The sequence below is a fragment of the Bidens hawaiensis genome, unplaced genomic scaffold (genome assembly GCF_021521415.1).
Source record: "Bidens hawaiensis isolate Kalapana, Puna unplaced genomic scaffold, B.hawaiensis_p1.1 tig00017051_1, whole genome shotgun sequence".
In the NCBI taxonomy this organism is placed as follows: Eukaryota; Viridiplantae; Streptophyta; class Magnoliopsida; order Asterales; family Asteraceae; genus Bidens; species Bidens hawaiensis.
This window is the reverse complement of record NW_027492582.1, coordinates 243,075-315,163: the sequence shown is the minus strand read 5'-3', so window position 1 is coordinate 315,163 and position 72,089 is coordinate 243,075. Positions and strand designations below refer to the sequence as shown.

Genomic DNA, 72,089 nt, shown 5'->3' with positions numbered 1-72,089 from the left:
TATTGTGTTTGTTGTTTGCTTGTGTTCCAGGTATCAAGCAAGTCCCCAAGTTACTCATCTGGAGGCGGTTAAACGTATATTTCACTATCTGAGGGGTAAACCTGACATCGGTTTATGGTATCCCAAGGATGATAATTTTGACCTCACTGCGTTTTCCGATTCGGATTATGGATGATGCAAGATCAAATTCAAGTCAACTTCAGCGGGTTGTCAATTTCTAGGAAGTCGGCTTGTTTCCTGGCAGTGTAAGAAGTAGACAACGGTCTCCACTTCAACCGCAGAAACCGAATACGTGGCAGCCTCGAGTTGTTGTTCCCATGTTTTATGGATTCAGCAACACATGCGGGATCACGGTTTGAGGTTTCTTACTACTCCCATATTAATTGATAACTCTGCTGCTATTTGTGTTCACCTCTCTAAAACGAAACATATTGATATTAGATATCATTTTATTCGCGACTACTATGAAAAGAAATTAATAGACATCAAGAAGGTGCACACGGATTATCAAAAGGCGGACCTTTTTACCAAAGCATTTGATAAAACGAGATTTAATTTTTTAGTTGGTCTAAATGGTTTAAAAACTCTTGCTGATATCCTTAAGCTTGGATAATCACATATGTTTTGTATAGTTTTTGTTTTGTTTTCTTTTCTTTAATATTTTAGTTTTTTTAGGGAGGAAAGGGACATATACAAAAATATTGTTCTTTTAGTTTGTACAGATAAAATCCAATAACAATCATATATTATAAAATCCAAAAACATTGAAAGATTATGCTCCTCAAAATTAGTTTTGAAGCAAAAAAGAGAGGATGATAGCATATTGGTCATCTAGTCCAAAATCTTGTAATAAATAAGTTAAAAGGTAGTGTGCTTAATTGTATAAGTGCATTGGTAGGCTTTAAAACAAGAAAATAAGAAATAGTAAGTGATATGAACATAAACGCTAGCCGAATATAGTGGATAAACATCTTTTAGCATGGTTAATGTTTGTTTTAAGTCTCAAAATTTTTTTTAAAGATTGATATGTGTGCATACGTTCATTTTGCTAAGAAATTCAACTTATTTTTTCTTTTCATTTTGATAAGAAATTCAACTTTATTTTTTCTTTATTTTTGCTTATGTCTTGGACTCTCTACACGTGTAGGAATACTGATATGAGGGTTAAGGCCTAAGTATTATGCGTTATTTTCTTGGTGTTTCGTAAAAGCCTTGGATCTTCTCCACATATACTATAAAGCAATGTATCGAACTGGAGGTTAAGACCTGTACAATTTTAAATTATTTTATCTTTTTATTTTGTTAAAATGGAACCTTATCTGCGTGTAGTAATACCGATTTTAAAGAAAATTTTAACCTTTTGCTTTATTTTCTATTTATTTATTATTATTTTTTTTTTGCATGAGTCATAGCTGATCAATTTTAGTAAGAAAATGACATACATGATAAGCTTCATGATATGAGATATTCAAATTGTGTCTGAAAGATGGGGGCCACTTATGATTTGTGCTTAATTGAACAAATTTAATCATATCACTGAAATTTCAGAAATACTTGTTAAAGTTTAAGTTGACAACAATACCAATGACTGACATAACACAAGTCATAATAACGCTGAAATATACAACTATGATGGAAGGGCGATTTGGTCAATATGATTCTCTGCTCAACTCACAAAAATATAACTGCTTTTGTAGAATAGATTTGATATTTGTCTTAGTTTATATTTGTTTTTAATATCGAAAATATTCAAAATCCAAAAATATTTTATTTTATTTTGTTTTGTTTCTGTATTATTTTCGATTCCTAGATAAAGGGTAATTTTTAAAAAGAAATACAAAAAGATTTTCCCACGTTTTTAAGTTAATTCTTTTTAACTTATGTGTCTTTTTACGTAAAACACGTTAAGGTATTAATTTTCACCTGAGTGGTAAAACGTTTTTAGGTATGGTTTATCAAAACATGGGTTTTAATTCTTATTTATTAATTGGAAAGTAAGAATGAGGTGTCATTTTACTTTGTTATTTAACACCCAATTCGTTGCACTGTTCTAACGAATAGAACCCATCCGTTAACATAAATGATAACGAATGACCTCATTCCCTTTAATTATGATAAAGAATGAAGAACGAATAGTGTGCTATGCATTATGTTTTAAGTTAAAGTTGATTCGTTAATCTTTGTTAACGAATGACTTAATGAATGGATGGCCATTCGTTAATTTTGAATTACCGAATGAGTTCATTCGTTTGCCTTGGGATGCGTGCAAGTCTGACAATATATAATGCACAGTGGTAGACAAATTGTCTCATTCGTCTTCCTCGATTCTCACACTCCCTAAACGAACCTCTGCCAAATTTTCTATAACTTTTTTACCTTAATTAAACTTCTTTTCATTCATCAATTTGTGTTCACAAGGTAAAGGTAGTCTTTTTCGTCAAAATTGATAGACATTTGAAGGGTTAATTAACGGGTTTATTAAACACTCACTGTTTTAATCAAATAACCAATTACTTTTATTGTTTGATTTATCTAATAATTAGGATCGATAGGCGACCATTGTACGAGTATAATGATACTAGTTTTCTACTGATTCATACCAGTTTAAGTTCAATTGCGTTTTTGAAATGCAAGTTTGACTAATCATAATGAGTCAATTTTGACTTTGAATATTTGAGTGTCAAACTTTGAGGTTTATCATACTTATTCGTTATGAATAACGAATGAAATTCCATTCGTTTCTACAGTGAAGGAATGTTCCCATTCGTCTTACTTAGATATCGAATAGACACATTTGTTTGATCTTATAACGAATGACACCTCATTCGTCTTGTATATGTAACGAATGGACTGTTTCTTGACTAACTCATTCGTAATTCAGCTATTCTTTATTGATATGATAACGAATTGTCTCATTCGTTATAACGAATGGACTTATTCGTCATAACGAATGGATAACGAATAAGCTAAGTTATGTTAAACAAAATGCTATAATTTTTCTAAGTTTGGGTGAAACTTAGAAAGGTTTATACTATTCGGGTTTACTAATGTTCGGGTTTATGTATCAGAAATGGCATATGAACATATGGCTTATGCTCCTGCACAGGAAACCCGGATGTTCAAGAAAACCTTGTTGTTCAAGAAGCTCCACAGATCGAAGCTCCACAGGTTCAAGCACCACAGGAACCACAACCTCAAGCACCACAAGAAGTTGCACCTACGGTAGTTGAGCTGGCCTATGACAAGAAACACAACATCTGTGCATTTCTGCAAGATGACTTTGTGGGCCGTGATACGTTTGGGGACGCAATTGCTTTCTTCAGTTGCTCACGTATTCACTATGCTATATCCACTTATGTCCCTGTACATTTCAGCATGATTCGTCCATTTTGGGACACTGCTCGTAATGTTGATGCTGAGAAGACTATCGTAGTTGTGATTCATAAAAGTACGATCAAGATTGACGTTAATGTTATATGTCAGGATTTTCACTTTGTAGATATGATAAACCACCCATATGAGTTCGACAAGACGTTGATTCGAGGCCTATTTCAGAAATTATTCTATACAGGCGATCTTGACCGTTCACAGTATAACAAGGTGCACTTGTTCGAACAATACAATTACCTGCTACATGTTATCATTCATTGCCTTGGTGGGTGTAAGGGTGGATACGACGAATGCAGAATCATGCTGCAATCTGCTTTTGTTGCACTGAAACTGAACACGTTGTTCAACTTCTCCAAGTTGATCTTTTATCATCTTAAGTAGAACTACTTGGTTTGACATCGAAAGAACAAGTTTTTGATGGATCCTCTCTTTCTGTAGCTCATCATCAACGATCTAATTCCTGATTTGATTATTGTACCATAAACAGACTGCTGGGGACAGGCCAAGGTTTAAACGTTTGATTGGTCATTTTGGCGAGACCTAACTATGAATGTCCATCTGATGATCATTGGATCCACGATGATTCCGATTATGAACGTGAAGATGGACCAGGTGGGAACAACGGCGGTAATGACGGTGGTGACCGAGGTGATGGTGGTAATGGTGGAAATGGGGGAGATGGTGGACATAAAGCGGTTGAGGCAACAAGTTTTAAAGCTACTCAACAAAAAATAAATGGTAAAGCAGTTATAACATAGAAACCCAGGAAGATGCGGGTTCATAGGGGCAGTGGTGTGGAGATTGGTCCTTAGAAACCAAGGCCGTTAGTTCCACAGCCTTTACTAGTGGTTTCTACAACTGTTAGTACCCCGACTATCACATTGATGACGACGACATCCACAGGTCCGAGATTCACTTCGATTCCATAATCGATGTTGTCTCCTATGCCGACCTCTCCTATTACTATGATTGCTACATCTTTTGCTTCAACTACGATGCAAATGCAGCCTTCGGCTCTATCTTTTATGAGGTTTAGTCGTCTTCAAGGTGTTGGGTTTTAACAAGATTATCAATGTGATAAAATCCTTATTTTACCAAAAACGCAGCGGATATAAGTTTTAAATCTTGTTAGTTTTAGTGTATAGAACCAATTCAATACATGCAAAACCCAAACCCGGATCCAAATACGAATTACACACTATCAAACACATGCATGTCACTATAAGTTCATGCATGTTAAACTACCTTTCAAGTAACCAAAGAAGTGTGAAAAGGATGATGATTGAAAGGCAAGAACTTGAATATGGAAGCTCCTCAAGCTAGTATACTCCAAGCTCCAACAAGACACCACTTCTAGCTAGGATTTGAACACTTGATAACCCTTTCTTCCTTGCCTTTCTTCCTTGGCCGAAAATCCAAGAGGAAAAGAGAAGAGAGAAACCTTTTTTACTTGTGTATAATTAATTATGTGTTATGAAAGAAGGAAAAAGAAAGACTTGGTTTTATTCAAAAGCATCTTTCTCTCCACCAATGATATCCATTGCATGTCTCCACTACCTCAACTTTAATAATAAAATAATATCAAGTGTAAGAGATTCCTTTACACTATTAATATTATTAATTTTGTTTTATAACATAAATATATATCCATATATATATTTATAAGATATAACAAAACTTATTACATGTTGGGTGACATGCTTAGTAACCATTATTCACATAATGTTATTTAACCAACTTAATTAACAACATGTAATGTTCTCTCATAAAACATAAATCATTCATATGATTTGTTTATTACACAAGTACATTTTTATTTAGAAACCCTTTTCCAAGTAATTCAAGTGTCAATATTCATTTACTTATGATCATATCATACATAAACAAATATTCTCGGTGTTTGTCTAGCTTGTTATTGGATATGACCCGACTTGGATCAATACGTACTAGCCACATCAACTCTAATATGTGTCTTGGGCAGATCAATTCCAACAATCTCCCACTTGCACAAGATACATAGAAGATTGATGCAAGTAGCAAATACCGCCTAACTACGGTTTACTACCCCTAATACGCATGACGAAGTGCCATTCAATAACATCATCCCTTTCAAGTCCCATACTTGAAAATGATTTAGGTGAAACTATCATTTATCCTTTTGCCACAAATGTCATGTTAAATCCAGAGACACAGAGTGATCATTCTCTGTTGATTTAACTTGTCAGGCCTTAGACATTTAACTCTCAACGAATAAGAGGGACAAATCCCATATTGACTACATACGTCTCTCACTATCACCTTGTACTATACTTGAGCTTAGCCTTATGTACTGACACATTTCAGAGAAGCGAAGAACTAAGTCAAAGCATAATAGTCGATGAATATCAAGACCCAATATGTATCTCAGGTCGGAGGATACTATGAAGTTCGCCTTTACTCAAATTTACTTATGATCACAAATCCCAAGGATTCCATGCAGTAAAATTGAGAGCGGGTCAGTTCAATATTTATCCCATAAATATCTATGAACCTTGGCAGCAACCCTTTGCTATATTCATACCTCATGAATATCTACCAATCCAATGTTCATAATAGTCTTACTTTCACATTTGTTCCCACAAATATGAACGACTACGGACGTTTAGAATATTTCAAATTATTCACGGATTTAAACATACTAAAATGGAACATAACTCAAGAACATGACCATAACAAAAACCATATGATTGAGTTAAAATAAAATTGTTCCAATATCCAAATACAAATTTTGATCAAATCCAATCACTAGAATATCGAAGTCCTAAGGCGCAAGTATGACCCTCATGCTTCGGCCTTTCAAGGAGTTTCGTGAGTGGGTCCGCAATGTTTTGATCAGTGTGAACTTTGCGAATACATATCTTTCCCTTTTCAACTTCATCCCTTATGTAGTTGAATCTCCGCTCAATGTGCCTAGTCTTTTGATGTGCGCGGGGTTCCTTGATTTGAGCAATCGCACCCTCGTTGTCACAAAAGATTTCTAAAGGGTCCTGAATGGTACGGACTACCCCTAGATCGGTAATGAACTTTCTAATCCATGCAGCTTCTTGAGCTGCCAATGAGGCGGCGATGTATTCTGATTCAGTGGTGGATAAGGCTACCACATCTTTTTTTGCACTCTTCCATGAGACAGCACCACCATTGAGAACGAAAACATATCCCGATTGTGATCGAGAATCATCTCGATCAGTTTGGAAACTCGCATCAGTGTAACCCTTTACAACGAGTTCCTCCTCACCAGAGCCATATATTAGAAACATATCCTTAGTCCTTCTAAGGTATTTCAATATGCTCTTAACAGCCATCCAATGGCTAGTTCCCGGATTTTGTTGGTATCGACTTGTCATGCTCAAGGCGCATGACACATCCGGTCTAGTGCAAATCATGGCATACATGATGGATCCTATAGCAGATGCATATGGGATACCACTCATTTTGTCTTGCTCATCCTTTGAGCTTGGACATTGAGAAGCACTCAACATCGTTCCTCTTTGAATAGGTACCAAACCTTTCTTAGAGTTTTCCATCTTGAACCTTTTCAAGATCTTGTCTATGTATGCACTTTGATTCAAACCTATCAACCGCCTTGATCTATCCCTATAGATCCTTATTCCTAGAATATAGGCGGCTTCACCAAGATCCTTAATGGAAAAACAGCTTCCAAGCCAGGCTTTTACACCTTCCAAGGTTGGAATGTCATTTCCAAACAGTAATATATCATCGACATATAATACCAGAAAGGTTATGATGCTCCCACTAGCTTTCTTATACACACAAGCTTCATCAGCGTTTTTGATGAATCCAAATTTCTTAACTTCATCATCAAAACGGTGATTCCAACTTCTAGATGCTTGTTTCAATCCATAGATTGATTTCTTCAACTTGCATACTTTGTTAGGATGTTGTGGATCGACAAAACCTTCAGGCTGAACCATATAAACATCTTCATTAAGATGCCCATTTAGAAAAGCAGTTTTGACATCCATTTGCCATATCTCATAGTCATAATATGCGGCTATGGCAAACAATATCCTAATAGACTTTAGCATTGCCACGGGCGAGAAAGTTTCATCATAATCAACCCCTTGAGTTTGAGTGAAACCCTTTGCTACAAGTCTAGCTTTATAAGTATCCAAGTTTCCATGCATATCAGTTTTCTTCTTGAAAACCCACTTACTTCCGACGAGTTTGGAATTTAGAGGTGGAGCAACCAAGTCCCATACTTGATTGTCATGCATGGATTGCATCTCAACATTCATGGCTTCAAGCCATTTGTCACAATCAGATTGCGACATTGCATCTCGGTATGTGGTGGGTTCATCCGAATCTACCACGTAGCATCCATCCATGAAAAATCCATATCTCTCAGGTGGGGTGCTAACTCTACCAGATTTGCGAATGTTTTGTGTGTTTTGATCAACCATTTGATCATCCTCAACAACCTCTTGTTGATTGCTAGTGTCAACCAAACGTGTATCGGCTTGTAGTTCTCGATCCTCTTCGAGTACTACAGTTCTATCAGTTCCTTCCATAAGGAACCTTCTTTCCAAGAACTTAGCCTTTCGAGCTATAAACACTTTATGCTCGCTTGGATTGTAGAAATAATATCCCATCGAATCCGTGGGATATCCTACAAATATACACTTAGTGGATCGACATTCAAGCTTGTCAGGGGTGTAGATCTTAACATAAGCCTCACAGCCCCATACCTTTAAATATGAAAATTTTGGAACCTTTCCATGCCATATTTCAAAAGGTGTCCTATCCACTTTCTTGGTTGGTGCCATATTTAAAATACGGGCAGCGGAGATCACAGCGAAACCCCAAAATGATAGAGGTAATGAGCTTCTAGCCATCATGGATCGAACCATGTCCAATAAAGTTCGATTCCTCCTCTCGGACACACCATTATGTTGTGGTGTTCCAGGTGGAGTAAGTTGTGAGACAATCCCACAACTCCTAAGATGTTCTAGAAACATATCATTGAGGTATTCACCTCCTCTATCAGAACGTAGTACTTTGATTATTTTGTTGAGTTGATTTTGTACTTCATTTTGGAAGACTTTGAACATCTCAAAGGCCTCATTTTTGTGTCTTAACAAGAACACATACCCATAGCGACTATAATCATCGATAAAGGTAATGAAGTATCTTTCACCATTTCTTGTCATTGTCCTAAAAGGTCCACATACATCCGAATGTATGATACCTAATAAGTTTTTCGCCCTCTCATTTGTTCCATTAAAGGGCTCTTTGGTCATCTTTCCCAATAAACAAGATTCACATTCATCAAATGAATCAACATTTGATTTCAAAAGACCATTCTTTCGAAGTGTATGAATACGATTCTTGTTTATGTGACCAAGACGACAATGCCAAAGAAAAGTATTACTCAAATCCATTTTGAGTCTTTTGGTGTTAGCTTGGTACAACGAGTTATCAATGTATGAGTCATCATGAATTAATTCATAAATGCCATTAAACGGCATCGCTTTAAAATAAAAGACATTATCCATGAAAACATAAATACTGTAACGATTCCGACGAAACCAGGCATACCATAACCGGTAGACAATAGTTACGTTATATTTAATGTCGGGTACATGAATTACCATAGTAATTACACGAGAATACATGGTTTACTGTATTGATTGTACGTGAATATATAATTCATCGTATTGAATATGCGATTAATCGATCGGTAGTTATAGAAACCCGAACGAATCGAGGGTTCAATTATAGACGATATCTATAATATTTAGTGATTTTACGAAGTATTAAAGCTTCGGGATAAGTGAATTAAAGCTCAGAAAAAGAATTTTCGATTTAATGGTACTTCGGTACGTTAAACGAAACCTTTAATACCAAACCGAGCAAGAGACGATCGATCAAGCCGAAAAAGATGCGCGATTATTAATAATATGATGTTCTAAGATAATAAATGCCATGGTTTAAGTTTTTAAAGTTTTTAAATCGGTTTTATATAAATTTCATTTTTAAGCCGAAAAACGACCGTTTTAGCCTCGTTTTAAGCTAAATTAAACATTTAACAGAAAAACGAACTGAACCAGATTATCCAAAACATTATCCGGATTTCGAGAATCCAAACATGTGGCTAGAAATGGAAAGGTGGGTCCCACCCCACCCCTCCTTAATTCCGATCGGACCCAAAAGGGTCTCACCCCATTCCTTCATTTCTTTTTTTTATCCACCATTGCAAGATCTTCATTTCCTCTCAACATCATGAACTAAAAACCGAGAATTTTAGCAAGAAAACCGAGGTAAAAATCGAGTTATTTATGTTTCCATCTTCGTTTCTTGAGTTTATTTGCAAGAAAATGAGGTTTCAAAGATGAAAACCGATTCTTGCATGATCAAGTGATGTATACGGGTTATACAAGGGATCTTGGTCCAAGAAAGGAGTTAAACGAACCAAAAACGAATTTTTACGGTTTAAACTTTAGTTTTGAAACAATAACCGAAACTATAGTGTAAGAGGCTTGATTGTGAGTGTAACTTGCTTGGTATTGTGGTATGTTGATTGTAGGATCTGTGTTTAGTGGTAGATAAGGCGGAAAGACGAGTTTGTAGCTTGTAGTGGCGGAAAACGAAAGGTATATTCGGTTTATGTTCGGTTATGGATTTTTGGACAGATTGTGGATGGTTTAGAGTTAGGTCATGAAATTTTACATAGGTGTTAAATAAATGAAATTATGAGTTCTGTGAATTTTTGGTAATATTTGGACAAAGGATGAATATTTGGTGAATTTAATGCTCGGTTTTGGCTAAAAATGGTGAAAAATAGTTAAATATAATGCAAAATTCTGGAAAATTGCAGATAAGCTCTTTATATCATGTAAAAGTTACACACAAAATTTTAGGTCATTTGGAGAAGTCTAAGTAGGCTTTTCGGTTAAATGAGTTCTAGGGTTTTCTAGCTCGGTTTTAGTGAAAATGGCATGTAAAGAGAGATTTTGGTTTTGGAAAAATTACAGGGGACTATGTGGATGGCAGGGGTCATCCAGGAAAAATTTGGGATTTTTCTAAGGTCGTTTGGTATTTACGACATATTTAGTGTTTAAATGGTGTTTAAAAATAGATAAATAAATTTTAAATATAAAAATTAATTCTGGAAATATTTTTATAAATTTCCCCACTGTCAAAATGTTATTTGTACAAAATCTCAAGATCCGAGGATGAACGGATATTTATTTGGAATAAAAGTGAACTTTTATAATATAAAACGCGTAAACCAGCAAAGTTCGGGGAGACGAGCTGACTGGTGTATAAAAACCCTAAAAATGAACTATTTTCATATAACTGAGTTAAACAAGTAAAAATAAATCATCCGAAAATAATTCGGATGATTTGGGTAATTTTATCCGATAAATCAGTTTCCGGTGCACTAAAGACGGAAACGGGTCCCGCGGCCAATCGGGGCGTCTAAACCGAGCTCTAATTTCACAACTTTACTTAAATTATCAGTCAACCACTATTTTCGGGTCGTGTGTGAGCAAACTCATTTTTGAAACGTAAAAACGGATAACCGTGCTAGGCACGCAAAACGAGGAAAACAAACTAATAGTAATTTTAACTGTAGAACTCTAAACGATATCACAATCTGAGTCCGGAGAAGTGTTTCTGGGTTAACATTGCCCCGGAATGGGTACAGTACTGGGTTAACAGTGTCCCCAGATGTCCCTAGAAATGTTTCTGGGTTAACATTGCCCCCGGAATGGGTACAGTACTGGGTTAACAGTGTCCCCAGATGTACCGGTTAACACGGTTAAAGTTATATTAATAGTGAGTGTATAGTAACGATCGTGGGGATCATATTACAGATTGGACGTGTTAACTGATAATGACTGTTGTTACCTGCTTGCATGTGCTAAGGTGAGTTTCACAAGCCCCTTTTTCTGAATTGTTTTTAAATATTTTCTCGAGGCGAAAGCATGTTACTACTGAAATGTTTAAGTACATACTGAACGCATGGATTTGCGTGGATTTATATATTTTTTATTGTACGGGAATCGTACGGAAATGTACTAAGATGGTAATTGTCTGAGTTGCTAACATTCTAAGGCCCCGGAACACGAGTGATTAACTTAAAGCCGGTAGAGTGTGGATAGTACTATTGGTCTGACAAACCCAACTGGTCCGGCATGGATTTGCTGATGTTTCACAGCCAGTTGCACATGTCTATTTTGTTGTTATTTATTTTGCTATGTAATGTTAGACATAGCGGTTTGGGGCAGGTCCGTGGGCGGGGGATATGCCACGGGGGTTGTGTGTGATAGTCAGAGGTTTCACTTGTGGGCTCAGCATAATTACATCGATAATATTATATTATGATAATGATTTATCATGGTTTACTCAAATTGTGAAACTCACCAACTATTCGTAGTTGACCCGTTTTCTCACATGCTTTTCAGGTACAATTAAGATGAAGTGATTGCTTACGTGCTAAGTGCTTGATGTGTGTAAGATTTGCGTGCGGGATGTTAGGATACATTATAATAAATAGAATTATGTATCGTATTGTATGATGTGTGTATCACCTAGACGGTAACGAAATACGAGATAATGTAATTTGAAGTATATTAATGTATTCAGTTTTCTTTATAAACAATGTGGTTGATATCAGAGGTGTCTGTTGCATCCCGTTTACGTTTCCGCTGCGGTTACGGGGTGTTACAGAAGTTGGTATCAGAGCCATTGGTTATAAAGAATTAGGATGTCTTTAAAAGATACCTAAAATATAACCAGTAGCTCAAGTATTATAGGATCTGAATATCAACTAATAATTTATAGTGACGAGGTCTGGATGAACTTGGATGGACAAGTGAGTTATTATGGTCCGGAACATAATAACAGACTTGTCCGCACGAGGGAATTCAGGGGAAGTCACGGGGTACATTAATAGGTAAAAATGGCAACATATGTGTAAAGTATATAATATTATTTATACGTGCTAATGTGTATATATATATATGTACATATCTTGTGGGTACATGTATTGAGAAATAGGACCCGGATAGGGAACCGGGGGATTAAATAATAAAAGTACTGAGGATGCTGAAATTCCTAGAGCATCGGTTGATGATAAGTCTGACTTATCGGGCCATAGTTATGATAGTACCAAGTTGGATCTCCCGTTTGACATTAACCAAAAATATCTAGTAACCGTCACTCCCAACCAAAATTGATAAATCCCTTACCCTACCAACACCGGTACCGTATATCCTAATAACCCCATATGTTCACCCGAACCGCCGACCCTCACGTACGGACGGACCTGTACGTGAGCCCATTCTTATTCCGTTAAAAAAAATAAAAAAAAATAAATAAATAAATAAATTTGATAATAAATGAGCAGATAAAAATAATATATAGAAATATATATGTGTATTTCTCACTCTCAAACATATGAGCCATACCACCTCCAGATCGAGAATTACCGATTTTAGCGAACCTAGAACGCCTGAGGACATTGACTGAACAAGTGATAGAGTTTCCCATAATAGTAATTGATAATATTTGAAGGCAACATGGGTTGCGCGATTACCTTGAACCTTGCAACTCCCTATGTTATCCTTACATCCGTTAGAGGCCTATACCCATGTATACTCGAATAGAATGATTACCCATACACAAAGAGGTGTTGGAATCATTATAGCATAGTTGGTTGTTCGTTTGTAGGTGGTATACCGTGTATGCCGGTTATGCAAATAGACACGGATATTATAACTCCGTGGTACGTAATCGTGTGGTGCTCACGGTGAGCATGTATCGGTTATACTGACATGCAGATGGATATTGAAATCAAGCGTATTAAAACATTAATCCTTATTGAGAAAGATCTATATATCAGTTGGTGACAAGGGTTATGAAACATATTTAAACGTTAACCGACGTCAGGTTAAGTCCATGTGTTATTATATTTGTGGGACATATATATACTAGATACTGGTATGTGTAATATGTATGATAATATTTGGTGTGTATGTGTACCTGCTGTTATGATTGAGCTGGTAACGAGTTATACGGTGAGATTAGTATTGATTACTGCGTACGGGATGGGTACGGCAGAATGACATAAAATGAGTAACCCCAATGATGGAGATTGATATGATTCAGTTGATTGCTCAAGGATAGCAGATGATGATACCGAATGTCGTATCACAGATCACTGCTAGTGTTGATGCAAATGTGATCGCAGAATTATAGATCGAGCAATCACATGAATATGAATATTTCAATTCTTAGTGGTATTACTAAGAGTGATAATGTCCCACCGAATACTATTATGACTACAAGTATTAGTTATAAACTAAACATGAATAGTAGTCGTAATGAATTAGATCCGGTATGAAGGATATGTTTGTTGGTTGTGTTAAGGAAATTATTAATAGTTTACTGATGGTAAAGGGAGGAATAGATTAGCGAGGGGATAGAAAAGATCGAAATGGTTAAGGATATTGGTAAGAGTCTAGAACATTGTGTAGTGAAATATGCTACAGATATGTTGGTAGATTATGTTGTATCGTGATGGAACACGATGGTACAAAATTATAGTTAGAAAATTATTACTCAGATGATATAGTCGGAATTTAAAATTCTTGGGCTAGAGCACTTTTATTCAAGTAATTAAGTTCAGAGATTGGAAACTGAGCTATGGAAGATAGAAATATTGTGTGCTGATCACTTAGAACACGCTAATCGTTTGAAGGAATTGTCATGTCAGGTAACATGGCTAATTACTCTTGAAACTAAGCGAAGTGAGCGCTATATTGGGGACTAACTCCATCGATAAGGAGTATAGTCAATCCTGTAAAATATACAACCTTTGGAAGGGTTGTGTCACAAGCCAGCATTGATATATTTGACTCTATGGGAAGCGGACTGGAAGGACGTTAGGTGAGACGTCGAGTATTAAAGAAGAGAAATGATAAAGGTATAGTGCAAGATAGGCTTTTGATTAAGTAGGTATGTCCTATGACCCAGAATTATACTAAGACTAGTTCTGGTGTGAAAACATGAACCGCATGAAGGGTCCTTCCCTAAATGTGGAAAATATGGTTATCGGCAGAAAGAAGAATGTCGAGTGATAGTAGGCCACAGGTATGGTAAAGATGGACGTAATGCCCCAATTGTAGAACCAATTGAAGCCTTGTGAACCTGCAACCCCAACCCATTCGTGTACAACCACTCCGAACCCAACAGTTTCAATAACAATCCATCCAAAGAAATCAAATTATGCCAAACGGTTGTACTTGCTATGAATGTGGCAGTACAGAACGTTTCAAGAGAAATTGCCCAAAGTTGAACCAAGGTGTCGTTGGAAGACGAACCTCATGACAAGCGTCAACCTCTGATCAAGAAAGGAGCTGTGCTTTTGTGAGTAATTCGAATAAAGCACGTCATGATCCAAAGGTGGTATTAAGTACGTGGTAGTTTTAAATCAATAGGCTTCAGTGATATTTTTACGGTCGTCGATAGAAGTTAGTTCCTATTGACCTCCTATCATTTGGAAAGATACCGATTAGTGAAACTATAGAACCCTATACTGTAGAATCGCTAACGGTAAATCCCTAATGGTTAACTAAATGGTTCGGAATTGCCCTATTATTCTGAACGATTAACCTTTCCTTATTGACCTACGACCAGTAAAGTTAAGAAGTTTTGACGTAATAGTGGGAATAAACTGTGAAAAGAAAATCGTCAAGATCCGGGTGTCGGATGACGAAGAGGTGTTAGTGCAAGGAGAGAAGTCGGGCACAATGATACCATTTATATCCCACCTCAAGGTGTTAAAATAATTACGCCAGGGATGCGTGGCGTATCTCGCGAGCTTGACGGCCACAGATTCTGAGGAGAAACGGGTGGATGATATCCCGGTGGTACGCGAATTTCCACAAGTTTTCCCAGAAGAACTTCCTGGATTACCGCCAACCCGACAGGTCGAATTCATAATCGATTTAATACCTCAAGCTGGCCCTGTTGCTAAAGCACCCTACCGACTTGCACCGTCCGAGATGCAAGAATGATCCAATCAGTTGCAAGAATTGTTGGATAAAGGATTCATACGTCCTAGTCATTCCCCGTGGGGTGCACCTGTATTATTCGTGAAAAAGAAGGACGGGAGCCTTGGAATGTGCATTGATTAGGGAGAATTGAATAAAGTGACGATCAAGAATAGGTATTCACTTCTTCGAAGTAAATGATCTATTTAACCAACTGCAAGGGGCGATTTATTTTTAGAAAATTGATCTTAGATATAGTTATCACCAAATGAAAAATCCAAGAGGAGGACGTTGCAACAACAGCGTTTCAGACTCGTTACGGCCATTATGAATTCTTATTTATGCCGTTCGGGCTAACAAATGCGCCGGCAGTGTTCATGGACCTCATGAACCGAGTCTATAAACTTTATTTTGACAAATTTGTCATAGCATTCATTGATGATATTTTGATATATTTGCAACGTAAAGAAGAGCACGAACGACGTTTAAGGAAAATTATGGAATTGTTAAAGCAAGAGGAGTTGTACGCGAAGTTTTCGAAATGTGATTTTGAATACAGAAAGCATAATCTCTTGGTCATGTTGTAAAGCATCAAGGGAATACACGTTGATCTGAGTAAGATAGAAACCGTTAAAATTGGCAGTCACCCAAGGCGCCAAAGGAAATGCGCCAATTTTTAGGACTAGCCGGAGACTATCAGTGGTTTATTGAAGAATTTTTAGCATTACCCAACTCATAATCCTTTGTACGACGCAAATGTACAAATTTTATAGATGATAAGAGACCGCAGTCTCATATTCAACGAAGATGGGTCGAGTTGTTAAGCGATTATGACTGTGACATCCGTTATCACCCCGGCAAGGCTAACGTCGTAGCCGATGCCTTGAGTAGGAAAGATCGGGTTAAGCCATTGCGAGTGCGAGCGCTGGGGATGATAGTCCAGTCGAACCTTTCGGACCTGATTCGAGTCGCTCAACGTGAGGCGTTGAAAGAGGAACAATTGGAAAAGGAGGAACTTTACGGCAATGAGAAGAATTTCGAACAGCGCGTGGACGAAATTCCTTATTTCAAAAATCGGATTTGGATCCCGACCCTCCATGACCTTCGTGAATTAATCATGGACGAAGCGCATAGATCGAAATATTCCATACATCTGGGATCGGAATAGACTACTGATAATACGAATATCTGAAAGAATTTTATTAATGGCCGAGTTGGAGAAAGATATGGTTACGTATGTTGGTGAATATTTAAGTTATGCAAGAGATAAGGCTGCATACCGAAAACCCTAGGGAACGCCACAACGACAGAAAATTCGCCAATGACAGTGGGAATAGATTACAATGGATTTCGGGACGCAAATTCCCAAGGTATATCAAAGGCATGATGTAAATTGGGTAATCGCGGATCGATTAACCAATCCTCACATTTTATCCCAATCCATGACGATTACCACAATGAATTCTCGCCCAAATTCATGATGGTGAAATGGTATCTCGTCGTGGAGTACCATTTTCAATTATCTCAGATCGAAATAGTCATCCTACTTCCATTATTGGAAGGCGGGGAAGGAAGCATCGAGAGCTTGAAGCTTTCTATGGGTGAAGTAATTATCACCAATTTGTTAAATTGAAAATGGACGTCACTCAAACCATAATATTTGAATTGATTCGAGAAACAACCAATCGGATTTATAATATTTAAGATAAGTTGAAAGCAGCGCGAGATTGGCGAAGGATTTATGCCAACATTCAAAGGAAACCATTGTCACTGGAAAGAGGTGACAAGGTATTTTTATGGCAACACCTTAGAGAGGTGATATGAGGTTTGGCAAAACCGAAAATAGCTCCTTAATATATTGGATCTCATGAGACTATCTCCATGATTGGACATTTAGTTTATCGATTAAAGTACTCCAGGGGCTAAGTACTATACATGATGTTTTGCCATGTATACGGATTGAAAAGTACCTAAGCGTCGAGGCAACGAAAGTACCAGTAATGAAGGTACCCATAGAAGACATGCCTGATATCATAAACAATTCTGTCGAGAGAGTAGATGGGAAAACTAAACAGTTTGGACACACCAAGCTTTATTGATTAAGATTAAGTGGAATTCACAGCGAGGACCAGATTATACCTGGTAACGCGAGGGTGAATTCTGAAGGAAAAACCCCCCCACCTTTCTCCCAGAAGGGGATAATGGGCGTGTAAAATTTCGAGGACGAAATTTCTTAACGGGAGGAGAATGTAACGATTCCGACGAAACCAGGCATACCATAACCAGTAGACAATAGTTACGTTATATTTAATGTCGGGTACATGAATTACCATAGTAATTATACGAGAATACATGGTTTACTGTATTGATTGTACGTGAATATATAATTCATCGTATTGAATATGCGATTAATCGATCGGATGTGATAGAAACCCGAACGAATCGAGGGTTCAATTATAGACGATATCTATAATATTTAGTGATTTTACGAAGTATTAAAGCATCGGGATAAGTGAATTAAAGCTCAGAAAAAGAATTTTCGATTTAATGGTACTTCGGTACGTTAAACGAAACCTTTAATACCAAACCGAGCAAGAGACGATCGATCAAGCCGAAAAAGATGCGCGATTATTAATAATATGATGTTCTAAGATAATAAATGCCATGGTTTAAGTTTTTAAAGTTTTTAAATCGGTTTTATATAAATTTCATTTTTAAGCCGAAAAAACGACCGTTTTAGCCTCGTTTTAAGCTAAATTAAACATTTAACCGAAAAACGAACTGAACCAGATTATCCAAAACATTATCCGGATTTCGAGAATCCAAACATGTGGCTAGAAATGGAAAGGTGGGTCCCACCCCACCCCTCCTTAATTCCGATCGGACCCAAAAGGGTCTCACCCCATTCCTTCATTTCTTTTTTTTATCCACCATTGCAAGATCTTCATTTCCTCTCAACATCATGAACTAAAAACCGAGAATTTTAGCAAGAAAACCGAGGTAAAAATCGAGTTATTTATGTTTCCATCTTCGTTTCTTGAGTTTATTTGCAAGAAAATGAGGTTTCAAAGATGAAAACCGATTCTTGCATGATCAAGTGATGTATACGGGTTATACAAGGGATCTTGGTCCAAGAAAGGAGTTAAACGAACCAAAAACGAATTTTTACGGTTTAAACTTTAGTTTTGAAACAATAACCGAAACTATAGTGTAAGAGGCTTGATTGTGAGTGTAACTTGCTTGGTATTGTGGTATGTTGATTGTAGGATCTGTGTTTAGTGGTAGATAAGGCGGAAAGACGAGTTTGTAGCTTGTAGTGGCGGAAAACGAAAGGTATATTCGGTTTATGTTCGGTTATGGATTTTTGGACAGATTGTGGATGGTTTAGAGTTAGGTCATGAAATTTTACATAGGTGTTAAATAAATGAAATTATGAGTTCTGTGAATTTTTGGTAATATTTGGACAAAGGATGAATATTTGGTGAATTTAATGCTCGGTTTTGGCTAAAAATGGTGAAAAATAGTTAAATATAATGCAAAATTCTGGAAAATTGCAGATAAGCTCTTTATATCATGTAAAAGTTACACACAAAATTTTAGGTCATTTGGAGAAGTCTAAGTAGGCTTTTCGGTTAAATGAGTTCTAGGGTTTTCTAGCTCGGTTTTAGTGAAAATGGCATGTAAAGAGAGATTTTGGTTTTGGAAAAATTACAGGGGACTATGTGGATGGCAGGGGTCATCCAGGAAAAATTTGGGATTTTTCTAAGGTCGTTTGGTATTTACGACATATTTAGTGTTTAAATGGTGTTTAAAAATAGATAAATAAATTTTAAATATAAAAATTAATTCTGGAAATATTTTTATAAATTTCCCCACTGTCAAAATGTTATTTGTACAAAATCTCAAGATCCGAGGATGAACGGATATTTATTTGGAATAAAAGTGAACTTTTATAATATAAAACGCGGTAAACCAGCAAAGTTCGGGGAGACGAGCTGACTGGTGTATAAAAACCCTAAAAATGAACTATTTTCATATAACTGAGTTAAACAAGTAAAAATAAATCATCCGAAAATAATTCGGATGATTTGGGTAATTTTATCCGATAAATCAGTTTCCGGTGCACTAAAGACGGAAACGGGTCCCGCGGCCAATCGGGGCGTCTAAACCGAGCTCTAATTTCACAACTTTACTTAAATTATCAGTCAACCACTATTTTCGGTTCGTGTGTGACCAAACTCATTTTTGAAACGTAAAAACGGATAACCGTGCTAGGCACGCAAAACGAGGAAAACAAACTAATAGTAATTTTGACTGTAGAACTCTAAACGATATCACAATCTGAGTCCGGAGAAGTGTTTCTGGGTTAACATTGCCCCGGAATGGGTACAGTACTGGGTTAACAGTGTCCCCAGATGTCCCTAGAAATATTTCTGGGTTAACATTGCCCCCGGAATGGGTACAGTACTGGGTTAACAGTGTCCCCAGATGTACCGGTTAACACGGTTAAAGTTATATTAATAGTGAGTGTATAGTAACGATCGTGGGGATCATATTACAGATTGGACGTGTTAACTGATAATGACTGTTGTTACCTGCTTGCATGTGCTAAGGTGAGTTTCACGAGCCCCTTTTTCTGAATTGTTTTTAAATATTTTCTCGGGGCGAAAGCATGTTACTACTGAAATGTTTAAGTACATACTAAACGCTTGGATTTTCGTGGATTTATATATTTTTTATTGTACGGGAATCGTACGGAAATGTACTAAGATGGTAATTGTCTGAGTTGCTAACATTCTAAGGCCCCGGAACACGAGTGATTAACTGAAAGCCGGTAGAGTGTGGATAGTACTATTGGTCTGACAAACCCAACTGGTCCGGCATGGATTTGCTGATGTTTCCTAGCCAGTTGCACATGTCTATTTTGTTGTTATTTATTTTGCTATGTAATGTTAGACATAGCGGTTTGGGGCAGGTCCGTGGGCGGGGGATATGCCACGGGGGTTGTGTGTGATAGTCAGAGGTTTCACTTGTGGGCTCAGCATAATTACATCGATAATATTATATTATGATAATGATTTATCATGGTTTACTCAAATTGTGAAACTCACCAACTATTCGTAGTTGACCCGTTTTCTCACATGCTTTTCAGGTACAATTAAGATGAAGTGATTGCTTATATGCTAAGTGCTTGATGTGTGTAAGATTTGCGTGCGGGATGTTAGGATACATTATAATAAATAGAATTATGTATCGTATTGTATGATGTGTGTATCACCTAGACGGTAATGAAATACGAGATAACGTAATTTGAAGTATATTAATGTATTCAGTTTTCTTTATAAACAATGTGGTTGATATCAGAGGTGTCTGTTGCATCCCGTTTACGTTTCCGCTGCGGTTACGGGGTGTTACAAATACCATTATCAACAAACTTAAAGTCATAACCAGATTGTCTTAATACAGAAACAGAGATAATATTCCTAGTCAAACTAGGGGAGTATAAAATGTTTTTCAAAATAATTTCCAAACCATTTGGAAGTTTTAATACATAATCTCCTCGGGCTTGGACGTCAACCTTTGCTCCATTGCCCATGAAAAGAATTATATCTCCTTTCTTCAATTCATTTCTTCTTTTGAACCCCTGCAATGAATTGCATATATGAGTTCCACATCCGGTATCCAATACCCATGTGTTAGAAGAAATAATATTAAGATCAATGTGAATCATGAAATTTGTACCTGAGGTTTGCCCCGCATCCCTCTTAGCTTTCAACTCCTTGAGATAGGTCGGACAGTTTCTCATCCAATGACCTATCTCACCACAACCAAAGCACGGATCCTCAGCGCTAACCTTTAGCTTCTTTGGTTTTGGTTCCGCCTTTGCCTTTCCCTTGAACCCCTTCTTGACTTGCCCCTTGCCAACGGCAACCCTTGCCTTTGGTTCCGGGTGATGCCTTTTCTTTGAGCCACCCTCATTGATCGCAAGAACGGGTAAAACCTTTTTACCCATGCCGGCTTCGGCTGTCTTAAGCATTGCGTGAAGCTCACCAATGCTTTTGTCCCATCCGTTCATGTTGTAGTTCATGACGAATGTCTCAAACCTTTTAGTTAAGCCATTTAGGATTAAATCCGTGGCTAACTCTTTTGATACGGGACAGTTAAGCCGTTCAAGCCGATCAATGTGGCTCTTCATCTTAAGTACATAAGATGAAACAGATTGGGTTTCTTCCATATGACATGCATGAAGCGCTCGAACCGTTTCGAATCGCTCAACCCGAGCTTGAGTAGGGAACATTTCCTTAAGCTGGGTAATCATGTCATACGCCCCATGATTCTCGAAATCCTTTTGGATCTCGGGAATCATTGTTCCCAACATGAGGCAAGAAACTTGCACCGAATCCTCGGTGTATTTCAGCCAATCCGCATAGGCATCCAAGTTGTTGACATCGGGTTCATCGGGAATAGGATCGTCTAAAATATAAGACTTTTTTTCTTGCTTGAGAACAATTCTCAAGTTTCGATACCAATCCATGAAGTTGTTAAAGTTTAGACGATCCTTATCCATAATGGATCTTAGTGATAGATTATGCACGTGTGGGATAATTGCGTTCGGTGCGTTGTTTGCGGCCATCTAAAATAATTTTAACAAAGTTCAAATTAGTATTTTTGATATTAATAAAATTTTAATCTTTAATACCCTTTAATGTCTCCAAGACAATTATTGATTAAAATCTAGAACCCAACGTTTCATTCAAATAGTAGTTAGGTGACCTTTATCCTACTATTCGAATTAACAAGGTAGTCAACGTTTGACAATTGCAACCCTTTGCAACTTCTAGTTTTATGGGATCGGTTAAACATCATATGTATAGTTGGTATGTTAAATCCCATCAACACCTTTGAACGCCATGTTAAGGTGATCCTATAGTCATGGTTTCAAATCAAGTCGTCCTACTTATACACACGTGTGAGTTTACTCATACAAGTGGTTAGGTGATCCTAATGCCAAAAGTACTTGTAAAATCACCTTAAGATCACAAGTTTTCTTAAAAGTGCTTAGGTGATCCTAACCCACTATCAAGTCTACAAGTGATTAAGTGTCGTATAAAAGGATGGTGTTTAACTTGTTTTTAAAAGGGATTTTAGTTTTCTAAATTCTAGATTGGAAAACTATTTTATTGTACCTTTCATTTGCATGCATTCAAATGTATGGTACTTAGTTGAAAAACCCATTTTCAAAATTCCTTTTAATAAAACCCATTTTATTATGAAATCATTAGCTATTAATAAAACCAATTTTTATTACCTAACGATTTCTAAGGAACCAATTTTATGCTAGTTGATTTTAAGTTGTTAAGCAAACCATATTGCAAATAATAAGTAAATCAACCATTCAAGCATAAAATATACACAACCACAAGTTCATAACCATAGCCTCCTAATGTTGACCACACTTGTTGACCGAAGACAAGTGTGTCAAAAAGTCTCTCCTAAGGGACCCAAAAGAACATGCACTTGTGTCGGTGAACTCCCACTTGATTCCGCATCCATATGCTCCAAGTGTTTACTCCCGGTGTTGTGGTCTTCATCATTTTATTTGGGCTTCCATCCATGCATCTTCTTTTACAAAATATATCCTAATACATTTTTCTAGTAAAAGAAATACATCTAATCTACTTATTATTACAAGCCATATGAATGAATAAATAGATTACAAACCCAAATAAATATTACAACCAAATCGAATGAACAAACAACCAACACAATCATTCAACCAAACACAAGGCCATGGCTAGGTTATGAACATCTATTACACATCCAAATATGCAATAATACAAGACCAAAATGGTTCCCCTTTTTTCCTCAAAACTTTCGGCCAAGCTTAAGCAAACCGAAAGTTTCGGGTTTTGTCCAAACAAACTAAACAATCATCCAAATGACTTGGTTTTTCAAGATTACCACATGCATGTAAAGTATAACCTTGAAAAACCATGGGGTAACCAAAACCCCTAAAATTTTCCGCCAAAGGGTGAAACCCACCATAAAACCGAAAAATTTTGGGTCTAATGAAGCATGCATTCGTATAAGCGGCTCTTGATGCCATTGTTGGGTTTTAACAAGATTATCAAAGTGATAAAATCCTTATTTTACCAAAAACGCAACGGATATAAGTTTTAAATCTTGGTAGGTTTAGTGTATAGAACCAATTCAATACATGCAAAACCCAAACCCGGATCCAAATACGAATTACACACTATCAAACACATGCATGTCACTATAAGTTCATGCATGTTAAACTACCTTTCAAGTAACCAAAGAAGTGTGAAAAGGATGATGATTGAAAGGCAAGAACTTGAATATGGAAGCTCCTCAAGCTAGTATACCCCAAGCTCCAACAAGACACCACTTCTAGCTAGGATTTGAACACTTGATAACCCTTTCTTCCTTGCCTTTCTTCCATGGCCGAAAATCCAAGAGGAAAAGAGAAGAGAGAAACCTTTTTTACTTGTGTATAATTAATTATGTGTTATGAAAGAATGAAAGAGAAAGACTTGGTTTTATTTAAAAGCATCTTTCTCTCCACCAATGATATCCATTGCATGTCTCCACTACCTCAACTTTAATAATAAAATAATATCAAGTGTAAGAGATTCATTTACATTATTAATATTATTAATTTTGTTTTATAACATAAATATATATCCATATATATATATTTATAAGATATAACAAAACTTATTACATGTTGGGTGACATGCTTAGTAACCATTATTCACATATTGTTATTTAACCAACTTAATTAACAACATGTAATGTTCTCTCATAAAACATAAATCATTCATATGATTTGTTTATTACACAAGTACATTTTTATTTAGAAACCCTTTTCCAAATAACTCAAGTGTCAATATTCATTTACTTATGATCATATCATACATAAACAAATATTCTCGGTGTTTGTCTAGCTTGTTATTGGATATGACCCGACTTGGATCAATACGTACTAGCCACATCAACTCTAATATGTGTCTTGGGCAGATCAATTCCAACACAAGGTCCAGTGCAGCCTGTGCCTCCCTTTTTTCATACTTTGACTGTTCCACAACAAATGAATATGCTGTTGAGCTTGATCCACCTCCAAGAAAGTCAAATGGCTGATGATCGTCAGCTGCAAGATCAAATGAGGATGGATCAACGCAGAATGGTAAGCCGCATATCTTACTGTCAGAAAGAGAATCGTGAGCTTCGAGAAATTGTTGCTGCTCAGGGGAGAAACTGGAACGGCGAGAAAATATTATTCTCCAACTAACATGAAAAGATGACATGTTGAAAAAGTTGAAGAATAATGATGATGAGAAAGACCCTGATGCTGGCATGGGTGGCAGTAAGCAAAAACAACATGCTAGTACATCTGCTAGTGGTGTTGAAATTGTCAATGATTGACATTAGTAGAATAGTATACCAAGATACTACTAACGTGAAACCAATTGAGTTGATCAAAGCTAAAACCATTTTATTTATGGATTATGAGAAAGGGATTGTTATGAGTTCGAAGAACGCTGACGAGATTGAGGAAGGGGAATTTGTGGACTTTGCCTTGTCTCGTGACCAAATCTTATTGTTGCTTGGTCTGAACGACGAGGAATTGGATTCGTTTGAAGCTGAGGAATATGTAGAAGTAATTGATAATGATGAAGTCCAGTTCGATACGAGTATCCCGTCTCAGGATACGTCGTTTATTTATGAAGACGTCGAGGTTGAAGATGTGACAGGAGAGGAGTATCCTGATTTATACACTCGTACCAACGTTGATTAGGGTATTCCATTCTGACGAAAGAACATGTATAAGCTGCTAAAGATCCTCTCGAGAAGAAAAAAGAATAATAAGAAGAAAGATTTGGGTTCGATTTCGAAAGATTCTGCTTTCGAAGATATGTTTGAGATACGCAACAAAGCTCGACTCTCTAAGATTATTGAAGCATACAGATATGTTGATAAAGAACACGAGATGGAGGTCAAAGCACGTGCAACGGCTCACCAAAAGACGATGTTTAAATCTGTTAAGACCAGCAAAGGTGATATTGTATCGTGGCTTTACAATTCTAACCTAAATGTATGTATAATTAAGTGGGAGCACGGTGTTGAGTACTACCAATACATCACTGATGTTCTCACACTACGGAGGTGGGATGTACGAACACTTGCTAACCGGTCGTTCGTGAATCGAGGTGGAAATCAAATGGCAGGATGGTTTCATCAACATATGTTGTTTGAGGTTAAAAATGGTTTTAAATTTTTCAAGCCACAGGTTCCGACAAGAAAATGTATCGACAAGATCGATCAGAAAACAGGTTGGAGGAAGCTGGTATTGAAAGTGAAGCCAACACGTACAATGAAAAGAGTGCCTGTAAAGACGTTTCCCTAAATTCTTTACAAGACATTCAACATGTGGTACTACGACAACCGCACCGGTGAAGCCATTTTAGTACTCGTTACAGGATTGAAGACTGAGTTTATACGGGTGATCGATCCGATGTGGCTCGTTAATTTGTCAGAGTCCGACAACGATGCACTGTTCAAAAATGAGATGGGATTTGCTGATATTAAATATTTTTAACGAGATATGAAATTTCAACGTGTCGTGCGTGTTTGCAACGCGTTCGGAGTTCATAGCTCCGCGGATTGGAAGACTAAGAGCTTTGGCTGATCAAGACAAAGAGCACGAGATGAGGGGGATTTTGTTAGTGCATTGTTTTGGTCGTCTCGGTCTTTGTATATATTGTAATTTATCTTTATTAATGTAAAAGGGCATTTTGGTCTTTTCACCAATCCATACGTTATGATTAATTGTTCATTCGTTAAGGATGTTTAACGAATGAACTCATACGTTATATTATATGGCCATTCGTTAAGGATGTTTAATGAATGAGCCTAATCGTTATTAGTATTGTACCATTCGTTATGGAATGTTAACGAATGAGGTATAGCGAATGAGTCATTCTCTATACTGTTAAGTTAAAGTAGAGAATGAAGACGAATGAGTCCCATTTGTTATGTCTTGTATAATGAATGGACTTCGTCTTCTAAATATTTTGTTTCCTAAAATGTAATTTAACAATTGTGTTGATAATTATTCCCAAGTGTCGTTACTCTGTCGAATTAACCTCTCACACACACACTTCGTTAGCTTAATCGTTCAATCACCTACAACATATCAAGAACTAGATCAGTATGTATACAAATATGAATTGAATCGTAACAATTGAATCAGGCTCTCTCAAATCCAACACATAAACATTATAACTCAGCATGATTTCTTATTAAAACAAGTGCGAAATACGGACGTGTTTTGCAAGACATCACTTCTTATCATATCCGCAAGGTTAAAACTTATCCGTAAAGTCAAACTAAAACTAGTTGGTGCATAGATACTTCTAGTCAAGTACCTAATTAGATAATACGAATCGTTCTCATACCAACCTGTCACAGAAGGCCTTAAGGGCCTAGAAGTATGACCAATAGTTGGTATCGGTTTTGTAAATATATCAGAGTCGTATTATATTAGCAGATGTCTTTTAAATTAAACAACTCAGTTATATAAAATCTTGGGATTTCAATACCCATTTATTATTACAAAACATTTGTTTGATACAAAGATAAAAATGTTTTAGTTTTATCAAATTTGAGCCATCAAAGTACAAGTATCTTCTATCATTAATCTCTATGACTCTTATCTTATGATACCTTTTTATTCTTGATCACCTGAATACACTTGTAAAAATACATTAGCTATATGCTGGTGAAATGTTGACTGAATCAAAAGTATTTTAAATTTCGTTATAGCACAAATAACGTTTTCCAGACAACTCAGTCGGGGGCCATTCCACAGTCCCTAGGGCATATCGACTAACATCTACACACAAGTAATCATTTCTCACGGAACTACGCTCTCGAGATATTTATTGGGGATGACGCATATCATGTTCGCTATTTTGTCAAATATTAATGGATCAAAACACATATGCATTTAGCCTGAGTGATTTAATTCTCTATTTTGTCTTATAACGTTTGAGAGATTTTATTATTTCTTTTAAACGTTTATTGACTCTTTTAAGACATATTACCGATCTATCTTGTATATTAAATCTATTTGACAAAAGTTTATAGAGTTTAACGTATTTATCTTTATGATATGTTGGTGAACTAGGTTTTGTGTTCTCTACTTTCTTGATCTATAATTAATAGATATAAATGTCTATATCTTTTTTCGATCTAGCTGCAAACCCCCGTTGATTTCGTTTTATAGTATTGATACCTTTAATAAAACAGTATTAATTTGTTTAATAGTTTTAAATTATTTCAAAAATATTTATTCTTGTTTTATAAGACGTTTCTTCAAGTTGAAGAAACATTAGTTTGTCTGAAGAAACATAAATTTAATAAAAAAATTTATATGAAAAATATATGTAAATATTTAGGTTTAGCTATGCTCTATATTAGGGTTTGGTTAGATGAACATATTCATTAAAACAATAACTTATACCGAAGAAGGGTTTACATTGTTTAGTAGTTCTGATAGAACCTCGACTTATGATATGTTAGGCATCAGGAATTAGTCGGACAACACTTCTATAGGTTATGAACTTGGGAACTCATCTACGACTTCTGATTTTGACATCGGAAAGGACCATAATCTAATCGTCGGATGTCAGGATCGATTTATCAGGTATTAGGAATGGTTTTCGAGGTAGAGAGCAAGCTAGAATGGTTTGACAAATGGCTTCTCATGGTTGGTAATTACAGTCAAGTCTGACCCCTCCGTCGGGCCGCACATTATGCCGCCTTTGCCACGTGTCATGATCTATCAGACATCAGATAACTAATAGTCGTCGAATCCATATTGATTAGTCATAAGTCACGTGTCACATTTATATTTTGATATCTTCATGAACAAACAATAGGTCGTCGGCTTATTTCACGGAGGTCCGTTGTCCAAATGATTAGCCAGCGGACCGTCGACTATAACCTAACATCCCGTCAAGAGCCTTTTTGGCAAAATTGCAGTTTTAGTCTCTCTACTTTACTTTGGCATAATGGCCAAGTAGCCTTTCTACTTTCAAAATTTGTCAATAATAGTACTAAATATTTGGAATGCTACAATATGCATATTCATATACTAAGCAGTTAATGTGGAAAAATATCGAATATTGGTCAATGATCGATATCGGTTATCGCGGTGAGATATCGGTAATTTTAATATCATGAAAAATTCATATATATAACACTTTAACACTAACAATTGTAGCAAGTAAGAACTGATTAAGACTCAAAACACCAACATTAAACAATAAAAGTTGAAAATTAAGACTTATAACACTTATATCAGGAATATCGGTGAAATATCGGTCGATATCGCCGATATTATCGGTACCAATTTTGACCGATATTTCACATGAGAACCGATAACCGAGATACCATCAATATACCACCGAGATTGACTGCATAGTTCATATACATACATACATGTGCAATTAGATCATGTCATCTCATGCGTTAATATTTCTTCTGAATTTTTTTTAAAGTTTCAGTTTCACATTTACACTATTAATGCTATACAATTTTAGCACTTTAATTTTTAAATGTACGTATTTTTTCTAATAATTTGTGTTTGCTAAATTTACAAAAAAAATCAAAAACACAACTATGTTTGTTTTTCTTCAACATTCTGATATAGATCTTATTGAAAATGGAGTTGTATTCAAAATAGAATCTTATTGGTATTTAAGGATTAACATTTTTAACGCTCATCAGTCACATATTGACAAACATCAGTACCGATAACGATATTCATTCATATGGCATTTAATTTTGATACGAGTTTGTTTAAGTATCTTTTGTATTGTTGCACAACCGGTATTGAACCGGTGTTGTATTGTCATAATTACTACGCTATCTGGTATGTTTTTTTTCACTACTGTCCGTCTTCGTTTTTCCGGTACGTTATTGATCTTGGAATGGTATTCAAAATTTGGTTTTCTATTTTGTATCCGCGTAATATAATTACACACTCATCTATCTAACGATGATGAAAACTGTATATTTACTTTCTTTTTTTGTATTTAGTGTTTGTGTTTAGTGTATATATATATATATATATATATATATATATATATATATTAGTTGTTTTAAAATTGTAAATGATGTTGGTTATGATTACTATTACTTACTATTGTTTTTATATTATTATCATCTACTGGTGCTCGTCACTATTATTCAGCTGATAAAACATCGGATTACTTTTAATGGCACGCTCGATTCTATCGTTTGATTACGCAAAAGTTTTTCCCGTAACACATGCGGGTGAAAGTTGCTAGTTGCATACAAGTGAAATTCATATAGTCAATTAAGAGCTACGGTTAGAATATTGATCGCATGTGCCATACAAGATATAAAAAGAAAAAAAGTACTGCATGCTACGAAATTCGAGGCAGATAGAATAAGTACACCATAATTCTTAAAGGCAAGTGCACTTTTACATGTTATTAGACCACAACAAGAAAGAAGGTACTAAAGATAAAGATTCAAAGCAGATCGATGTCTTGATGGAAATTATACTTAGTTACGCAATAGAGGAATTTAGAAGAATACTAAAGTTGCAATCTAATTAGTATACACAAGGCGCGCACCAACAAGAACAATACATCGAAGGATTATTCCGATCGTGAAACCATCCGTCATTAAAACTGTAAAACTTGGAAAGAACCCGAAGAAATCATTTTACTACTTCCAGTATACTTCTATGCGTCTCCATAAATACCCTAATCATGAGTGTGACACTAAATTTGAGTCGTGCTTGCAATATTTGAGTGGCAATCTTGAACTTCCGTGGCATCGAGCGTCGAAAACGCTAGTTGCAAGTTTTTCACAAGATCGGTTGATGTCATTAGGAAGTCCTCGTTTTTCTGTACAAATCAGTTAAGATGAATGAGAATTTTTGTTAACTACTTTATGTAAGGAATCACATAACCAGGCCGGTGCATACAACTTGATTAAAATCTCAAACCGGCCATTTGTTGGATAAAATCATTAACATATAACACAATACTCATTTGAAAAGTAACTAAGCACGAGAAAGCGTGTATTGACAACCAACACGTGTTTATAGTGCCATTTGCATTTGATATTTTTTGATATCTTGCGTCTTAGGCGGTGGAGCTACTTAGTCGTGTGCAGCTGGCCACGAATGTTATTTTTTATATAGCTTAGTTTTGCTATCCAAAAAGGGCCAACTAACGGCGCAACTTATTGCCCGTTTGCCTTCTATTTCGATGTAAACAGTATTCTTTAATGAATAAAAGTATTGGAAAAACAATTTTTATTTCATTTTTTATGTCCAGATCAAAGATTCAACAAACTACGTACATACCTTAGCAACAATGGTAATAAGGAGATTGTTATGTGCAAATGGCAAAGCACTGCTACTAGTAACACAAAGACCAAGCTTCTGCATCTCGCTGTGAACTTTCACTAATAACAGATAGTTATTTAGGCAGTAAATTCGCACTAGAACACTGCCACTTGACATCCTCACTTCAATCTCGGGATTGCAACTGATGCGGCTCTCTCCAATGTTTGCTTCATCGTAAGAAGAATCATCGTCGTCGCTACAACTAAGCTTTGATATTTTCGCAGAGATGGCTGATTGCATATTCTTTGTCTTCATGTTAGACAATCCCTCAAGTTCCTTCACGCGACATTGAAGTTCTAGTATATAATTGGTTGCATCTTCTAACACAGTCGCCTTATCCATCTACAAACAAATAGGGAATTAAACAAACTCTTAACATATGAGATCCAGAAGGTTTGCTGCAGTATTTAATAAATAATTATAATAAGAGATTGATGATGTTAATTATGATTAATCTAATAAAATAGTACCTTCTTGAGACCCGGAAGTAGGGAAGACAAAGTAACAAACCGTCGAGCCAATTTCTCTCTTCTTTTTCCTTTCAGCCAGCATATGATCTCGAAGCTGGATGCTATTCAGCATCATGATTGGACCCCTTTTGGTACCGCTTGTGTAATCGAGTGAATCGCTGTATGGAAGGATCTCATCTTTGGGTTTTAGATCTCCAAAAGATATAGTAAAAGTATTAGGAATATCAAGAACAGGGTTCGGTTTTGGATTTGGATTCGGATTCGGATTAGGGTTTTCACTCGCTGGAGTAAGTTTGTTGAGGATATTATTGGTTATTTTATTAGCACTCAGCTTTTCTTTGATGTTTGTTGGAATTTCAAAAGCTTGATTTCCAAAAGATGGGTTTTTCGTGTTGCTTTCGGAAGAAAATGAATCAACACTGAAGTCTCCAACCACGTGATAAGGTTTCATCATCTGAAACTGGTTCATGAAGTCGTGATCTTGCACTTCCTGCAGAATAAATTTCAAACCCTTGTAAGTACAGTAATCAAGATATATATATATATATATATATATATATATATATATATATATATATATGTTTCACTTACTTGTTGTGAAAGCCATGTCGAAGACAGATCCATATATATTGGTTTAATATCTCAATGCAAATACGTTTACCTCCAAGCGAAGATTCAAGTTAAGAAGGTCTTTTCCAGGATGTAATCTAGAATGTTAATGAAAAGAAAATACGTACGTTACCTTTACCAAAGTTGAAAAGGCTCAATAATATATATATATATATATATGGAAATGTTCATGTACATTTTGATCTTAGCATGAGTACGTAGAAAATGATGCCAATTTATTTAAAAATGCGAACGTAAGAAACAATACCAACTACAATACCAATCTACATAAACAATGACTTATAATAACAAAGAAAAGAACCTAAAAACTAAAATAAAAGAATCAAAATCAAGAACAAAATAATAACAGCATTTACCAGCAAACACTTATGACAACAAAAGAAAACATCTAATAATAACAACAAAATATAAATAAGCAAATACTTATAACTTCTCATAATGGAAAATTAGCAAATACGAAAAAAAATAGTAGCAAACACCTATAAAAATAAACCTAATCATAACAACAAGTTGATTCTCACCGTTTTCATGTTAAGAATAAAATGTATTTGATCCTATGCATATATATATATATATATATATATATATATATATGAGTCCTGAATTTAAGCTCAAGGTAACATTTGGCTCCTTTCTAAAAGAGTTATGCCTTTATGACTAATTCTCTTAAATAATTCTTACTTTAGGTTAGCGTTTGGTATGCAGAAACGATTCATTGCGTGAGAATAAAGAAAGTTGTGTTGGTTACTCAATGAAATGGAATCATTTATTTACGTGGGAATGAAGAAAGTGGTGTTTGGTTACTCAATGGAATGGAATCATCCATTACACATGGAATCTCATTCCATTAAAACCATTCATTCATACCCCCATTATTTTTTTTATCATTTCATTCCTTCATCACCCTACTTTCTCAACACCGCCACCACCTAACAACAACAACCACCTCCTGACCGTCATCGTCACCACCACCTCCGCCACCACCGCCGCCGCCACCACCACCACCTCCGCCGCCGCCACCACCACCTGACCATAACCGCCACCACCACTGTCGCTGCCTCACCACCACTACCGTAGCTGCCACCCTACCATCGCAATCACTACCAATGCTACCACCGCCACACCCACCCCCACAACCACACCGCTAACCGCCACCACCACCGTCGCTATTTCAGTTTTTTTATTTTTTATTATTTTTTTTTTGTAAAAAAAATTGGGATACGACTATTTTTATTATTTCTATTTTATTCCAATAATTTTTTTTTGGATACCAAACAACATAAAATAATTATTCATTTCATTCCTATATGTTAACCAAACAAGACAAATGAATGGTAATGATCCATTTCATTACCTTGTTCATTCAATTCTTTCTCTCATTTCATTCCATCTTCATTCCATTATTTCCAACTAAACATACCCTAAATTTGTTGACAAATTTTGTTAGCAGAATGAGAGAACTAAAAATTTACAAGAAAATCAAGTAAAACCACTAATAACCAATAAATAATTAATTTCTTTTTATTATACTATTTGAGGGTAAATTTATTCTATAAAAAGGGACAAAAATAAGGAAGCTGAGAAAAACTTCTAGCGACAAATAAAAGTATAAAACCCTTAAAAATAATGAAAAATTAATAAAAATAATCAAAACTCAAAATTTAATTAAAAAAATGAAAAATGTAAAAATGCAAAAATGTTTCCACTATCTTCCTCTTTTCTAAGAAAAAAAGACACAAAGTTGAGGAACAAATATCATTGTTTTATCATTGTGTTTTGTGTTTATTTTCGTCGTTGATTGTGTATTTTTTCCTTAACATTGTGTCTTTTTTTCTTTATATTTTGTTATATTACTCAACATATATTGTGTTATATTTTGTTTGGCATTGTGTTAAATTTTACGACTTATTTTGTCTTTTTTTATTTATCATTGTGTTGTTTGTTCATTTTATGCACTGTGCCTTTATTCTCGACATTGTGTCTTTTCGTCCGGGATTTATTTTATGGAACTAAAATGATGGGGGAAACATTTTGGTTTTAAATTTTTTTTTATTTATATTTTGAGTTATGATTTTTTTATTATTTTTTTTATTTTTTTGTTGATGGGTTTTTTATGTGACCATAAATCATTCTCACACTTCTCATTTTTGTCTCCCTTTGTATTTTAACTTTGCCCGTATTAGAAACTAGTTTAAATACCCGTGTTACACACTGGTGGAAAAAAAATAAAAATGCCATATTTATTAAAAACAAAGATCATTTTACTTGAACTTTAACACATTACATAATTTTTATTTCAATTACAAAATTCAACATTCAAAACATAGAAAAATATTACAAGAGAATGCAAATTTATTCTATGACGTAAAAAGTAAATACTTGATAAAAAAAATGAACACAATACATAGTTAATTCAAATACAAAAGTACAACATTCAAGGCATAGAAAATATTTCAAAATAATTTAAACTCTTTTTGTAACATAAAAAATAAATACTTGATAAAAAACAACCCGATCATAAGGAATACTTCACCATAGGTGGAGTATAAAACCTGAACATATGAGAAGATGTAGATCGTTCCGACTTTCGCTATTTTATGGTGTAGACATCTCTACACCCTATATCTTTAAAATTAAAAATACAATTATAAAATGTCATTCAAAATTTTTAAAACAGATAATGTATGCGTTCTTGTGTCAAGCATTATAAAAATGTCATTCAAAAACAAAAACCATGTTTCACACTACCCAATTATGAATTTGCTGTTGTTCATTTGAATTAGAGTAAAAAAATCAATTATATATATATATATGGGTGGGTTAACGTACAATAATGGCTTATCATACATTACGTATGTGACCTTCCAGAGAGTTAGATTAAACTGCGGTGGCAATTTCGTAAATAACCCAATAGTAGTTCGGATCAAAATTCGTCGATTACAAATCGACTCTGATCCAAATTCGGAACTCGTCGCTAAATGTAATCCAATTTCTAAACTCTAATCACAGCTTAAAGTATGAAATTTCTAAAGTCAAAAATCAAATCAAAATCGAACGACGTTGAACATCAAGAAATCTTCAAAATTGATCAAAAATGATAATTTAATCAATCGAATTGATGTGTAGAAGTATTTAGATTCATCAATCGATTATGGAATTGCATAAATAATGTACTCAATCGAGCTCTGATTAGGGTTCAAAATAATATGTTTAAACGTTCTGAAACAAAACTGAAGACCTTTAAACGTTCTGACCCAAAAAAAAACATCTTTAAACGTTCTAATACGTTCAATGAAGTTCTGGGTGTTCAAAAAAAAATGAACATCATTGAACGTTCAAATACGTTCAATGAAGTTCTGGGTGTTAAAAAAATGAACATCTTTAAACAATCTAATACGTTCTAAGAAGTTCCGTGTGTTCAAAAAAGTTTAGAAGTTCTGAACTTCTAAACAGAACTTTTAAACTGAACTTCTAAACTAACAAAAAAATTAAACACCTGTAACATGAAATTGAACACTGAAATCACTTCATATAATCTCGTAATCATCAAACAATTATCAATCGACCGTCAATTTGATCATCGATTCGATCATATGAACAAAATATGGAACGTCTGCAACTGGGTTTCTGCAAATGGCGCTTAAAACATTAAACATTTAGTTAAAAACCATCACTCAAAACTCAAAATTGATCAATTGAAACTTCAAATTGATGATTAATTGGGCCAATTTCAAAGTTTAATTAATCAATTAGTTCAACAATTTCAATTTCAATTGGTTAATTTTATCAACTGACCTGTGAACAAGTCGTGACGGAGGAAGATGGTGTACGGTGGACGGAATCGCTGGATGGTGACGGATTGCTGAACGGTCATGGTGAAGGTGGATGGAATCGTTGGGAGCAGCGAATCAGATTTGATGAAAATTACAGTATTGCCACCGCATGTTATTTGAAATCGACGGAGATACGAGTCGTGTACGTAATGTACGATTAGGGATTATTGTATTGGATTCTTTATATATATAAATATATATATATAGGGTGAGGTTAGAATAAGAAGTGAGTTATTTGTAAGAAGTGTGAGAAGTAATATCGGACGTTGGATGTGATCATCTGATGGTGGATATTGTTAGTGTGTTTTTTGCTCGGTGTGTTTTATTTTGTTAGTTCGGTGTGTTTTTTGTTCGGTATGTTTTATTTTTTTAATGATAAAACCCACTTCTTATACTTCTTAGGATAGTTTTACTTCTTATTTTAATCTTGCTATATATATATATATATATACTTATTGTTTCGGTATCCCAAAGAATACACGAGTTGGCTTTCTCCTTATATTAGAATCGTCAAAAAAACTGTCAAATTAATAAAGATTTATTTTAATTCAGAAACCACCTTAAAATTAAAATGTAGACAAAAATAAAAGTTTTATTTTATTTTTGTTGAATTTTGGTACATGTACAACATGGTATAGGTACGGGTACGTTTGTTATTTTGTACATGTTTGGAATATATAGATGTTTAATTGGGATACTTCATATTTAATGTATAAAATTAATTTTTCAACCATGTTATTATTTAACAAGTACAAAACGTTTCTTAAATATTAAATAATATAACATCCAAGACACGAATCAACAAACAAATCATTTAAAGTCGGCGACGAAGTTAGGTTTCTTCAATACTATCTTATCACTAAATCGGCGACCAATTTGGTACTTGTACTAATTTGGTACCAGTCACGTACCTGTGCAAGCTAGTACCGATACCTAAATTAATTCAGGTTGTTTGTTACTTGCACTGGTACCGATTTCAAGATCGTCGAAGATTTGGAAATAAAAAAGTATTGGTACATATTTTTATTAATTTTTGGTTACTGGTACAATTAGGTACGGGTACGAATACAAATACGAATAAATGTATTCTCCCATGCTCATCTCTACAGAGAACTCTATCTAACCATTAATTTTAGGGTAGATATTTTCTAGAGTTTAATTTGTAGAGTTTAGGGTTTCAACATTTAGTTTTTAGTTTTTTTTTTTAAATTTCTTATAATTAGAGTTTTGTGTATTATAGTAGAAACTCTATAAAATAATACACTTAGGACCATCAAAATTTATTAATTAAAAGAGTTATTATTTAATCGAAATTAATAATTATTAATTTATAGTAGAATACTTAGTTTACAAACACCTTTCAAGCACTTAATTATTATATACAATGCATGTATATCAAATGAATGGCCCAATTTGAAAGAAACCTTCAATCTCCCACCTTATTATGCTTCTTGTGTTCAATGTATCACTTTATGGACATTAAAAATATTTTCTATATAAATACCAGATCAAAATAGGTTAACACAAACAAATCATACACACAACATGGCTTCCCATCTTAAAGGTGTGAAAAAAACAACAATGGCAGACGAGATTCGAAGAGCATTATGTTATATATAAGGAATTATTAATTTATATTTTATACGGGGTCTAAAGAAATTATCAAAAATGTATTATCTTATAATTTTAGCGATTTATTAATTTAGCACTCTATCCCCAAGTCGGGACCGGCAAAAAAATATTATCTTAGAGATTTTATTAAATAATTGAGTATTAATTTATCGAGTTTCTACTGTATGCTTTATAAAATGTTTAGATGTTCTCGCAACTTCTCTCGCCAAATCTATACATATGTTTTTCTTACAAAGAAGGCTAGTGTGTCCATGAAGTCTAGGAAGGATTATAAGAATAACGTATTGTATTTTTCTAAAATGTGGCTTTAATTAGGGTGTTATTGTTTTTATTAACGGGTGTTATTTATGGAATGGAGTGTTCTAAAGTAATTTAAAAACACAAGAACTAAACACCAATTATACATTTTAACACACATTTCAGTTGTATCAACAAATGTTAACTATAAATTAAAGGGATAATTCTTAAAATGAACCATTTGAAGATAGAGAAAAAAATAGCTCTCAAATCTTCAAGTTTCTCAAAATGTCTCAAGAAATATAGACCAGAGCGATGATTTGGTATTCGTTTCGACGAGATCTCTCGACTAATTAAAATATTACACGTAGATAAATGTTGGACTCGGTCTGCCCAAGAGACATATTAAATTGATGTGGCTAGTACGTTATGATCCAAGTCGGGTCATACCCAATAACAAGCTAGACAAACACCGATAATATTCGTTCATATATGATGTGATCATAACAAATGAATATTAACACTTGAGTTATTTGGAAAGGGGTTTCTAAATAAAATTTACTTGTGTAATAAACAAATCATATGGATGATTTATGTTTTATGAAAGAACATTACATAGTGTTATTTAAGTTGGTTAAATAACAATATGTGAATAATAATAACCAAGCATGTCTCTTAACATATAATAGGTTTTATAAGTTATAAGTTATAAACTTATTAAAGTATATATGTATGGATATATATGTTTAAAGTTTTATAAAAGAAAAAGATAATAACTCTTTCAAATGTAATATTATTATATGTTTGAGTGGAGACATGCAAGGTGAGTGGAGACATGCAATGGTTATTATTGGTGGAGAGAAAGATGCCTTTAAATAAAACCAAGTCTTTATCTTTCATTCTTTCATAACACACATAATTTCCATGTAAACTTTTCTCTCTTCCTCTCTTGGGTATTTTCATCCAACATAAGAAAAGAAGAAGAAAATTTCAAGTGCAAATCCTAGCTAGAAGTGGTGTGTTGTTGAAGCTTGGGGTATGCTAGCTTGAGGAGCTTCCATATTCAAGTTCTTACCTTTCAATCATCATCTCTTTCACCCGGTTTTGTCATATTGAAAGGTAGTAGTAACATGCATGGACTTATAGTGACATGCATGTATTTGATAGTGTGTAATTCGTATTTGGATCCGGGTTTGGGTTTTGCATGTTTAAAATTGGTTTTATACATATCATATTAACAAGATTTAAAAATTTTATATCCGCTGCGTTTTTGGTAAAATAGGGATTTTATCACTTTGATAATCTTGTTAAAACTCAACAATAAAAACTTAGATGGCTGGCCAAAATTTTGAAAATCTTGAGGGTTCCGTCCCAATTATTTCATTCAATCTTTTGCTAGAATGCAATCTTCCCTGACGGCTTTTTTATGTTTCCTATCTGGTCCGTACAATTTCTAAATTTTTTGAAAAAAATGTCTTTTAAGTTTCGTGTGCCAAGACGCATTTAAGAAGAATTTGTTCCAAAAAGGCGATATTTTTATCTTTTATTCTAATAAGTTTTTGAAATTGAAATCACGTCCACACCGACATGATTTATTTCTATTTCGTCTAGACCGACATAATTTAAACAAATTCCGTCCACACCGACAAAGTTCTCCAATTACTTTTCAGGCGGACCTCGTTTTCTTAACTGAATAACCTATAAGAACAAAAGATAAAAATATCGTCTAATTGGAACAAATTCTTCTGAAATGCGTCTTGACAGAGGTAATTTAAAAGACACTTTTTTCAAAAAATTTAGAATTTGTACGGAACACGTAGGAAACATAAAAAAACCGCCATGGGAGACTGATTTCTAGCAAAAGATTTAATGAAATAATTTGGACGTATCCCTCAAGATTATCAAAAATTTGGCCAGCCATGTCACTTTTTATTCACGTGTCAGCTTTTAATTGGTCAAGAGATATCGTCTGAACGAATATCAAAGTATCACTCCGGTCCATATTTTTTTAGAAACTTTAGAAAACTTGTAATTTTGTGGCTAATCGTTTTCTCTCTATTCAAATGATACCTTTCGGGAATTATCCCTAAACAAAAAACACTATGAATGTGTATTTTGAACAAACATCATATTTGTTTTTTTAAACATGATATGAACTATCACATCATATAATGGAGTTTACATCATGATTAAAGAGTCACTGAAACATAAATAAAACGTACACCACAGGAGTGTCAAGATTAACATATAGAAAAACAACCACATGATTATGATTCCCAAATATAAAATATACGAATAAGACTATCATAGCAAATTCACAAACATGTTTTAAAAATATAAAAACTTATGAACCAAAACAGTACCTTACGTATTCTATTAGGTTCACAAATATATTAAAACTAGAAGAGTGCCCGCGCGATGCAGCGGGAAACCGGAAACACATACTTTTATAATCATATAACAAATTTTTGGGTGTTCATTATTTTGTTTAAAACTGTAAGACTGTTCACCAGTTTGGTTTCACGGTTGAAACCGGAGCTGACCATACATATTAAAATGTTAATTATTTACTTATTTAACATTAGATATAATATATATTAGACATAGTTAAAATATAGTTAACCGAAGTTTTATTTAATACGAGCAAAATCGTCTATCACAACTTTAATTTAACCAAATTTTCAGTATGGTTTTTTTATAATCTTTGTTCTTGTTATGATTTCGCATTCTATTTATTCTAATAAAGTTTATTATTCATGTCACCAAAGTTATATTTGTTCATATTATGATTCACTTAATAACGTATTAGTTGATGTTTAGTTTGAAGTGAATGTATATGCAGATTTATAATTCTTATTTTAAATTTTAAACTCAAATTTTTTTTATTGAAGTACAAACTATATCGGAACCTAATCGTTGGGAATGGTTCGGTTTAGTTGGGTTTTAGTTAGAAACAGTTTAGTTTCGGTTTTCGACGACAACAAAAAATGGGTAAAGTTGGCTCATGGTTTAATTTAAAACCATCAAAAGCAAACCGCAAACACTTTTGCATAATTTTTTTTACTTCGAAAACTATAGCAATATCATACTCAAATTAAAGATAATAAAATGCTCGTTTTTATGATGCCATTTATTTTAAAAAATATTAACGTACGAAAAAGTTATGATCGTTTTAAAATCGTGTGGGTAATTGGGTTAAAAGTGAAAATAAAATAATATATAAGTAAAAGACAAATGACCAAAGTTATAACTTTATAGGATGAAACTTGTAACTATTTTGAAGAATTGAAAATGCACATGAGATTTTTATGTTACAATTACATTTTTGTCCCTAATTAGCCTTGTACATAATGCATTAATTCTTGTAAATTACTTAAAGATGGCGTCTTAATTTGACCCTCTTTGGTACATTATATATAGTAATGATAGTTTAAACCCTACATTATTTACAAATAAACTTTCATTGTTAATATGGATGTGTTACTGTTTTAAAATTATACTCTATATATCTTTTTAAAAGTAATGGTTTGAAAAACCCAAAGTTTATGGTAGATTGAATGTGTATTTCTTTTGTTATCCGGTGACAATGATGGCCTTAAAATTGGGCCCATCAATATTGTTTATTAAAGCTAGATGAGTGTAAACTTGAAAATTGGTAAATTTTGAAAGTAAACAATTGTAATGAGACAAATAAAAAAAATATGAACAGGCTAAGGGAGTAATAAATTATAATTCAGTATTCTATAACATATTGCAGCTAACAGTCAATTTTATTGTAAACAAAGAAAGACATGTAATCAGTTTCAGAGCGCTTCATGATGGAGATGGGCATGAGCGTTCAAGAGTAGATGAAAACGCTTTTACATGTGCCAAATGTATAAAGAATATAACTAAAATTCTCTGGTTTGTAATTTACAAAGGTTTGAAATATAAAGGACAAAATAGTCTACGTCTCAACCCTAATTCTGCCTTGAGTCTGATAGATGCCATTCTTCTTAATTGTTTTATTCTTAATGAACACCCACGTGGTTCGTAAAAATATAATCTACACAAAAGTAAAGTAAATAGTCATCAACTTTAATTATAAAATTTTTGGCTGTTTTGTATTGAAATAAAAAAGATATATCGGTCACATCATATTTGAATATGATTCAACGTGAATGAAATTAGGTAAAGCGATTTAGGTAGTGTATTCGTCACAAATGTCTTTAGCGACGGTTTCATGATCGAAATTACGGTGGCAACGTTGCAAGATTACATTGATGATTACTTTTGTGACCAATGGCCCAGATTCGATAAGCACACGCAACAAACCTAAGTTTGAGACGAAACCATGATCATGACTCTTTCCAGGGGAGGTTCGGAGGGTGTGCGAGCCGCATCATCGTCCGGGACATATGAGGTTCGGGGAACAAACTTTTTATACATATTATATATACATGTTTTTTGTTGTTAAAAATAAGGTTTACTGAAATGGTTAATGAGATAATTACATGATCAGAATGATTTCTGCTTATAATAAATTAGTCGATAAAAGTTTTATCCATGTACATTAGTGAATACAAAAATTTCGTTAAGGCCTACGGGCCTGTTTATATTGGCTCAGCCGAGGTATTTAAATTCTCGAAGACGGCCCTGACTCTTTCTGACTATTCACAAATTACATACATCTTAACCATATTTTTTTACTAAAATTCTAAGTTGTGTATCAAGATACCTTATTAGACTCAAATAAAAAATAAATTTTAATAATCCTGTCATAATAATAAACGTACCAAAATTAACAGATAAACATACCACATAAACTAATCATATCTTTCAAACTCCATACGATGTAGCTCCCCAACATTGACATATATTAGGATTGACTGTCAAAAGTTTAATAGTTCCCATTAATTCTGTTTAGATCACGCTTATTAAATCGTTCAAATATATTAAACAATAACTTACAATTGGTCAAATGACAAGAACAAGCGACACATAAAACATATTATATGAAAAGTAATTTTTCAAATACCTAAGCAGTCATAGTTTTACCTACAATTTACCAAATAACTGCTAATTAAATAAATATTTATAAAATAATATTGTAAATTTACCTAGAAAACATGATGAAGTTGCGTGATTCACGATAAGTAGGTAATTGCATGATTCACGATAGAAAAGGTTGGTAATTGAAGAAACACGGATCTATACCGATCTATATATCCACCGAGAAGGGGTTAATGGGTGAAAGTAGGTTAAATGAGCTGAGAGTCAAGCTAGATCCAGGTTCCTATCCTGCAAAACAAACCACCGTGAGCTCGTTACGGGAAAGAAAAGATTTGGGGGGGGGGGGGGTTCCTTTCCGTAACCACCCTCCTGCTTGAGAATAAGTAGTTGTTCTTCTAGAAAGAGGAAGTACTAAAGTGGTTGATGTAATATGGGAGTTGTCTATAAATACCTCATGATGTTTGAGAGAGTATTTATAGCTGGGGAGAAGGAATATGATTGGTTGAGTTGTCATATACATAAGATACATCCATCCACTTGAAGGGATACGTTGCTGATTGTTGGCTATGTGCTAAGTCGTTAAGGAAAGTCCGCAGGCTTTTCCTGATTGGCTATGCTGTCACGTGCTCTTCATAGAGGAAGTATTTATCATCAAGGAATAATTTAGCAAGATTATGGAAGGATGTTGTTGTAACTGTCCTTTCTCCAAAATGCGAAGTTATTCTCTTCTTGCACATTCTTCCGCATGCGGGTATCTTCCGCGGCTTATATGTTATTTGTTCCGCGGCTTCTAGAAGAATGTTTGGAGCTTCTGTTTCCTGATGAATGATGCTCGCGGATACTGTCGGTGACCCGCGAGATCTTCTATTTGGTTTAGTGGGTCTTTTCACTACCCTACCTCTATAAGTCCACACAGTCTATTGTTTCTACCGTTGAGCAATTATGCAAATGGAATTTTGGACTATAATAGTGTTCTTGGAATATAGTTTTGTCTGGATGTCTTCATGTGCGTGCTTGATCTTAATTATGATTTAATTAGAGGATTGGGATTAGCATTGACGCTAGGATGTGACGTACCTGTTCTGAGTGTGTTTTGATGCCTTGTAGATGTTTTGACGATTGTTGCTTTCTGACGGGTGGTCCATGGGACAACCCTTAATTGATTTAAAGCCGTAATAATCATGATTTGAATTTGTTTATTTTGTGGAATTAGATAACTACGGTATTATTGGTGAATTGTAGGCTCAAAGGAGGTTCCGGGGCTATTATGGAGTATACCGAGGCAACCGAATGAGCCGAAGACGCGAGAGAGGTCAAAAGAAGTGAAAACGGGAAGGCAAGGCTAAAGTCAACCGTGGCCCACGGTCCCTACCGTGAGCCACGGTCTAATAGTGCAAAAAGGGACAGAGGCCACCGTACCGTGACCTCTGTCCCACGGTGAAGCCCACCGTGGGCCACGGTGGAGACCGTGGGCCACGGTCCAGTTGATGCCGAAATCCACCGTGACCCACGGTGTGAACCGTGGGCCACGGTGCGGGTCGTAACTGCCATTTTCCCTGCATTATTTTAATCGGTTTTGGCTAGTCTTTTCATTATCCTTCATTCTAAACAACCCTAAGACGAATTTTTGAGAGCAAGATCAAGACATTGGTGATTATAATCATTTGTTTGAGTTTATGATTCGTTGGATTATCTTAATTGAGGCGATGATTAATCAAACAATGTGTGGCTAGTACTCTTTATGTTCTCTCTCGAATTGTAAGGTTTTCTAATAGGATATTTGCTAATCGTTTATGTTATTGGTGAGATAGTATTTTGATCATATGATTATTGTGCTATGGTGATTGTGTGTTTGTTTTGCAATTGTTAGTGTGGTATAAATTCGTGTTCTTAACTATCCGTTCTTGGTGCCATAGGCAATCGAGATTTAGTAGAAGAGAATTAGGGTTAACAATACTAAACTGATTATTGAGTGACAACCTTGTGTTTTTGTAATCCAAGTACTTAGTCCTCTCTTATCACATCCAAACACATTTTCATGAACGATAATTGTGTAGTTCATCACATAAGTAAACATTAATTTTATCAACATTGGAAACCTGAAATCGGGAGAGAGCATTCTTTCTTATATTGTTTAAAACTCAATTATTGTTTTAGATTTTTTCGTTAATCAAAACCAAACAACCAGCTCAATGAATTTAATTTTTGCATTTAGTTTAATATAGATAAATTTCATAACTACTTGGTAACACAGTTCCACAAACTCCCTATGTTCGATACCTGCTTATTGCTATCTAATAGTTGTAATAGGTTTATTTTTGAGTGAGTCTTCGACCTCACGTCAAATTTTGGCGCCGTTGTCGGGGAGTAGTGCGCAACGTGTGTTAGCTTTAGTAGTTTTTGTGTTATTTTCGGGTTTACGCTGGTTGTGTTAGTGTGCAGGTACCTACAGATGTGTGCATACTAGAGGCTCTAACAGGTCGTCACCGCTAGTAATTGATCCCGAGATTGACAGAACACTTCGAAGAAACCGAGTCTTACTTAGGGAGAATAAGCTTCTTGGTTCTCCAACTGCATCAAATAGCAACATGGATTCACCAATTCCCACTTCGGGTCAAACAATCCCAACTACACCTCCACCAAATCCACCTCCACCAATCACTACTAATATATCTACAGCATCAAGTGAACTCCAACCACCACCCACAACCGAACCCATCAATGCCCAATTCACCTATGCAACATCATCCACATTGCCACCTATTACCAACCTTTTTCCTACATTTGGTGCATCGTCATCTCAACAACACCAACCACCAACCTTTCAACCATCACAATCAAGTTACCAATATCAACCTCAACCTTTCATGCAACATTCAAGATCACAAGGTGACGGATACGGATATGGTTTTGACAATGAATTTGAAGGCTATGAAGTAGAAGGTTACTACATGGGAGGTGATGGAGGCAAAAGGGTAAATCCGGGAAATTTTGGTTATGGTCAATCGCATCAACCGGAACCGTTGCAAGAGCTTAATCGAAAACAACCACCGCCAGTTGTTGTCCAACAACCCGTTCAACAATCGCCAGTTATACAACAAGCTCAACAACAACAACAACCCCCATTCGTTGTGAATCAACAAGTTCAACCGCCACCGATTGTTCAACACCCGCAAGGGCAACCACAAGGGCAACCTCAAGATCAACAATTCCAACCGCAAATGCCCCAACCACAGTTTCAACAACATTTTGTGCAGCCAAGGCCCGTTTATAGGCAAATGGGTCAACCAAGGGTACTTCCCCGCCTTTCCAAATCTGACTACTCCTTTCCAAGGTGATACTTTCAAATACACTTTATCACCTTTCTCAAATGATAACGGTTTTCTACGGGTATCGGCATAACTCTTCTGCCGATCCCGTGCGGCCTTCAGATTGTTCTTAATTTCAAGGATTTTGCTGGTCGTTTCCTGGACCAGATCTGATCTAATAACCTGTGTGTCGCCCACTTCAGTCCAGCAGAGTGGTGATCGGCACTTCCGTCCATACAATGCTTCATACGGTGCTGCTTTTATACTGCTATGGTAACTGTTATTATAGGAAAATTCAACGAGCGGGAGATGTTGATCCCAATTTCCCTTAAAATCCAGTACGCATGCACGAAGCAAATCCTCCAGGGTTTGAATGGTCCTCTCAGACTGACCGTCGGTCTGAGGGTGGTAAGCTGTGCTTAGATTAATACGCGTTCCCAGCGCTTCTTGCACAGCTTGCCAAAGCTTGGAGGTGAAATGGCTATCCCGATCGGAGATGATTGAGATGGGTATCACATGACGAGACACAATTTCATTTATATAAATTGCGCAAGTCTCTCGGTCTTATAATTATTTCTAATCGGAATAAAATGTGCCGATTTGGTTAATCGATCCACGACTACCCAAATTGCATCATGTCCTCGGGACGTCTTGGGGAGATGTGTCACAAAATCCATCGTGATCTGCTCCCACTTCCATTCAGGAATTTCCGGTTGTTGTAACATTCCCGAGGGTTTCTGGTGCTCCGCCTTAACCCTCGCACACGTCGTACACTTGCCGACGTATGTGGCTATATCCTTTTTCATACCCGGCCACCAGTAGAACTCCTTCACATCCTTGTACATCTTATCCGATCCCGGATGTATGGAATATTTTGATTTATGCGCTTCGTCCATGATTAATTCACGAAGGTCATGGAGGGTCGGGATCCAAATCCGATTTTTGAAATAGAGAATTTCGTCCATACGCTGTTCGAAATTCTTCTCGTTACCGTAAAGTCCTTCTTTTTCCATTTGCTCCTCTTTCAACGCCTCGCGTTGAGCGACTCGAATTAAATCCGAAAGGTTCGACTGGACTATCACCCCCAACGCTCGCACTCGCAATGGTTTAACCCGATCCTTCCTACTCAAGGCATCTGCTACGACGTTAGCTTTGCCGGGGTGATAACGGATGTCACAGTCATAGTCGCTTAATAACTCGACCCATCTTCGTTGCCTCATATTCAGTTCTTTCTGATCGAATATGTGTTGCAAACTTTTATGATCGGTGAAGATGGTGCACTTTGTACCGTAGAGATAATGTCTCCAGATTTTAAGTGCAAAGATAACTGCTCCCAGTTCTAAGTCATGAGTGGTGTAATTTTTCTCGTGTATTTTTAACTGTCGAGAAGCATAGGCTATGACCTTATTATTTTGCATCAACACGCATCCTAACCCTCTCCGGGATGCGTCACAATACACGACAAAACCATCGTCTCCGTCGGGGAGACTTAAGATCGGCGCTTGGCACAATCTTTGTTTTAGCGTTTGAAACGCCGTTTCCTGCTCTTCACCCCATTCATACTTTCGATCTTTTTGGGTCAGAAGGGTTAAAGGTTGGGCAATGCTGGAAAAGTTTTCTATAAATCGACGATAATATCCAGCTAAGCCTAAGAATTGGCGGATTTCCTTTGGCGATTTAGGCGCTTGCCAATTCTTAACTGCTTCAACCTTACTTGGATCAACGTGTATTCCTTGATGGTTTATAACGTGACCAAGGAATTGCACTTCTTGTAACCAGAAGTTACACTTGGAGAATTTTGCAAACAACTTCTCCTGATTTAGAAGCTCTAAAATTAATCTCAAGTGTTGCTCGTGCTCTTCTTTACTCTTCGAGTATATCAAAATATCGTCAATAAACACGATGACGAATTTATCGAGGTAGGGTTTACAGACTCGATTCATGAGATCCATGAATACTGCTGGCGCATTTGTTAGCCCGAAAGGCATAACTAAGAACTCGTAATGGCCGTAGCGAGTCCGTAATGCGGTTTTTGGGATATCCTCCTCCTGAATTCTAACCTGATGGTATCCCGATCTAAGATCAATTTTTGAGAAATAGCTCGCACATTGCAGTTGGTCGAACAGGTCATCAATTCGGGGAAGAGGATACCTATTTTTGATTGTCAACTTGTTCAGCTCCCGGTAATCAATGCACATTCTAAGGCTTCCGTCCTTCTTTTTCACGAATAGTACCGGTGCACCCCACGGGGAATAACTAGGACGTATAAATCCTTTATCCAACAATTCTTGCAATTGGTTGGATAATTCTTGCATCTCTGATGGTGCAAGTCGGTAGGGTGCCTTAGCAACAGGGCCAGCTTGAGGTAATAGATCGATTCTGAATTCGACCTGTCGGGTTGGCGGTAATCCAGGAAGTTCTTCTGGGAAGACTTGTGGATATTCGCGCACCACTGGAATATCATCCACCCGTTTCTCCTCAGAATCAGTGGCTGTCAAGCTTGCTAGATACGCCACGCATCCTTGGCGTATGTATTTTAACACCTTGAGGTGGGATATAAATGGTATCATGGTGCTTGACTTTTCTCCTTGCACTAATATCTCTTCGTCATCCGACACCCGGATCTTGACGATTTTCTTTTCACAGTTTATTTCTACTTTGTTACGTGCTAACCAATCCATTCCCACTATCACGTCAAAACTACCCAATTCTACCGGTAACAAGTCAATCGGAAGGGATTGATCGTTCAGAATAAAAGGGCAATTCCGAACTATCTGATTAACTATCATGGTTTTACCGTTAGCGACTTCTACGGTGTAAGGTTCTATGGTTTCACCAATTGGGAGGTTTGCTATCGACAGGAATCTAACGGAGACAAAACTTCTATCGGCGCCCGTATCAAATAATACAGAAGCGTAATGATCAGAGACGAGGAATGTACCTGTCACTACACTAGGGTCCTGGCGTGCTTCGTTCGCCCCCATCACGAATGCTCGGCCTCGCGCCGGATTGGACGACGATGCCTGACCCGCGGTTTGCCGCCCACTTCCTCCCTGGTTCAACTTCGGACAGTTTCTCTTGAAGTGATCTGTGCTGCCGCATTCATAGCAAGCACGGCTGGTGGTCACCATTTGGTTTCCTTGCGGGTTTTGTTGTCGGGCTGATTGGGTCCTAAATGGCTGCGCACGGATAGGTTGCGGTTGCCGGTTCAAGTTGTTCAGGTTTGTCCTACAACTCGGTGCGTAGTGCCCAATCCTGCCGCACCGGTGGCACACCACTTCTTTGCACATGCCACCATGGTGGTAACCGCATTTCCCACACTTAGGAAACGTTCCCTTCTGCGGTTCTTGCCTTCCGCCTGAACTAGTCATGGCGTAGTTCTGGGCAGTGGGCCTAGCACGTTTACCTTGCTGCTTCTCCTGGATCCTATGGTCATGTGTACCCCGCTTTCCCCCAGCGGACTCTCCCGCCACCTTCAGTGACCCGCTCCTTACGAAATCATACGTGACGATACCAGCTTGCGTCACCGCATCCTCATACGTCTGGTGTCCCCCAGAATTGACTATACTCCTTACAACTGGAGTTAGCCCCCAAATATAACGCTCAACCCTCTTCGACTCTGGGGTGACCAACCATGGTACCAATCGCGACAACTCATTAAACCGGTTCGTATAACCCAAATGGTCTGCCCCCTGCATCTCCAGGTTCCACAATTCATTTTCTAAATTTTGCAATTCGTTTTTCGGGCAGAAATGTTCCAGTACAAGAGCCTTGAGCTCTGTCCAGGTCATGCGGTTTGTCGCCGCCTGACCCCGGGTCTGCACTATCGTGTTCCACCATGTCAAGGCATGGTCCGTGAATGTGCAGGTAGCATACTTAACAACACAATCCTCGGGGCAGTTGCTGATATTCACAACGGATTCTATTTTCTCCATCCACTTAACCAACCCATTTGGTCCTTCAGACCCGCTAAACTCTAGAGGTTTGCACAACATAAAGTCTTTGATCGAACATCCCCTGGATGCACGAATCGGTTCAGTACGGTTCGTCTCTACCGTAGGTATAGGGCCATTACTGTCTGTAACGACCACCCTAGGCGGTGCGTCATTACTCGGAATCGTGTTATCATTCTGTGGAGGATTAACATTTTGTTCCCCGTCATTATTGGTGGTCGTTTGATTGCTCGGAGGGGTTGGATTGGCCGAATTGTTAATACTGGCGGCGATGCGCGATACTATATCCGGTATCGCCGCTTCTAACTGTTGAGCAATCAAACGACTCACGTCCACTTCCGACAATTGGGCTGAACGTTTTGGTGCCATTCTTCACAACATCAAGAAAATATATATAATTAATACAAGTTCCAATCATAAAACACAACAAACATTCCATTCATTAACAAACATTAGTACATATTACATCCCTGTCAGTTCACATACTTTTCCTGTCATCATTACATAAGTTAAGTTTTCCTACATAGGGCCTATGTCGGCATCATCTCGACATAACCCACAATGGGTCAGTGCTTGAATGATACCCAAAAGTATCTATAACGATATACCCCAAAAGAGACCCCCCTAAGGGCCAGTGGTTGTATTATAACTACCCAAGATTCACTCTATGTTAGCATCACCACTAACTGCTTACACAGAGTATCAAAAGCGGTTCCTGTCTACTCCCATCCTAACACCACTAAACACGGTGGTATACCAACACCGCCACCAACACCGCCACCAACACCACCATCACAGCCAGCATAACTCGGATCTGCGTCTCCATCCGGCCGATCATCCACTAGGAGTATGAGCACTCATTCTTCAGCTGCGAAATCGCATACTGGTGGTCCAGTATGCAATCCCCTAGGTACATCCGCCTCTGTACCCCCACCGTCAAGGCGGCGGAGTGCTCATTCACCTGTTCGGTGAGCACTCGTAGCCACGCTGCCGCGTCCCTCTCCTGCCTAGGGAGACCCCACACAGGTGGAGCCACAGGCTCGGGCTGGGAGCGGGAGGACTCGCCCCTGCGGGTAGCAGGTCTGGGTGGGGGCGAGGTAGGTGGGACCTGAGGAACACTGATCCGCGCCGTGAGGCGGGGTCCGAATCCGGGAGGGATAGGGACGGCCTGTGGTGCGGGTGGGGTAGGAGATCTAGCAATCCTGGCAGGGGAGGACTGGCTAGAGCTCCTAACACTAGCCTCGCTAGGCTCAGAGCTGGATGATACGGGGAGGCTCCCAGAGTTCCCGGAGTTGGCTTCCTCCGGGTCCTCCTCCATCGATGCACTAGGTGTTCTTGACATTCTAACCTGCACACAAGTTAACAAACATATAGTTCTTTCCATAGTGTAAATCGTAATCAAATTAATATACACTTACTTATACAACTTGACCACACACAATATTATCATATATTTGCACATATGTTGCCAATTTTACCTATTAAAGTCCCCCGTGACTTCCCCTGAATTCCCTCGTGCGGACAAGTCTGTTATTATGTTCCGGACCATAATAACTCACTTGTCCATCCAAGTTCATCCAGACCTCGTCACAATAAATTATTAGTTGATATTCAGATCCTATAACACTTGAGCTACTGGTTATATTTTAGGTATCTTTTAAAGACATCCTAATTCTTTATAACCAATGGCTCTGATACCAAGTTCTGTAACACCCCGTAACCGCAGCGGAAACGTACACGGGATGCAACAGACACATCTGATATCAACAGCATTGCTTATAAAGAAAACAGTACTCCAATAATTTAAACGTGTTACATTGTTCCGAGTTTCGTTACCGACTAGGCGTTATCACATAAGTTTTACCAATAGTACGTTAACATGTTTAAAACAAAATATAGACTCTTAAGCTTCCACAAAATAGCACACATCAGCAAGCATGTATCACTCATTCCAATTTGGGTGTACCTAGAAAGCATGTAAGGAAAACGGGTCAACTACGAATAGTTGGTGAGTTTCACTAATTTAAATAAACCATGACAAATCATTTTAATAATCATAAATTAATGATGTAATTATGCTGAGCCTATAAGTGAAAACTCTGTTAACCCAGAAACACATTTAATAACCTCTGGGGACACTGTTAACCCAGAAACACATTTAATAACCTCTGGGGACACTGTTAACACAGAAATACATTTAATAACCTCTGGGGACACTGTTAACCCAGAAATACATTTAATAGCCTCTGGGGACACTGTTAACCCAGAAATACATTTAATAACCTCTGGGGACACTGTTAACCCAGAACACTGTTTCGGGCCTTACCATATTAGCAACTCAGACAATTACCATCTTAATACATTACCGTACAATTCCCGTACAATAAACATTATATAAATACATTCATTTCCATGCGATCGGCATGTACTTAAACACTTTGATAAAAACATGCTTTCCGCCCCGGGAAAATATATAAAACAGTTCAATAAAAAAGGGCTCGTGAAAACTCACCTTTTTTTGTGAGCAAGGTGTAATGCTGTGAACAGCTACCGGCACGGATCTGTAATACGATCCCTAAGTCGTTACTACACAATTTCTATTAATATAACTTAAATTCGTGTTAACCGGTACGTCTGGGGACACTGTTAACCCAATACCGTACACGATCCGGGGACAATGTTAACCCCGATACACTTCTCAGGACTTAGATTGTGATAACACTTAGAGTTCTTTAGTCAAAACTACCATTAGTTTGTTTTCTCGTTTTGCGTGTCTAGCACAGTTATTCGTCTTTATGTTTTCAAAAATGAGTTTGGCCACATACGACCCGAAAATAGTTGTTATTGATATTTTAGTTAAAGTGGTGAAATTAGAGCTCGGTTTAGACACCCCGTTTGGCCGCGGGGCCCGTTTCCGTCTTTAATATACCGGAAACGACTAAATCGGGTAAAATTACCCAAATCATCCGAATTATTTTCGGATGATTTATTTTTACTTAACTAACTTAGTTTCCATGAAAATAGTCCATTTTTAAGGTTTTTATACACCAGTCAGCTCGCTTAGGCGAACTTTGCCGGTTTACCACGTTTTAAACTTTAAAAGTTTGTTTTTAAGTTCCATTTAGCACAAATAAATATCCGTTTGGTCTCGGATCTTGAAATTTTGCACAAATCAGTTTTTGACAGTAAGGAATTTTATGAAAATATTTCCAGAATTAATTTTATATTTAACATTTATTTATCTATTTTTAAAACGTCATTTAAACACCAAATATGCCGAAAATACCAAATGACTTTAGAAAAATCCCAAATTTTTCTGAGATGACTCCTGCCATCCATATAGTTCCCAGTAATTTTTACAGAACCAAAAACTCATTTTTCATGCCATTTTCACCAAAACCGAGCTAGAAAACCCTAGAACTCGTTTTTTACCGAAAAGCCTACTTAGACTTCTCCAATGGACCTGAAATTTTGTGTGTGACTTTTATATGTTATAAAAAGCTTATCTGAATGTTTCCAGAATTTTTCATGATGTTTAGCTATTTTTCACCATTTTTAACCAAAACCGAGCATTAAATTCACCAAATATTCATCCTTTATCCAAAAATTACCAAAATTTCACAGATCTCATATTTTCATGTGTAGATCTTCTCTGTGAAATTTCATGACCCAACTCTAAGTCTACCACAATCTGTCCAAATCACACAAATCATACGAAAAACCGAACTACCTTGTGTTTCTAGCGTTAGATCGCAAAGATCTTGCTTTCTAGCATTTGCTAGCAACTAGATTTAACACCTACAAGCACAACAACACCACACCAAGCAAGTTATACCCACAATCAAGCCATTTCTTTCATGGTTTCGGTTAAGACATCAAAACAAAGGTTTTAACCGTAAAAATTCGTTTTTGACTCTTTTAACTCCTTTCTTGGACCAAGATCCCTTGTATAACTTGTATACATCACTTTATCATGCAATAATCGGTTTCATCTCGGGTTTTAACCCATTTTTCACTTGAAACCTCATTTTCTCATGATTTCGGAATTAAAAAGCAAGATCAAACCATAATAACACGTTTATACCTTGTGGATCTTCTTAAAAATCAAAGGTTTTGGTTGAATGTGTAAAGGGTTGAGAGGATTTGGAGAGTTGGGATGTAGAAAAAAGAAAATGAAGTGTGTGTGTGTGTGACCCATGGACCGATCGGTCCATGTATGTGTGGGGGGGGGGGGGGCCACATCTCAAACCATGGCCACACATTTGGATTGTGTAATTCGGATAATGTTGTGGATAATCTGGTTCAGTTCGTTTTTCGGTTAAAAACTTAATTCGGCTTAAAACGAGGCTAAAACGGTCGTTTTTCGGCTTAAAAATAAAATTTATATAAAACCGATTTAAAATCTTTAAAAACTTAAACCATGACATTTATTGACTCAACACATCATATTGTCGGTCATTGTGCATCTTTTTCGGCTTGATCGATCGTCTCTTGCTTGGTTTGATGTTAAAGGTTTCGTTTAACGTATCGACGTACTAATAAATCGAAATCCTTTTTCTGTGCTATAATTCACTTATCCCGAAGCCTTAATACTTCGTACACATCACTAAACATTATATATTTCGTCTATAACGTAATCCCCGATTCGTTCGGGTTTCAATAACCGTTCATCGATTAATCGTAATTTCAATACGACTAGCTGTACATTCGAGTATAATTCGTATTGTGAATCTTATATACTCGTATAAACACATTATAATTCATATATTCAGTATTAAATAATACGTAGATAGTATATTCCGGCTAGGGTATACCTGAATTTGCCGGAATCGTTACAGGTTGACTTTTTGGTCTTAGACTACTTATCGGTTGATTCGACCCAACAACAAAATGTTATATTGGGTCGACCGTTTTTAAACACCGCTCATGCTATTATTGACTGTCGATCCGGCACAGTTGATATGGCTTTTGGAAATAGAAAAATGGGATTAAATGTGTTCACTAACGGATCTAATGCTTTATGTGGTGATGAGTGTTTCATGGCAGATATTGTTGACACGTGTGAATCGCACGATTATGAGGACGATGCTTTGGAAGCATGTGTTTGTGATTTTTCTGAACAGGTACATCTTTGTGCATTGAGGATGGAAGAGAAACATCAAGACGTGTTGGCGGTTAAAGAAGGACGACCACCATGGACTCATCAAATTGAAAGTCTGCCAGCTGTTATTGATTCGGGGTACAAAACCGTCATTGGAAAGTCCACCAAAGTTGGAATTGAAGGATTTACCAAGCCACTTGAAGTATGCGTTTTTGGGGGATAATGACACATTACCTGTCATTATTGCATCTAATTTGGAAGAGGCCCAAGAACAAGAATTGTTGAAGGTGTTGAAGGCGAACAAGGCTGCCATAGGTTGGACAATTGCCGATTTAAAAGGCATTAGTCCATCTATAGTTATGCACAAAATCATCAACAATGAGGAGGCAAAACCAACCCGAGAGACTCAAAGAAGGTTGAATCCCAATTTGAGAGAAGTTGTGAAGAAAGAGGTAATCAAGTGGTTGGATACGGGAATCATCTATCCTATCTCGGATAGCGCATGGGTAAGTCCTACACAGGTGGTACCGAAAAAAGCAGGTATACATGTAATTAAAGATGAAAGCGGTGAACAAATCGCCACCCGACCGGTCACCGGGTGGCGAGTTTGCATTGATTATCGTAAATTAAACGCCGCTACATCTAAAGATCATTTTCCATTACCGTTTATTGACCAAATTATTGAAAAATTATCGGGTCAAAAGTATTACTGTTTTTTGGATGGGTACTCGGGTTATAACAAAATTGCCATTCACCCGGATGACCAACACAAGACCACTTTCACCTGTCCGTATGGCACTTTTGCTTTTCGGCGAATGCCATTCGGATTGTGTAATGCCCCGGCAACATTCCAACGTTGTATGATGAGTATTTTTTCGGATATGGTCGGAGAGTCACTCTAGGTATTTATGGATGACTTTTCCATTTTTGGCTCAACTTATGAAAATTGTCTCAATGAATTAGAAAAAGTTTTAAAAAGGTGTGTTGAGACAAATTTAGTTCTAAGTTGGGAGAAAAGTCATTTCATGGTACAAGAGGGTATCGTGTTGGGTCACGTGATTTCGAAAAGGGGAATGGAAGTGGATAAGATAAAAGTCCGGGTAATATCATCTTTACCACCACCTAAAAACATTAAAGGGGTAAGGTCATTTTTGGGGCATGCGGGTTTTTATAGAAGATTTATTAAAGGCTTTAGTGTGATCACAAAACCTTTTTGTAATTTATTATTAAAAGATGCTCCTTTTGATTTTACTAATGAGTGTGTGCAAGCATTTAATGTTTTGAAGGAACAGTTGGTGAAAGCTCCCATTCTACAACCACTGGATTGGTCAAAGCCGTTTGAGATCATGTGTGATGCTAGTGATACTACTATTGGAGCGGTATTGGGTCAACGAGTTGATAAAAAGCCGGTGGTAATTTATTATGTGAGTAAAACTTTATCCGAAGCGCAACTTAATTATACAACCACCGAAAAAGAATTGCTTGCGGTGGTGTACGCTTTGGATAAGTTTCGCTCGTATATTTGGGGGAGTAAGGTGATCGTTTATTCGGACCATAGCGCGGTTCGATATTTGATGGAGAAGAAGGATGCAAAAGCACGGTTAATTCGATGGGTATTGCTTTTGCAAGAGTTTGATTTAGAGGTTCGGGATAAAAATGGGTGTGAAAATGTCGTGGCGGATCACTTATCCCGAATTCCATTGGAGGGTGTTGATGAACCGATGGAGATAAACAAACGGTTTCCCGATGAACAATTGTTAGCCGTCTTGACTACACCGTGGTATGCCCACTTTGTGAATTATCTAGCAACGGGATCTATTCCAAGTCATTGGGTGAAGAAAAGAAGGCAACGGTTCATGGCCCAAGTGAAACAATATATTTGGGATGAACCGGATTTGTTCAAGATTGGTTCGGATCAAATGATAAGGAGGTGTATTCCCGATTCCGAAGTGTGGGAAGTTTTGACTCATGCACATGCATCTGCGTGTGGAGGTCATTTTAGCGGTCAAAAGACGGGTTACCGGGTGCTCCAATGTGGGTTTTATTGGCCCACCATTTTTAAAGATGCAAGTGCATATGCCCGACATTGTTTGAATTGCCAAAAGTTTGGTAGTATCTCAAAACGGGATGAAATGCCATTGCAACCGATTTTGGTGTTAGAGATTTTCGATGTATGGGGAATTGACTTTATGGGCCCGTTTCCAAACTCGAATGGATTTTTATATATCTTGGTTGCGGTTGATTATGTGTCCAAGTGGGTAGAAGCGGTAGCAACAAGAACTAATGATCATTCAGTAGTTTATAAATTTGTCCAATCAAACATCTTTGCTCGGTTTGGTATCCCGCGGGTTATTATTAGTGATGGTGGGTCACATTTTAAGAATTTCAACTTTGGGAAGCTTCTTAAAAGGTACAATGTGAATCACCAAATTGCTACTCCTTATCATCCACAAACAAGTGGACAAGTTGAAGTGTCCAATCGCCAAATTAAAGAAATCTTGATGAAGACGGTGCGGGTTGATAGGAAGGACTGGTCTTCTAAGTTAAATGATGCATTGTGGGCGTATCGGACCGCCTACAAAACTCCTATTGGCACAACTCTTTATCGGTTAGTTTATGGGAAAGGGTGTCATTTACCAATGGAGTTGGCACATAAGGCGTTTTGGGCGATCAAGAATGTTAACATGGATTATAAGGAAGCGGGTGAATTGAGAAAGCTGAAATTGAATGAGATCGAGGAAATCCGGGATGAAGCGTATGAATGTGCTTCCACGTACAAAGACAAACTAAAGAAAGTCCATGATGCAAAGTTGAGAAAACGAACTTTTGAAGTGGGTCAAAAGGTGTGGTTGTATAATTCAAGGCTAAAGTTATTTCCGGGTAAGTTAAAGAGCAAGTGGATGGGACCATATGTCATCACAAAAGTGGGTCAGTTTGGTGATGTGGAGATAGAAGATGTCCAAGAACAAACGAAACAAGTGATGAACGGTCAAAGACTTAAACCTTACTTGGAATGAAAGGACATCAATATGCTCGATGTGGACCGGGTGAGTTACTTGTTACGCTCACCGGATGAGGAAACAAATTAAAGGGCCAAGGTATGTTGTATATTTTAGTATAGGTTAATTTAGTTTTTTTTATTTAAAATTGGTTTTAAAAATTACCTTCCTCGTTTTGGAGTTTGTCCAAATCAAGTGTGGGGAAAATTTTATGTTTTTCTTTACCATGTTGGGGACAACTCGGGTTTTTCATGGGGGGAAGGGTAATTTTTATTTTTATTTTAATTTGGTATATAAGTTTTAATTATTTTGGTTTTCTTGGTTCCTTATTTTGTTTTAAAAATAATAATAATAATAATAATAATTTAAAGGTGAACCGTGGACCACGGTTGGAACCGTGGCCCACGGTTGGTTATCGTAAGACACAGTGGTAGCCCGGGACACGGTGCGGTGCGGTCTGTTCGTTTTTGACATAACTCAACCGTGACCCACGGTGTGGATAGTGGGCCACGTTCCACTTGAACCAGCAGTCAGCAATAAGTCCACCGTGACCCACGGTTTCGGACCGTGGGCCACGGTTCGGCGTCGAGAGATATGGGGAACTGGTTTTTTGGTAATAATAAACAATAAAAATCAAATTTTAAACTTATTATACACCACACAAATCACCTACTTTCATTAATTACTTAAACTTCCATCTTCATCTTCCTCACAATCCCTCTTTACAAACCCTAACACTCTACTTCAAACCTTCAAAACTTCCTCATATCTCCATCAGTTAAACTGATTTTTGGGTCTAAATTGGCTAGAATTTCAAAAGGGTTTCGATTATACTATTGAAATTGAAAGAATCCTTTGTTTTGTTGGTCGATTTTGGACATATAGAGTCCGAAAATTTGTGAAATTTGTGGGTTTTGGTTGACTTTAAGGCTTTCTTCATCTACATCTCCTATAACATCAAGGTATGGATTTTATGGTCATTATTAATGGTGAATTGCAATGAAGTTGTAAGTGTTCATAATTGTTCAATATACCCACTTGCTTGTTGGAAGTAATTAGTTTAATGATTATGCATTATGGTTGTGGCCAGTGAATAAATGTTACAACTTATGGTTGTTTAATTGATAATGTGAAAATTATGTGTTGAAGCAAATGCTGAAATTTTTGGTCAATTAATTAACGAAAAATTATCCACAACCATAGTAACAAGCAAGTGTGGGGAGGTGTATGTTGACTAAACTTGGTTTGTTTGGTTGTTTGTGGTGTATAGATGGGTAGAACTTCGGATAAGGGAAAGTCAAAGGCATCATCTTCAAGTGGGCGAGCAGCCCAATTAAAGAGACAGAGGATGCAGGAAGAGCAAGCATATGTGCAAGTACAAACGGTAAAACCCACGTGGAAAGGTGGAGGATTATCAAAGTATGCATTGGAAGGGCAAGCGAAGCTGTTCATTGATAAAATGGCTACTTTGAATAAACGAATTGAAGGATACATGTGTGAGAAGGAGGTAACCGATCCTGGTTTTGAGGCTTTTGGGATAGTTGACAAGTTTGAAGCTTTAGGTTGGGAAGCAGCGTTAAAGTGTTATGATAACGAAACTAACACTTTGTACGATCGAGAGATTGAAGAATGGGTGTCCACATTAAGATGTCCCGCATACAAAAAAGGTAATGACATGAAATTGATTGGGACGGTGGGAGGTCAAGAAGTGGTGATGTCATTTGACTCATTTAATCAGATGGCGCTTTTTAACACCAAGCCAAGCAACTCATACATATACCCCTCTGCCAAAGACTTATTTGATTGCCCCGACAAGCACCCTCAATGACATAACATGCTTGAAAAGATTCTTAAAAGGGGTGCAGGTTCGGGTGATCAGATAAAGAGAAAGGATTTAAAGATTGAGGCAAGGTTATTGATGTCTATTTGCTTGCACAATGTGATGCCTCGAAGGGGAGATATTTCGATAGTGCGGAACTGTGATGTGCCTGTATAGTATGCATTGGTTTGTAGGACGCCTCTTATTTCTTACCGATATCTGGTCATGCATAATATTTGGATCAGCCTTGAAAGCAATAAGTGGAAGTTAATTCCGCATTGTCGACTGATCACGGCATTGCTAAAGAATCATGGTGTGATAACTGACGAGTCGGTGGGAATGACCAAAGTATTTAAAGAGTTTAAGTTGTCAGATTTTCCGGGTTGGGAGTACACACAAACTGATAGGCATCATGTGCTTGTGTGTGATAAGGTGAGATGGAGAGTAGCAAGAGAGGATGTGGAAGTGGAGGATGATGATGATGAGATTGAACAGGTGGAAGAGGTCGGTGAACCCGATTATATGGATGTGGGTGGTGGCCAGTTCCCAACACGGGGGTTGGGACTATTCGGATGGTTATAACTCTTACGGGAATAATTGGGCCCATGTGGGGTCAATGAATGAGGTGGTGGAGAGGCATAGGCCCTCCACGTATGGAAATTGGTCAGATGAGTCGCGTTCACTATTCGATCATCAGACTTTTATGGGGGCCTATGCTGAATGGGCCGCAAAAGAGAGGCACGACAGGTTGGAGATGTGGAACCGTGCCAATGCCATGGGCGTGAACATGAGATGAATATGAGATACTTGGATGATAGGAATCGGAGGATGCATGATCAATGGCATGCAGGTGAACCGGTCGTGTCGGATCCACAAATGGTAGATTACACGACTCTTCCTCCGTATGACGGTTCGGTACGATATCCCGAACCACCACTTCATCATTCAATGTGGGTCAGCCCAATGCAGTCAATGACACCTTCACCACCACAAGGAGAAGGAAGCAGCAGCGGCGATGGGGAGTTTAACTTCGGCCAGTTTTCAGAATTCATGACATCTATCTTTGAGCCGGCCCACCTGCCTTACAACTTATCGAGCTGCGTGATGCCAGGTGAACACTATTTTGTATATTACTGTATAGTTGTTATTTTTTTTTGTTTTATGTGTCTTTATGTGTTTTTGGGTGGATGGGTGGTGGACAAATACTTTTGATTAAGTATTATGGGAATGTGTTGAATGTATCCCAAGTGTGGGGATGAGTAAAATTTTCGTTTGCTTTTGTTTGTTTTGAAAAATTTTAAAAAAATCGATATATTTATATATATATATATATATATATATATATATATATATAATCAGAAAAAATTAAAAATCAGAAAAAAAAAAAAAATTTAAAAAAAATATGTTTAAAAGAATCGGAAAGTGGTAAGATGGCGGGGTAAAGTTTTGGTCCCTTTTCATGGTCACAATTTCCTAAATAACATGTGCCTAGTTGTTTTTTTAAAAAAGGAGATTATGTAGTTTTCTAACCAAGGTTAGCATGCTTTCGGTGTAATAACTTGCATAAAACGTTCATTTACACTTGAGAATTGAGAAAGTATTGTTTGGTGAGACGGTTGATATTCTCCGATAGAACTTGTACAATTAGTGCATTTCAAGATCTTAGCTTGGCATGAGTGCAAAAGTGATAGAGGCACTTAGGTTAAGCCTCATCTGGATGAGCGAGAGTGTGGGTACTGGGGGGTTGGGGCCTCATACATTATACATATAAGGATGGTTATGTGAGGGGTGGGGGGTTGGTTCCTTTAGAAAACTTTATTGGGCCTATTCTTTCATTTAATCAACCCCGGTGTTATTTTGCGAAACGATCCGACTCAATAGGTTTCTATCTAATTGTTTTAGTATTTATCAATTAGAGATGTGAAGCATTATGTTTATCATGCTAGTATGTAATGTTCAAGTATTATATTAGTTTAAAAAAAAGTTTGTATTAGAGTTGCAAGATTTATGTATGCAATGTTCAAAGTATTATGTATTGAGTGAAAAAAAAGAAAAAAAAGAAAAGAAAAAGAGAAGTTCATGATGTTTATAGTTGTTTATTTCATTGTTTACTTAGTTTGTTTGTAATAAGTCGGATCGGGTCGCTTGAGCTACTTTCAATATTCCCTTCCATACCCTTACACTTGGGCCCATTACAACCCGTTTAAAGACCTCTTGATTTGTATTCATGTCAATAAGCATTTACATAGGTGGAGATTTGTTGATTGTACAAGCGTATGCGAGGAGAATTGATTAAATATGAAATGTATGGATGATCACCAATAAAAATGGTAATGTGTAAATGTGTTATGTATAAGTAAAAGCCGAAAGCATGTTAGGTTAGGTTAAAAATCTTCGGGTTAAATGGAACATCAAGTGAACTAGTGCACCCGATAAAAATAAGGGAATAGGGTATGACTTGGGACCTTAACTGAACCGGGTTTGTGGTAAGATTGGGGGATACAAGTTGAATGGAATAGAAAGTTTTTGTTTTGAGATGTTGCTTGAGGGAAAGCAACGATTCGTGTGGGAATGTGACGGGTGGTTCATGGGACAACCCTTAATTGATTTAAAGCCGTAATAATCATGATTTGAATTTGTTTATTTTGTGGAATTATATAACTACTGTATTATTGGTGAATTGTAGGCTCAAAGGATGTTCCGGGGCTATTATGGAGTATACCGAGGCAACCGAATGAGCCGAAAACGCGAGAGAGGTCAAAAGAAATGAAAACGGGAAGGCAAGGCTAAAGTCAACCATGGCCCACAGTCCCTACCGTGAGCCACGGTCCCTACCGTTAGCCACGGTCCAATAGTGCAAAAAGGGACAGAGGCCACCGTACCGTGACCTCTATCCCACGGTGAAGCCCACCGTGGCCCACGGTGGAGACCGTGGGCCACGGTCCAGTTGATGCTGAAATCTACCGTGACCTACGGTGTGAACCGTGGGCCACGGTGCGGGTCGTAACTGCCATTTTCCCTGCATTATTTTAATCGGTTTTGGCTAGTCTTTTCATTATCCTTCATTCTAAACAACCCTAAGACGAATTTTTGAGAGCAAGATCAAGACTTTGGTGATTATAATCATTTGTTTGAGTTTATGATTCGTTGGATTATCTTTATTGAGGCGATGATTAATCAAACAATGTGTGGCTAGTACTCTTTATGTTCTCTCCCGAATTGTAAGGTTTTCTAATTGGATATTTGCTAATCATTTATGTTATTGGTGAGATAGTATTTTGATCATATGATTATTGTGCTATGGTGATTGTGTGTTTGTTTTGCAATTGTTAGTGTGGTATAAAATTCGTGTTCTTAACTATCCGTTCTTGGTGCCATATGCAATCGAGATTTAGTAGAAGAGAATTAGGGTTAACAATACTAAACTGATTATTGAGTGACAACCTTGTGTTTTTGTAATCCAAGTACTTAGTCCTCTCTTATCACATCCAAACGCATTTTCATGAAAGATAATTGTGTAGTTCATCACATAAGTAAACATTAACTTTATCAACACTGGAAACCTGAAATCGGGAGAGAGCATTCTTTCTTATATTGTTTAAAACTCGCTTATTGTTTTAGCTATTTTCGTTAATCAAAACCAAACAACCAACTCATTAAATTTAATTTTTGCTTTTAGTTTAATATAGATAAATTCATAACTAATTGGTAACACAATTCCACAAACTCCCTATGTTCGATACCAGCTTATCGCTATCTAATAGTTACAATCGTTCCTTCATTCTAAACAACCCTAAGACGAATTTTTGAGAGCAAGATCAAGACTTTGGTGATTATAATCATTTGTTTGAGTTTATGATTCGTTGGATTATCTTTATTGAGGCGATGATTAATCAAACAATGTGTGGCTAGTACTCTTTATGTTCTCTCCCGAATTGTAAGGTTTTCTAATTGGATATTTGCTAATCGTTTATGTTATTGGTGAGATAGTATTTTGATCATATGATTATTGTGCTATGGTGATTGTGTGTTTGTTTTGCACTTGTTAGTGTGGTATAAAATTCGTGTTCTTAACTATCCGTTCTTGGTGCCATAGGCAATCGAGATTTAGTAGAAGAGAATTAGGGTTAACAATACTAAACTGATTATTGAGTGACAACCTTGTGTTTTTGTAATCCAAGTACTTAGTCCTCTCTTATCACATCCAAACGCATTTTCATGAAAGATAATTGTGTAGTTCATCACATAAGTAAACATTAACTTTATCAACATTGGAAACCTGAAATCGGGAGAGAGCATTCTTTCTTATATTGTTTAAAACTCGCTTATTGTTTTAGCTATTTTCGTTAATCAAAACCAAACAACCAACTCATTAAATTTAATTTTTGCTTTTAGTTTAATATAGATAAATTCATAACTAATTGGTAACACAATTCCACAAACTCCCTATGTTCGATACCAGCTTATCGCTATCTAATAGTTGCAATCGGTTTATTTTTGAGTGAGTCTTCGACCTCACATCACTTTCTCTTTTTTGTTTTTCCTTCCTGAAGTGTCAGACACTATCTGGACCATCACTTTCTCTCTCTTATTTTCCTCCTCCCAACACATTAATTGCGATGTGTATAAATAGGGCAAACCCTATTCCCTTCTTTACCTTTCACAATTTTTTCATCCTGTTCAACATTTTTCTCCCCACCAGATTTTATTTTGAGCATGTTAGTCTAACCCTAAATTTACCACCATAGCTCGTTGTAACAAAGCTCTGTCTGATTTCTTAATGGTGGCAGTGACAGAAAATATCCTTCCCCCATGGTTGATAATATAGCGATCAATTGTAAGGAAAAGGATTATTTAGATATCGTCAATGGCTATGGGTTTGCACCCGAGTGGGAACCGGATCTCCTGTTGCTTAATCTATCGCCGATAAACCTCCGGTGGGAAAGATGGCTCTGTATGCTGAAGATTTTACGACCGACAACCTTCGTCTGCCGATTAACAAATTTTTGGGAAACCTTTTGACTGTAAATGGCATTCACCAATCCTAGATACATCTGTTTGGACTAATGAGAATTCGAAACTTGGAGTTTTGCTTAAGGGCTCATGGTATCGTTCCCACCATAGACAAGTTTTCAGTGTTTTACAAAATGCAGGGACGGAACAGTTGGCATAACTGCACCTCTTCGTGTTCCAATTATGATGGCCATCCGCCCTTTCATTGAGAAGTTGCTGACTTACGTTTCGCTACCTACACCGGTTAGCCATGTTTTGTCAACTTGATCCGCATACCAACGCCAGTGCGCTTCATACCAGAATCTGCGTTAGTGTAGGCCGTAATGAGTCGTCTTTGGCCCTTTCCAATGAACCTTTCTACAGCAAGGCAGATGGTTGTAAGTATTGAAGTTTATTTTATTGTAATTTTTGTGATTTTTCTAATATTATAATATTTTAATTTGATATGCAGCCGAGGGGACTGTGTGATAACTTTTTGTTACCACAAAACATATGCGGAACCTGTGGTGACGGAAACCATGTTCCTATCAGGTGAGTGTGTTTTGGATCCTTGCCCTGTTACTGCCCTAACCTCTGACGGGACGATTGTACTTCTCATATCTAGTAAGGAATCATCTCCCAATGAGGGAGGATCTTGTACCGATATTATTAATTTTGCAGATGTTCTGCAAGCGATTGCATATTTAAATCATAAAAGGAAGCATCGGTCTGAATCGAGTGGTGGTGGGGCTTCCAAGAAGAGTACGACCGAGAGCTCTGATCTTAGAGATGACGAGGACCAATCTGAGACTGTCGATTTTGATGCCGAAATCCAGGTGGAAAAAGAAGCTGAGCAACCTTTGGAGGAACCGCTTAAGATGCCGGTGTTATTGAAGAAAGTCAAGAAAGTTTATCTTTTTGACCGAATCCAGCAAGTAGTCACAGCTTCCATAGGTACTATTATTGTTACTGACGTATATATTCTCCTGATTCTTTGATGTCACGCATTGTGCCCATACCCTTGATAGGTTCCTCCAAGAAAACAAAGGAAGATGCGCTTAACGAGATCGTCATTCGTGAACTTCCCCCGCTCCAAAAGTAATCCCGGAATATCTAGCAAGGGTAAATCCGTGGCACAAAATCCTTCAGGGGTGATGGTGAACAAGTGTTTTAGTTTGATCTGTAGTTTCAAGACGAGCAACCGCCTCATTCCTCTCCTCTGCTGCGGAGGGTGAAGGTGGATCATCGCGAGTAGAAGGAACATATTTTAAAAGGAATTCGAACCCACAATAGGACTCATTGATCCACCGCCCTCGATGGAATTTGACCTAAGGTTCCCGCTTCATAGATGTCAATGCATGCCGAGAATTTGTGACTGCTAGCGTCCCGCCTGCCGAACGTGCTTTTCAATGGGGTCGACCATGATTTGAGCTTGCTGTTGATTTTACCCATAATCTTGCCAAAGAATTTTCCTCCGGGCAAGAGATATATAGGGAATGGATGACCATGGGAGAAGAGTTGGGATCTGCTGAGAACGCAATGAAGGTCCTGAAAGAGGAGGTCTAGAAAGATCGCCTGGAAGCTAACACAGCCAAATGGAAGCTTAAGGAGGATGAGACAGCCCTTCAAGCGGAGAAGAAAAGGCAGACTACAGCTGCCAAGTCTTGGGAGGCGGCATGCAAACAACAAATGCTACACTCGAGGTTGCTCCTGAGCAAACTCGAACCAAAGTAGCTAACCTAGCCAAGGCCTCAGAGGCCAATTCTGCCTTAGCGAAACAAGTCTCCACGCTTGGAGATTTGATTACAAGTTTTGATTCTGACTTGACCCGCTTGAAATCTGAAGCACTAGAGAAAGACGATCTTATTGCTGAACTTACAGCTGACAATGTTCGTCTTGTTGAAGAACATGGTGAAGTGAAGAAGGTAGCTGAACAGGACATCTACAAGAGGAAATAGCTCATGTCACATGGCATCCCCTTGGTAAACTTATTTTCCTTTCCAGTTGTTTCTCACTGTTGTGCATTCGTTTTTTAGGTTATTGAGCACATTAGAGATGGTACCAAGTTAGGGAATTACTTGGATGAGCTTCTACACGCTTCCTTGCAGGCTGGACACAAGTCGGAATTGAGGAGGGTGTGAAGTTTGTAGAGGAGAAGCGTCCATTGGAAGAGTTTGAGTTGCATGGCCAAAACAAGGAATTGGAGTATAAAGTTAAATTGCAAGCCTTTGATGAACTAAATTTTGTGGTTAAAGAGTCCATTCGTCAATTTGCCACACAAGAGGATGGTGTTCAACGCCTTCAAGAAATTTTCCATATTGATGAATAAGACGTTGTCGTATCTTCGCACCCCCAACAGTTGCAGCCAAAACCAAGTTCAATTTGCCCCTAGACTTGCTAGGGTTTCTGTTGTATTTTGATTTGTTATTTTTTTGTAATGGATGGTATCCTCTCTTTTCACACACACACACACACACACATATATATATATATATGGGAGGGTTATTTTGAGAACCATGGTGAGTTTTAAGAACTAAATGAACTCAATTTTGAATCACACATTTAATTAAATGATTTGAAATATGTGGCTGAGATAAATTTAATTAAAAAATAAAGCAGGAGAGAGAATAAGTATTTTTGATAATTACACAAGTTTAAACGTTAGTTACACATGTGTAAAAAGTTGATTCGGTGTGTAAAAAAATACCGTAATTTTTTGTACATCACTTACACTTACGTATTACACATGTGTAAAAAAAATTCGAAAAAAAAATTGTTACGTTGAGTTCTTTCGAGTTCTTAAAACTCAAAGTAGTTCTCAAAAGAAATCAATCCTATATATATATATATATATATATATATATATATATTTATTTATATATATATATATATATATATATATATATATATATATATATATATATATATATAAACTAGTCCTATCATTTTATTGTTGTGTTAAAAGACAATATAAATGTTAATATAGGACGTGAAATATATTTGAATAAAAGGTGGCCGACAGAGCACTACAACACTTTAGAAATGAAAATTACATAAAAAAGAAATTACATAAAACACCTCTTTAGTTGCGCCACAGTCCATGTCCTCGGGATAGGTTTTCCATCAAGCCTTTCTAACGCGTAAGCACCCTTGCCTAGGACCATTTTAATCTTGTAAGGTCATTTCCATGTTGAAGCTACATTTCACGGTGCTTCTGCATTTGAGGCCTCATTTTTATGCAAGGCATAATCTCTCACATTGAACTGAACATATTTTGACCCTCGCGTCATAATACTTTTGAAGTTGGCGTTTATAAATGCTTTCTCTAATTAGTTTTTGTCCACGCCTTTCTACCAAATGATCTAGGTTCAAACTCAACTCTTTGTCATTGTCTGTAATGAGGAGTGTTCTTGCGGATGGAATGTGAATCATTGCTTCTAAGCCATATGTAAGGCTGAAGGGATCTGAGTTGATTTTCTTTTTATGGGTTCTATGAGCCCATAACACATGTGGCAACTCATCTACCTAGCTTGTGCGCTTGTTGCCAAGTCTAGCCTTGATCCCATCTTTGATACTTTGGTTAGCACGTTCAACATGTCCATTAGCTAGCAGGTGTGAGATTGATGTAAAGACTTGGGAAATATGTAATTCCGCCAACTAGTCTTGTAAGCCTTTTTCCCGTGAATTGTGTGCCATTGTCACTAACGATCGTTAGCAAAGTTCAAAGTTACAAATAATAAATTCCCAAATGAACTTTTTTATGTTTGTGGTTGTTATGGATGCCACTGGCTTGGCCTCAGCCCACTTCGTGTAGTAGTCAATCTCTACATTCAGAAAGTTAACGCGACCGAGGTCTTTCGGAAATGGACCCATGATGTCTACAACCCATTTTTGTTTCAACACATCAAGATGAGAAGCCTGAGAAATATATAAGAGAGCAAGAAACTTATGTTGAAGTTTCAATTTAGAAACTTTAATTTATTGAAGGGTGAGATTTTTAAGGAGATGCTGACATGGTTAACCATCTGATTGGTGAGATGAACAAACTTAAAATGGAACCATCTGAATTAGATAAAATTGATACTGTCAAGAATTCTCTACCTGGTTCTTATTCAACTATTTTGCTTGTGCTGAAAGAAAACAGTTTCTTCAAGAATAAAGATCTCACTGCTATGGAGTTTATGCTGGAAATTGAAGAAAGAGAGTATGATATGAGGTGTCCAAAATTTTTAAAGAAAATCAAGATCCAACATTCTATGGAGGATCTTTACCATTGAGCAGCACTACAGCCCCAATTAATTCTTTTCTCACTCAATCTTCTCAAGATGTGCCATCTTCATTTAGTGAAACCAATGCGAAATGTTTGTTTCATGGTTTCTGGTTCAAATACTAATTCTGATGGATCAAATGGTGCTAGTAATGTTTTTACTCAACCACTAAATGTGAACATGAAAGAAGCTAAACAACACTTTGCTTTTCTTAGTGCTTTCATGAGTTCATATGAAAATTTAGTGAGTGGTAAAATTTCCACGCATGAACTGACAGATGAAGATTATGACCAAATTGATTCGGATAATTTAGAGTTGATGGATCTGAAGTGGAACATGGCTATGATAGTGCGTACATTGAAGAAGTTCATGCAAAGAACTGGTAAAGATTTAGGGACATTGAACAAGCTAATTGGCTTCGTGTAATAGCCCAGCTACCACCGCACCATAATATTGTCTGCTTTGACCGGGACATACCACCGTCGCCTAACGGATTTGCTTTTGGTTGCCTACGTGGTCATCCATCCTCATACTACTCCCACCTGCGCACGCTTAACTGTGGAATTCTCCTCTCATCCACTACCATTAAACGCCCAAAACGCGTTATGATGGGGAAGGTATCCACCTCCTTATAAAAAAGACTTAGTTCTCCTTACCAACCGATGAGAGGATGTCACACTTCGATAAGCTTAAATTGAAATGTTACAATTTACAAGACTTTGATCATTTTGCCAAAGAGTGTGAGAAGCCGTAGAAGGAATACAATGGACCTCGCAATCAAGATAGAAGCTCGAGTAAAACTTATAACGAGTCTAAACAAAAAGCTTCTGGGTGGTTCTTCTAAAGCTTTTGGGTCACAGGCTCTGCTTACAGTCGAAGGGATTGATTGGAATCAACGACTGCTAGGTAATGACACTCAAGCTAATCTTGCCATGCTTGAACAAGCTGAGAACTTTCAAGATGCTCAATGTGATGGGTTGATCTTACTGAGGAATATACTAGTATTGCCATTGAATTAAAGAATTTGATCATTGAGGGTTTATTAATAGAGGTTGGAACTCTTAATCTTATGCCTAAAACATTAGTGCATCTTTGCGAATGGGATGTAGAAGAGCTTCAAAGAGTTTGTCTGGGATACATGTTATCTAGAGAGGGAAAACCAAAGTGAAAGATGTAGAATGATCGGGTTGTTCATGAAGATGTGTGACGAGGTTAAACGTAAAGATATGTCTGTTTTACCGGTGCTGACAGATAGCTGATGACTTGTTGCTGATTGTTGAAAGATTGAACCATATCATATGCCAGTGGATTATTGGGATGATCTTCAAGTGTTGCTTACTTTGAGGGGGGAGATCTGATATGAGAAGCTACAAGTTATTGGTTTTCTGAAAAGATTTAATGACTTATCTGTCTGCACAAGCCTAAGAATCATCGGTCTAGGGGGAGCTATAACTGATGATTTGCAGTTAAAGTGTTCAAAGGTTGAAGCATTCGATAGCTACGTAAAATGGGGAGTCTGTTAGTGCATGATTTGGTATCCGTAGCTGATCAAATAAGTGATAGATAGTCTAGTTTTTATGTTTAATGTAATATGGCCATTCTCTATGGATTGTATAGCGAATGGGTCCATTCGTTATAGACTAGGCTATTCGTTAAGCTATGAGCCCATTCGTTATGTTAATGAATGGATTGAATAGCGAATGAGTCCATATAACAAATGTATGCCTATTCGTTAAGTTAATACCCCATTCGCTATGGATTGTAAAGCGAATGGAGGCCCATTCGTTATGTAATATAACGAATGATGGCTTATCCGTTAAGGTATTACCCATTCGTTATGGAGACATAACAAATGCGATTAAATTAACTAATGGGAGCTGATGGCCTATATATAGGCAGCTCTTGTTCATTGTGTAATTGAGATCCGAGCCTAAATTATCATGTGTCGTTACCATGCCGGATTTTCTCTAGACATAATTTATCCACCATAATGTATTTCCACCATTAATGTAATGAACAATATTTAACGTATTCGTTTCATGTTAACGTATTTATGTATCGTGTTCAAAAACAACAAGGTTAGCTTGATTGTCATTGCCCAGCAGCCGTTGATTCCAATTATTTCCTTCAGCTGTGAGTAGAGTTTGTGAATCAGAAGCTTTAGAAGAATCACCCCCATAAGCTTTTTCAGTTGAATCAGTATACTTCTTGCCCGAACTTTTATCTTGATTGTGGGGTTCGTTGTATTCCTTCTTAAGCTTGTCACACTCTTTGAAAAAAGACCAAAGTCTTGGCAATTGTAACATTTTACTTTATTCTTGTCGAAGCCAACCCGCTTGTTCAATGTCGCTAAATCTATAACAGTTCTTTTCATGAACTTCCTAACTTTACGAACGATCATAGTCATGTTCCACTTCAGATCCATCAATTCTAGATCATCCAGATCAATCTGATCATAATTTTCATCTGTCACTTCACTCATGGCAATTTTACCACCCACCAGATTTTCATAAGAACTCATGAAAGCACTTAGGAAAGCGAAATGTTGTTCAGCTTCCTTCATGTTCACATTTGGTGGTTAAGATGAACCAAAACCAGAGAATGAAGTATTTGTGTCACCATAATGAGAATTTGAACCAGATACCGTGAAACATACATTTGGCATTTGTTCATGAACGGAGGATGGAATTTCTTGTGAACTTTGTGATACGAAAGTAGTGATTGGAGTTGCAGAACTGCTTAAAGGTAAAGATCCTCCATATAATGTCATATCTTAAGTTTCTTTTGACAAATTTTGGCACTTCAAGTCATACTCCCTATCTTCTGCATGAACACCATAGCAGTAAGATCTACATTCCTAAATAAATTGTTTTCTTTAAGCACCATTAGAAAGGTTGAATAAGAACGCGGTAGAGCATTCTTGATAATATCAAT

General features: G+C 36.8%; 1 pseudogene across 1 annotated transcript; it reads right to left on the bottom strand.

The window, feature by feature from the left end:
* Nucleotides 1-30,153: 30,153 nt before the first annotated feature.
* Nucleotides 30,154-32,108, bottom strand: LOC143552936 (transcription factor bHLH25-like; annotated as a pseudogene). Its single transcript, XR_013138733.1, has 4 exons — nucleotides 31,983-32,108; nucleotides 31,392-31,881; nucleotides 30,880-31,263; nucleotides 30,154-30,415 (listed from the first exon to the last, which is right to left on the bottom strand). The product of XR_013138733.1 is annotated as a transcription factor bHLH25-like (transcript).
* Between the last annotated feature and the right edge of the window lie 39,981 nt (nucleotides 32,109-72,089).